Here is a 66417-nt window from a genome sequence, read left to right as displayed (position 1 = left end):
ATAGTGAGTAAATAAACCGCCCTGAACGCCACAGCGTCCCCCGAGGGTCGATGTCAGGTGATTGATGAACTCCTCCTGTGTCCGTATCCGAGGTGGGGGACAGACAAAGAGACAGATAAGGGTGAGACACGCTGTCAAAAGGAAACACGGCCATATTTGGGCAGAAACCTGCTGTGTTACGGCTCGTTATTTACAGAGTTGAACTTTGCTGTGGCGATTCTCATTGCGATGCTGACTTCATGTGTTCATAAACGGAGATAGGAAAGGTGATCTTCACCGTGTGAAGATCCATATATTTTGATGCGAAGGACATCAGCACGAAAAAAATGACAGCATGTCGTTATCGTTGTCGTTGTCATTGCAACGGCATATTGCCCCCCCCCCCCCCCCCCCCCCCAGAGGGGCTGTATTTCAGCCAGGGGTGTCGCAGTGATTCTGGTCAGTCCACTAAGTCCAGACATTGTTGATGTTTGTCCATGCGTCAGAACTCATACACTAACCATATATTGTATTTGGTCTCATCTTGTTTTGTACTTATCTCTTGTCTCGTTGCAAATGATCATATCTTATAATAATAATATTTTTAATAATACAGCACATTTTTAAAGTGTTGTATTTGTTGTATTTTCTTAAAGAATCATTAGGTGGAGAACGATGAAATGATAGACTCCTTAATACCCCCCCCCCCCCCCCCCGCTCCCCCTTCCTCCTCCCCGCAGCTCTACTGTTTGTTTGCACTCACTTGATCCGGAGCGGAAATTCCTCTCCGTTTTGTGAATGACAAACTCATTAACATTCATCAGCACGGGGCCGCTCCATCCGGGCCCTCGTTGCCAAGGCGACCGCCACTGCGGCCTCCTCTGATTGGCCGGGGCGGACACAATGTAACCCGATGGACACGCCTTCCCTGGTTTGTAGCCATACAGCCAGCGCCGCAGAGCCAGAGACAGAGAGGGAGACAGAGCAGCCAGAGAGGCAGAGTCAGAGCCCGCAGAGCGTCGATTCACATCGCGGACCGAGAGAAACACGCGGCACCCCGCACGCACGAATAAGACGCGCTTAACCCGCACGGTGCACAGTCTCCGGCGCAACCTGCGGATTTCTTTCCAAAACAGGAAGAAGAGCATTCGCGCGCAGAGCCGTGGAGTCATATAAGAGCCCCGGCGCCACTCATTGAGAAATCACACGCACAGACGCATGAATGATCGCGAGCGGAGCCATCGATCTGTGAAGGAAACCCGCGTCCGTCCCCAAGCGCACGGAGCGCACTGTAGGATTTAGCTTTTATTCCGCAATTCCGATATTTTTCTGCGGAAAAAAAACATTTAAAAAAAAAAATCGTTGCTGCCTTCTCGCTGCAGCCAGAAACCTCTCCAAGAACCTCGCTTCTCCCAGATCCTGTCCCCCACAACTCCTGCTTATAAATGCTCGACAAGCTCAGACCCGTCATCCAGCTCGACTCCGTAATGGGCGATAAGCAAGACCGTGTGCTGGCTGCGGAGCAGCTGGAGACGCGCAGGGACGGGCTGCTGGTGATGGACTGCCGGGCGCAGGAGCTCTACGAGTCGTCGCACGTCGACACGGCCATCAACGTGGCCATCCCGAGCATCATGCTGCGCCGCCTCAAGAAGGGCAACCTGCCCGTGCGCTCGCTGCTCTCCGACGGCGAGGACCGGGAGAAGTTCGTGCGCCGCTGCAAGACGGACACCATCGTGCTTTACGACGAGTACAGCCGGGAGTGGAACGAGAACGTGGACGGCGGCTCGGTGCTGGGTCTGCTGCTGAGGAGGATGAAGGACGAGGGCTACAAGGCCTATTATCTGGAGGGTGAGTACGGTTCATTCACGTTTTCTGTTCATTCGCACCCCGGGGATCTTTGCGCAGAGACGGGCGCGCGCGCGCTACTTAGAAAATTGGACTCAAGAATATCGCGCATGTGTATGTAAACAGAACATATTGAAATATAACAGGCGCAGAACAGGAGCTCCCGCAGAGATGAATTGATATCTTATCCCGTCTGCTTCCCTTTTCCCTCCAGGTGGCTTCAGTAAATTCCAGGCCGAGTATCCGGGTCTGTGCGAAACCAACCTGGACGGCACCTCCAACACCAGCTCCCCCACCGCGCAGGTGCTGGCCTCGGCGGACTGCGGATCAGCTCCGGACTCCTCTGACATCGAGTCGGACATCGACCGGGAGCCGAGCAGCGCCACGGACTCGGACGGCAGCCCGCTGTCCAACCCGCAGCCCTGCTACCCGGTGGAGATCCTGCCGCACCTGTACCTGGGCTGCGCCAAAGACTCCACCAACCTGACGTGCTGGAGGAGTACGGCATCAAGTACAATCCTCAACGTGACCCCAACCTGCCCAACCTCTTCGAGAACGCGGGGGAGTTTAAGTACAAGCAGATCCCCATCTCGGACCACTGGAGCCAGAACCTCTCGCAGTTCTTTCCGGAGGCCATCGGGCTTCATCGGTGAGTAAATCCCGCAGGGCTGAATCCTCCACCACCCCAAGTTCACGGGCTGGGCTGCCAGTAATAATGACCTCCATTAGGGATAAAGAAGAAAAATCATGTCTTTAAATTGTAAGAGAAAGGAATGTATTGAAAAAAAGTTGCTTGCTTGTTTTGTTTGGCCAGCAGTTCAAGAGCCAAACACATGATCATAATGACACACACACACACACACACACACACACACAGAAAGCACATTCATCACATTTGAGTAGCAGGAAGCGACTTTATTATTGGACTAATCATTTCATGACGGTGTGATTGTTCTGAACAGAGGCGGGAAGCAGATAGCCATAATCTGCCATAACCATAGTCTTTGATGGCGTTGTCCAGCACAGATTAGACGAGGTGTCCCCGGCTGTCTTATCAGTGAGCAGAGGAGGACAGAGAAGTCTGCCGCCGATGGCGGCAGGCTGAAGTGCACCGTTGTACCAATGGTTTGACTTCAGTAGAGGGAGAGGGGGGGGGGGGTGGTGTCCTGGCCGGTCTCTTGTCCCCCGGCGCTTGAGTAATTTGCAGGCACAAAGGGCAGTGTTGAAACAGGAGAACACTGGAGGGGGAGGGGGGGGGGGGGATGAGTGGAGGGTGGTAATTTGAGCGTGACAGGAAGGAAGTGGCAATGAAAGTAATCTAGGACATGGCATTGCCCTCCACACACTACCCCCCCCCCCCACCCCCCACCACACATTACAAAAGGAGCCATTTACAGGCCCTGTTGACATCCTGTTGGCCCTGACAGGGAGCCCTCGTGACTCCTACGTTTACACGGCCAAATGGCACCATTGTCGGCAAGCAAAAGAATGGTTTAATAGACCGTAATAGTCCCCCCCACAAAAAAAAAAAATCCAAAGAATGTCGGCTGTGTTTTGTGGACCCCCCCCCCCCCCCCCCCTCCACTTGTTTGTTGACTGTCACGCATGGGAGATAGCCGGGATAATAACTTCCGCTGCTCTCGCTCCCTGGAGCCGCTCCGGCTTCCAGCACAGTTTGACTTGAATGTCACAGATGTTTATTGCGAGCTTTTTTCGCTCTGTGTGGAAAAGGAGAAGCACCTTTCGTCGCAGGAGGACTAGTGCGTGGAAAAAAACGTTCCCACTAAAGAGTTCAGAAGTTAAAGGGCCAGTGTGGACTTGTCCTCCATGTTTCTACAGAGGCTCCAGGTGTGCTTTCTGTTACCTGTAGGCCACCGTAGTTCTACAACACGCTTATAAAGGGACGGTTGTTTTCATTCATTTGTCATCCAAACGTCCATTGTCGTAATGAATTGCTGCTCCGTGTTGTTCTGGAAGATGTCTATAATTTTTCCATTTTATTTTTTCTCAGACGAAGCTCGAGGCCAGAAGTGCGGCGTCCTGGTCCACTGCCTGGCGGGCATCAGCCGCTCCGTCACCGTGACGGTGGCCTACCTGATGCAGAAGCTCAACCTGTCCATGAACGACGCCTACGACATCGTCAAGATGAAGAAGTCCAACATCTCGCCCAACTTCAACTTCATGGGCCAGCTGCTGGACTTTGAGCGCACGCTGGGCCTCAAGAGCCCGTGCGACAACCGCATCGCAGCGCCCAGCCAGCAGCTCTACTTCACCACCCCGACCAACCACAACGCCTTCCAGCTGGACCCCCTGGAGTCCACGTGAGGCGGGCCGCCGCTCCCCGCCGGAGGGATTCGTGGGCCTCCCTTTTTCGGAAAAGCTGCAAAAAGTTTTCTCTTGTTTCCGCCGTCTGCCGTGGGACCGTGCGCCTGACCTTATTGATGCGGGCGACCCCCACTGAGCGGGACGACCGGAGGGCCGAAGCCGTCCGGCCGAGACGCAGCTGCTTGCTGACCAGATGAGGAGAGACAGCGAAAGAGACAAAGGAAACGAGATACCTTCTTCAAACTTTACATCGCTGTCGGACTCATGTAGCCTTTTTTTCCCCCTCTCTTTTTGTCTTAGTATCTTGACGAAACTTAAAGTGATTTGTTGGACAGCTGATGCTCCAGAGCTCCTGGGCTGGTGTGCCAAAGAGACACGATTGTTCAAACTGGACAGATCTAAAAATGAAACTCGTTTTTTAACATGTTAGGCACCAGGGTGCGTTGTCTCCTTCGTCTTCTGTGAAGACTTGCCTGTGGGGGGTGGACCCCGGCTTCAGACGGCACGCTATAAACGTGACTCGATTTTGCATTTGTGGAGACTTCTCACACATTTATACGTTGTGAATATATCTTATATAATATAAAAGCCTTGCTCTACTATGTACCCTTTGCAACAAGTGGGTACTCTTTGTTTCATATTCTACTTTCATGTAAGCAAACAAACTGCATATTGATCAGTATGTCTAAGTTGATTATGCCAAAAAAATCAAGTAGGATTTTCCAAGAATTGTGCAAAAATGTGTACATGTGTAATATATTTGATGATCGCTTTACGTGTGAATTGAGCCGACGGGCCTTGTTTTTGCTCCCGCCCCCTTACGAATCAAAGTCACCTTGGTGGTTTGCCTTACTTTTGCGCTCAAAATGTGTTATTAATTTTGCATTGACCTTCAGAGAGATTCCCCCAGTTTTCTTGAGCATCCCAGAGATTTTAAAAAAAATATATATATTTTCACCCAAAAATAAATGATTATTTTTTGGCACCACACAGAAGATAGGGAACGTTGGAGACCGAATGGTCCGCATCTCTGAAGGTCAATGTGAGACATCTTGAGCTGTGCACAGTCACGAGGCTTTGCTCACCCTCGCCTCTTCAGGGAAATGCAGTTTTTATTTGTAAGAGAAAAAAGAATGCCCCTCTACAAAGAAGGCCATTTTCCAGAGGAAGCCATCTGTGGCGACCTCTGCCAATCCCCCCCCCCCCCCCCCCCCCCCACGCTTTCCTCTCTTACGAATGTAAAGAAAAGATAACTTATTATAAATAAATTACTATTTTGTCTACACTTCATCCACTCATGCCTGTTTTTGCATTGTTTGTTGTCCGTTTTCCACGTGGGCGCGTTTTCATAAGCGTCTCCTCGACAGTCGCGTGTGCGAAGCAACCGGCCGGCGTCACGACTACAAAACAAATCTGGCTCACCGCTCATTAACTGCAGCGCTCGAGTCACCGCGTCCCCCGTCGCAACAATCATTCACCGAATCGCAGAAAACAGCCCGGCCGTTTTTTCCAGGTGCAGCAATTTCTGGACGACCTGTTTTGCATAAAGTAGTCTGAGATTTCTTTATTTAGTTTGAAGGGAAAACAAAGCTAGTGAATCATTGGCTACGTAACAAAGGCCCAAATCTGCACACTCATGTCCTGACGTAAATGATTTATACAAAGACTCCTAGCGCTCGCCCACTTTCCAGTTCAAATGAAATTTACGAAATCCTGGGTAATCATTTCATATTAAAATGACTCGTAGAATCAAGGAAGCACCGTACTTTGTTTTAACTCATTCAAAGTTTTCTACAAATCGGAGAGTTCTTATTTTGACATTTTACTCACGAGAGTTTGCCTAAACAAAAATACAGCAAACAGTTTTCATTTAACATATTTATATATGTGGTTTGTACTGTAGAAACTTTACAGGTGCAACTCCTTTTCTACATATATATAAAAGCAAGGCAACCTTTAGCACACTAATCAACTTCAAAAAGAAAAACTAAACCATAACCAAAGAAATGGTTTCTTTGGAAAGGCACCAGAGTGAAAACGTTTCTACCCTCATTTATTGAATTATTTTTCTTCTACTCTCTTCTTCAATACAGCATGATGTTCATTTCTTAAATTATGATCAATTTAGAGTCAAACAGACCATCACATAGAGAAACACATTGATATTCTCTAATCAACATCCCAACCGCTTCACGGTTAGATGCTAAACTGCATTCTGTTGTCTCAGTACCTGTACTCTGTGCAATGACAATAACGTTGAACCAAATCTAATCCAAGCTACCCTGTGATTGACAGGTCTCCACCAAAGACGCCACCTCTCCAAATAATTATCCCTTCCATTCACTATTGCAAAAGGTTGACGGCCGTAAACCAAGATGGCCGCCGTTACAACTACTCGAGAACCTACTGTTCAAAGACGAAAGAGTGACGTCCCGACAACTGCGCCCCAACCAATGTAAAGTTTGATAAAATGTGTCCTACAGGCACAAAGATGAATTAATTGAGTTAAGACTGAACACTCTGTGTGCACATGATCAAACTCTGTCAGCCCGAGAAATATCTCGCTCAAGGACACGGTGGCGGTTTGGACCCGGCGGTTGCCGATGTCGATGGGTATCGTCCATCAAAACCTCAACCCCAACTATAGCCAAGCTCTTATTCTTAGCAAACGGCCGGCATGATGTCACGGCCGGACTGTCGACTGAGCGATGGGGCCAGGGGTATGTGCGGCATGCCGAGCTCCCCCGGGGCCGCTCTTCCTGTCTGTGGCCTGGCCTTTGCTGGTTTTTAAAGCTCAGGATTAAAGGTCACAGGAAACTACCTGTGCTAATTTTAGGCAGGCATGTAGATGCCCCCCCCCCCCCCCCCCCCCCTCTCCCCTCTCAGCCCCTTCATCGCAGCGGCTTTCGACAGGCCAGGCCATACAGGGACCTGGAAACACGTATGTTCTGTCAGTGGGGGGGGGGGGGGGGGGGGTCGACACGTAGACATGTGTTCAGATGGCAGAATGTACAGGAGTCAGGCTTATCAGAGGCCATAGCTGGGTTACAGTCAGGTTGCACCAACAATGATTAATTTAATCCAAGATAAACTCTAAGCAGCGTTTTTAAAAACCATCTTTAAAACAAGGTCAACTGATCTCGGTTTAGTAAACTCAAGTTCAAACCCAAATTAAATATGTTTAAATCAATATGGAGCTGAACTTTTTCCTTCTTCTCCAAGTAAATAGCCGTTAAATTGCATCTTCCGGGTGACAGGAGTTATGCTGATAACAATAATGAAGTTTGAACTTTGACCTCTATCGTCACCTTTAGGAGTTGTGGTAACGGGCGTCTGGGATTATTGCAGAAAATACGTTCTGAGGCAAACAAATCTGAAAGATGAACCCCACGTTTATTTTTTAAGCTTGAATGTAATGTTGTTGAACAAAGACCATGGGCAACAAAAAAGCATATAAAAGAATGCTAAATCAGAGAGGAGAAAAGGTAACGCAGCCAAATATAAGCGAGATCCATACTTGAACATGAACAACCTGCATATTGGATTAATAAAAGCTCATTTTCTGTTTTGGCTGCAGAGTTATTTAGTCGCAAAAATGCATCACGACTCCAGCTGCTTGGCGACAACGCCGTCCTCCAGTTGGGTGAAGCTAAGTTGCCCGTCCACAGGGAGGTTTTTCTGTTCCAGAACACGAACATTGGGCCCAAATTGAAAAAAAAGTAAACGTTCAAAAGCCTGTGAAAGCGGCACCTGGACGAGTAATTGTTGAGTTTCTGGCAACTTGCTCTCCTTTGTGTTACGGAGGAAAAAGAGGAAGAAACGGCCTCATTCCTCCCGACACGTCGCGCAAACTAACGCCTTGCGGTGTTGAAAATGCCACATCCGCTTTGTGATTGAGTACTGACACGACATCCAGCTGTGGGCTCGGGGTGGAGGCCCCTCCCCCCCCCCCATTCCGTTGCCATAAAAATAAAGGCAAGAGAGGGACCTAAACTTGGCGCCCCTGCTAATCCTCAACTAACGGTTCCTGCGCCTCTTACCCTCCGGTGACGGCGTGTTGACAGCAGACTCCACCCCCAGACTTCATCTCTGCCTCCTCCACCCGTCCCTCTATCAGCCCCCCCCACACACACACAGCGCCCACCTGTCTCATGGCACATTGCTTCCCCCTCATCCACTCCAGCAATTTCCTGTTGCCCTCTGAGATTGTGTTACAAGTTCCAAAATTGCAAATGCAGACACACACACACACACACACACACACACACACACACACACAAACACTCGGCCTTCAGACGCACTCTGAAAACACACAGACATAAAAGGGAGCAAACACTCTAACACACACGCACACACACACACACACACACACACACACACACACACACACTTGCATGCCAGCCGTGCTATCATTTTCACTGCCAACCCTCACGATCGCTACAACATCACACTTTCCAGCTCTCTCTCTCCAACACAGACACACACACATACAGACGCACACACACAAACACACAACCTGCCTCTAAACGGATTATTAATCCCGCTCAGAGAACAGACTGCGACCAAAATCTCTTGGGCAGCAACAGATGGAGCAGCTCGCAGATAAAGAAAACTACTTCCTAACTACTTCCTGTGTGAGGATTTGCACACAGACACATTCCTGTTTAGGCATAACTCACGTTGGAGACATTACTTTTATTTCTTGGAGACGCGCCCTGAGCGTAGCTATCAATACCCGCTTGCCTAACCTGAACCAGCGATCCAAAAAATAGTGGCTTTTGTTCCCATTTGGACGAGTCTTCAATGATCTGGTCTTCAAGTCGCCATCTTGTTCTTGTTTTTTAGCAGCTACAAGAGACATAAGTGAATGCTGAATGGCCTTAATACTATTTTGAGGCAAACAAAATGTTAAAATTAGTTTGAATGTCTTGAAAACACATTTTGAAAGGGATGAAGTAGCAACCGGTCAATCACAGCAAGCCCCGCCCTAAAGCACCCCCTGCTTTATGGTCTATTTAACTCTTAACGAACCTTCATTTACTCTTTTTCTAACAATGCTTGAAAGATTCAGACTATAATCTTATATTCACAATAATAAATCAAGAGAGAAGTACATCATTATAGACTTATTACAGTATTAGGTCTGCACAATAGATAGAGCACAAGCATGCGTGCAGGTTTCATTTATTTCCGACTGTTAAACTCCTCACTTGTGTCCTTGTGACCTGTGACACCGCCCACCAGCCCTCTGGAATGCTGGGAAGGAATGTCTGGAGTTGGGGGGGGATTGAGAGGGGTGGGGGAGGGGGGGGGGGGTTCAGAATGAAGATCTTTGTTTAGGACCTCGTGTTTTTCTCTCCCTGTGTGTGTTCAGTTTGCACAATGTAATACACTGTTCTCTATCACAGCCCACGCAACTTCCACAGCAAGGCCGTTTCTTATTCTTCAGCGCGACAACAGCACTACTTCAGCTTTGCTTTAGAAGAGTGAACTCTTAAAGCTTAAAATGTAACCTTTTGAATCAGACACCAATTAATTTTTTCTCTTAGTTAATGAATTAAACATTTTCACTCATGGTAAAGCTGCAAAAGTTTAAGCTCCACACCCTCAGGCTCAGGGAGAAATGAAGCTCAGCCGTAAATTCAGTCAGGAAGACTGGAGAAGCTAATGCGGGGGGCCCGCTGTCTATGTGGGTACGCCATAAGCTGATTGGGGGCGGAGGCACCGTTTCTGTAAACCAATCACGTCGGTGCTGGTTAACGTTAAAAGCTGTTCTCATCTCTGTTGCTGTCAGTTGTCATTTCAGCAGGCACCAGACGCAACCCGCCACCACCCCTGACACCTCCAATCAGCAGGGGAATCTGGCACATCGAAAGAGGGGAGCAACTTATTCTCTACCACCACCGCCACCAGTGTCTCGACTCCCAGAGGGGGGGGGGTATGCCTCATCTGATCTCGGCATCCCAGCCCCCCGGTCTATCCTACGGCTGGATGGAGTCCAAGCCCCAACAAACTTTGCACTTTTAATACTTGTGTTAATAAATCATTGTTAAAAGTTCAGAAGTCTCTCCTGACTATACTTATTATTTAAAGATTCAAAACTCCAGTTACTTCAGTTTCTTTCAACATTTATATATTTTTTGTGGTGAATTAAAGTCTTTTGTGTCGTTCCTATGGTTACATATTAAATCATTCCAGGAGAGGCTGATAATCACTAAGGCTAAACTAAAGCAACGTGTTTCATTTTATGGTTGGTGTTTGAATCTCACTGAATGCTAAAACATGTCCAATCAAAGCCAGGCGCAAAAACACGCCATCTGCAGCCAAAATCGACAAAAGCCGGATTCCAACCCCACGCCCGACCAACTGCCGTGTGCTCAAGTTGCAGATGTGCCCTCCATTTCTTTCTCATCAAACGACGAGCTTCGCCGCCTGTGACCGCAGGCGCTCAGATGTTCACGTGTCTCGGATTTCCTCTTTAAAGGTCGGTGGATACGCTTGCCACGTGACACCCACCAACCCGTCCCTGCTGCCTCCTCCGTCACCCCTGTGACCCTTACTGTGGATGTGATGGATTCACGCCCGACAGCTGTCTCAGACACAGGCCAAGCAGCGGGCGAGATGTTTGATCTTCATGGTTTATACCAAAGCAGCAACCTTTATGGTTGGGGAGTCGGTGATAGAGAGTCTGTTTGCTTCAGGAAATGCAAACTCTTCTTCAGCTGTACAAACAACGTGCCGTATGGAGACATCCATCCAAGAAGACCAACCACTTCTTCTATAATGATGTCAGAAAAGTTCAGATTGGCCGTCACTTTGCCGGAAGTCGTCATTCTTCACCTCCTTCTTATTGATTTATGCTTACGGTTGTTATGTTGTTTTAGTTATAGGTTTAAATTTGAAATAAGTCAACAATGATTTATGTTTTTGGGACACAAAGGGGGCACTTCGTTGTTGTTGATCCACCTGTCCACCCCGACACCGTCTCTATGCAGACGACTGCCACCTATGATTAGAATTACATTTTAAATTGAACATTCACGTAATTCGGACGTAGATATTTTTTCCTCTCTTTAGCATGAACAACTGTTGTCATTAGGAGTCGGTCTGTGTGGTGTCATGTATTATTAGAATAACATGATAGTTCAGTCGTACCATGTGAAGATGATAATGGTCTCCATGGGCTGACGGTATCCTTCTGAGATCTTCTCATCCGCCTTTTACATTAGAAGTATTAGTATTACGAAAAGTCTTTCTTCATCGTTTTGTGGTTCATTCGTGACCTACATCTTCCTCATTACACTCACTGTGGATCGAATCCGAGACTTATGAAAGCTGTCCTTGAAAAGCTAAATTTGGCTCCTCCGCCCCCACACAGCCTCCACCTGAAGTGACGGCCATCTTTCTATGACTGCTGTGCCGGAGAAAAGAGATGCAGAGAGTTAGATAAAACCAGTGGAAAGGGAGAGCCACAGGAAGGAGAAGCTGTGGTTGACAAAAGGCTGTGAATCATCGGCGCTGTCTCCTTCCAGCCCACGCAGCAAACTCGAGAGGAGTATAAATAGTCATTATCATTTAAAAACATCACATTCCGCCCACACACACAGACCAGCTGTCGTGCCATCCTCACTCATGCAGATTTATTATTATTTTGTCATCATTGTTGTCTCTTGGCCTTCATTTCACATTTTCAGTCGCAGCAAAGGGTCAGTAGTGTCCAGCAGCAGTCTGCATTCCGTCCGACGGCAAAGCGGCCAAAATGTTTTTTATCAAACACGCTAAACCACTTAGACTTCTTTACCATCGCCGGTACACATCTACGCCTTTAGGCCTTCATTCTGTTCTTGGACATAACGAACGCACCAGAAAATATGGTGTGTAAGCAGTGAAAGTGATTATTTGTGATTTTAAGTGTACACATATAACCGGATCCCCTCTCGTGTCCTTGTCTTGTTGTCCCTGATTTCATTTAAGAAGTGCTAAAGAGAATCTTTCATGTGAATCTGTGAAGCTGCATCGCTCTGAATGGGTGTCAGCCTCGGTCGCCCGCGCTTCTCCACCCGGTCGACCCCCCCCCCATCAGTGAAACTATAATAACATCCCAGTCGCCCAGAGCGCCTCCTTCCGCCTCTCTCGCTGGTGCGGCTGTGCCGTTTCCCGTCATCAGCGTCCGCCCACGGCGAGCTGTTGGCAGGTCGAGGAACAGGAAGTGGAAGTGGGTGATTAAGGCGGATCCAGGCCTGGCAGCCCGGTGTGCACCCGGCCCAGGTATGAGTAATGCTGCTGACACAACTGAGAGGGGAGAGAGAGCTAATAAGGGAGACAGTGGGAGGAAATGGCACTTCATCATCCCCAGCACACTTCACCGACTGTTGGATGACAAACAGAAAACTTCACAGGATGGTTGACATCCACCAAAATAGACCCAAAATGCACCTCGCATGTGATGCTAACTGCACTGGCCATTTCTGGCTGTCACAACTTGAGTTGTTGTTGTTGACGGCCAGGTATGAAGACTTTGACATTTGCATGAGGTAAATACTGTAATTCATCATGAAACATTGATGCAGCTTTAGTTTGTCTTCTTTAGGAAGTAGCTGATGGGGGCTACAGGTGACAGGTGTGCGTTGGAGACTTAAGAGCTGCACTCTACACGTATAAATTACATTTTGACCCCGTTCGTCTGATGTGTCTCCCTCCACTTCACTGGTATCCAAAACAGATAAAGGAAGAAATTAGATCAAACAGAATGCAAGGCTGCATATTAAGTCTTTTCATTGCCTTAGTAACCATGTCCTCCAAATATGTTATCAGAGATTCTTTGAAGATGACCATGGCATTCAATAAAATAAAGGAAGTTTGTTATTTCATATGAAGCTCTGATGGAAAGTGTCAGTCCCAATAACTGGAGTTCTGTGAAAATTCAAACCTGTTCTGGAACCGCTGCAACATCTTCTCCCTCCTCATTTATCTCGCTGTGCTATCAAGAGCAATTATATCCTTATTCTCAGAAAAAGTATGTAAATATAGAACATACTGTGCGTCCTCGTTGAATCACACCTTAGGCTTAGTTGTCAGGCCAACGGCGGCTGGATAAGTAAATACACATCATATTCAACCGGCAGGATGGGGGCGAGCTGGGCGTCCTTGGTCTGAAAGAAGCCTCGCTGGCTGTGAGTGGGAGGGAGGAGGTGAATGGATGGCGAGGAGCTCGTTTTTTTTCAGCATCAGCTTGTGGAGCTGCACATGAGGTCAACCGGGCTTCAACGATGTCCTCTACAAGACCTTTTTTTAATAAATGAGAAACAGACTCTGATCCTTGAAAATACACAATGTTTATTCCTCATGCCCTTTCTGGTTCCAAAAAGAAAAACAAAACGATTAATTCATGGACCTTTTAAAGACCTTTGAGTCTTTAAAAAAACATTCCACGAGCCAACAGGTGACATCCACCTCTTCTAGTCTCTGGTTGGAGGCAATAACTCAACATCTAACTAAACAAAAGTACATATTCACATCTGTCTTGTATGTGACGATGCATACACATACAGTCTATTATGTGGGCTCATAGAATAATAAAACAAATCTTCACACATAAAGAAAAAGCAAAGAGTTTTAATTCTGAGCACTTTGAGTTTCTTTCCTTTGGGTCGTGTCTACAAAGTGGTAAAGTCATTAATCTGTTTCCTGTACATGGAATTCACTGTACAAAAAACTGCCCATCTGCTCGCGGAGCCCGTCTCTGCAGCTTCCACATTTCGACCACATTTGTCAGAACCTACACACAGGCTTTTTGTTTCCACAGCGCACCTTTTTAAAGGAATTCCTGAGCTGAGTCGACGTCATCCTAAGACGCCAAAACCTCCGACCCAGCGCTTCTCTTTGCAAAGAAACAGTCGCAATCTGTCGGAGTGACATTCAGGTGAAAGGTAAGAAGGGGAAGCGTGGTGAAATCAATATCCTCTTTGTGCCGACGGCTCGCCTCTTCCCCCCCGGAATCCATGACGTGTGAAACCACCAAGGAAAGAGGGACTCGAGCGGATTTAGCAAAGTGATGCTATATTGTGCTGACGGAAAGAGACGAGTTCTCAAAGAAACGTGTCAATGACCCAATGCACTGAGCCAAAGGACGGCTCAGACTGCACTGAGAGTTTAGGCTTAGAGCAGAGGTCTCAAACTCACTTCGCGCTTCGACCGAACGCGGGCCAGACCATTACGGTTGGTGCGGGCCGCACCGGACGCCGGACTCCCGCAGTTTGAGACCCCTGGCTTAGAGGATTAATGGAGAGTCATGTGACCCCCCAGTTTCAATGTTAATACCTGCAAATCTTGCGTACCGCGTGACGGTAGTTCAGTTTGTGGAATGTCGACGCGTTGGTTACGGGATGCTAACAGCATTCACCTGGGTGAAAGTCCTGTGTTTGACACAATGAAAAGGGGGCATTTGTCAGGGCTGGATCCAGAAAAGACAAGTGTGCACTAAGTGCAGGTGTTAATTCTCTCGAGGCGAACGGGGAAGAGGGGGCCATGGGTTGCTCCGCCCATCTCCCCTCCACACCCTCCAGCCGCCTGTTCCCTCGAGGCAGACTCATACGCGGTTATTTTAAAGCTGCTCTATCTACTATTTTTAAAACAAAAGTATTGAACAAACATATGATGTTCACGTGAGATAAAATCCTGAACATTGTGTGTCTGCAACATTACCCACATGGACCCAGTGGACTTCTTGGGGAGAGGGACCTCCTCACCTGCAGTTCTCTCAATGAAACGCATCATCTAGTGACACCGTGGGAGGAAAAATACACATTATACACACGCAAATGTTGGACTCACACAGGAAGGTGCACACTAGAAGTACGTTAATGAAAACGGTTTTATGGAGCATATTTTTGGTTTAGAAACTTTGACCTTCAACGTTTGCTGGTTGCAGAAACGTGCACATACACAATCACGCACACACACACACCAAAGTGTCTCCTGTCAACCCTCCCAGCTCAGAAAATACAAGCACACACAGGAATGCAGACGGCCCTGACTGAATTGACCGCCACCTGGCCGGCCCTGAGACTTCCTCCCCTGGTTTAAAATGCAGGACGAGTGTTAAATTGCCTCGACCCCTATTTCAACTCGGCCAAATTGATCCCGAGGAGTGAGACGGAGAGGCCGGCATTCGAGCCGGATGCGTGGCGGCCCGGCAGAGTTCAGCTGGTCGAGGTTATGAAACGATTGGCGAGGGAATATCGTCCGCGTTATTCGTCTTTTTGTTTTCATAACGACTGTCGGGTGAATCTCTGTTTGGTGTCATGCGTTGTGCTTTTTCTCTTTAAAGTGGTACTCCACCATCAAATGATCAAGCACCATTTTTCTTTTCTTCACAGGATGTGAACGTTAAAGTACCGGAGAGGGTCGTCTCTTAGTCACTAAATGAATCAACTGCATAGTACAGGTCTCCTGTTCAAATCACTAAGAGTTCTGGGAATGGAGAACGTTGGCTGGGGGTTAGGCATCATGGAGGAGGAAGATCCACAGAAGATCAGAGTAACTTTACAAACGTAACACCTGTTTGAGCGATCTACACCCACAGCTTCCCAGAAATGCTAAAATATCATCCCGAACACTCAATTCTCATCCCAATTCCTCTCCTTCTTTGCCCCCGGGGCTGGATAATGGAGATCTGATGGCGGCAGCTGCATTTTAACTGCCCCAGAGAGTGGAACGTGGGGGGGAAGAGGGCAGTGAAAAGGAAAAAAGGAACCGAGAACAAATGGTTTCAAAATGAGAAGCAGGGGAAAGGGTGCGAGTCAAAAGGTCACCAAGCTCGCACCTCACCTGAGGAGAGGAGCAAAGCAACAATGTTGAAGTTAAGTCATTTAACGTTGATGTGAGCCAACAAAAATGGCGACAGTTGGGCTCATTTATGCACCAAGGAAGAAGATATCAAGCCATGAATACACATGCACTGTGTTTGTTAAATCAGTTTATTTTTACTGCATTTATTTAAATGACAAAAAAGAAAAGAACAACAACCCTTACCTTTTTAGTTTAAAACTTCTACTAAAGTAACATTTTGAATCTTTTCAACCTTTTACTTCAATAGATCTGTCTCTCATCTCCGACTTGGATTATGTGTGTTTTAAATCTGGAGTGACTCGAGGGCTATTGGCTGGTTAGTCAAACAGGAAGCCACACAGAAGATGAAAAGTCCTGGATGAGAGATTTAAATACCCCCCTCTTCATAAAAGCCCCTAAACTCCTGCATCAGTGAGTATGCTGCACTCTGTATAACCCCTTCTTCCAGGCTAGCCACGGGCCATCGATCTGCACAAAAGCCCTATGGGGCCCCCGAAGGGAGGCGGAGCCATGGAGAATGGATGAAAGCGAGGAGGGAAGAGAGGCGGGGGGGGGGCCCACCACCGATGTGGGGAGGATTTCATGCTGTCTGAGAAGCACAAGCGGACAGAGCGAGGAAACGCTGTGGATCTGTGTGTGCGTGTGAATGTTTGTGTGACTTTGAGTAACCCTGAGTGTGTGGGAGTGACTGGAAGTGTCGAGCTGAGCTTCTGAAAGGTGTCAAATGTTTTTTTTCCTTCTGTGTGTGTGTGTGTGTGTGTGTGTGTGTGATGAGGAGGAGGGATTAGCGGCGGGACAATGCGGGGCAGTAATCCCCGGGGTTTTTTCTTTCCATTCCTTCCACCTCCTCCCGAGGCTCCTTCAGCTTTCTGCGATTTGGTTTTGCATTTTCAATGTGAGAGAAAGTTGAATTGTAATGAGGGAGAAGCTGACCTAGATTGAAGGAAAAGGTGGGGGCGTGTTTGGGGGTATCAGCGAGTACAGGGGGTACTAGTGAATGAAAAGACATGGAGATGTTTGGCCATTACGCGGAACGGTCATTTCCACTCTCACTTGGCACTCTCACTTGTTATTAGAAGTTGATGGTCAAGACGTCGATAAATCAGCAGCCGACGATCAAAGTAAACACTGATTATTTATTCAACCAAATCCAGAATCCAAACCAAATCCAGACTACAGATCGACAACACCAGACCAAATCAAAGCAAAAACTTGCAGATGTAAATGGAATAATCAACCAATCATTTTGAATATTCTACAAGACATTTTTTTCAAAAGTCCAAAGCTCAGGTTTAAGCTACTTTCATTTCTTTGAAGATTACTATTATTATTACTATTATTCTACTATCAGTACTATTAAGATTTCAAATAATATTTATGTTTGTAATGGCACCATTCAGACCGAGCATATCTTGGGTGAATGGGTGAATTCTTAACGGCCAACACAGCAGCTGTGTCAGGTATCAGCAAGGGTCTAATGATGTTGAAACACGTTTATTGGCAAAAAAGAAAAGAAATTCAAAGACATCTTGACCTGGCTTGTTTCAAGTGTTAGAGCAATTGAGCATTTATTTGACAACGCCTGACCCCGGGGTCAAGTGTTGCATCATTTTACTGTAAACTCTGTGTATTATGTGGCCAACCTAACCAAAGCTCACTTATGCATGTAGTCATTGTAAAGAATTTCCATTTCAGTTAATTTGTGGCAAGAACATTCACATTGGATGGTTTTATTGATATAAGAATAAATCAGGTTGCACCCTGATGGAACTGTTGAGGCCACAGGTCTTGTGCTGGCCCAAAGATAACACAGGAGTGTGCATGAGAGCACCGGGACAAATGGCGTGGAAAAAACATCACCTCAGAGTGTGAAAAAAAAAAAAAAAAACAGAGAGGAGGGGTGTTTGGGGTTAAAGGTCAGGGGCTCCCTGCAGGCTGTGAGGCGGCGGTTCTTTCTTCCTGTGGTCCTTTGAGCATGCCTGGTGAGGGGTGGCAGGGGTCACTTCGGGGTCAAGAGGTCGGCTTTTGAGTTGACAGAAAGAATTGAGTCACCTCAGGATGAAAAGATAAAGGTGGTGGCTGCTCTATTGAGTCTGAGAGGAGCTGAATGGAGTCTGGTCCATTTTAGTTCATGTGACGGGTTATATATTCTCCCGATTATCAGGATTTATAATGCAAAGATGTACCGAAATCTCATTCATCTCACATCTCAAAGCCTTAAAGTATATGTTCAATGAGACAATCACAATCTCGCTCTCATCGTCAAAGACCAGTAATCAAACACAGATTTAGACCGGAACCAGCCCTTACTATAAACCTTAGCCAGTTCTTACTATGAACCTGAACCAGCCCTTACTATGAACCTGAACCAACCCTTACTATGAACCTGAACCAACCCTTATTATGAACCTGAACCAGCGCTTACTATGAACCTGAACCAGCCCTTACTATGAACCTGAACCAGTCGTTACTATAAACCTGAACCAGTCCTTTCTATGAACCTGAACCAGTCCTTACTATGAACCTGAACCAGTCGTTACTATAAACCTGAACCAGCCCTTACTATGAACCTAAACCAGCCCTTACTATGAACCTGAACCAGTCCTTACTATGAACCTGAACCAGTCCTTCACTATGAACCTGAACCAGCCCTTACTATAAACCTGAACCAGCCTTAAACTATAACGTCAACAAGTCAAACAATAAGCATAGTCAAAGAGGTAAGTCTTAAGCTTACTTTATATGTGTTTCAACCTCCCTGACGGGACCGTTGTTAAATAACACCATCTACTCTAAGAGGTATTTGGCCGAGCTCTCTTCTTGTAAAACCATAATTTTTTTCTATAACAAAAAGGGTTTCTTTAACCGTCCATCATCACAATTTGTCGATTCACCACTCATGCCTGGTCAACCCTTAACGACGGTTGACTCGTTTTGACTATGTGCTTAAAGGCTGCCATGACTAAGTAAACTAAGAACAACCTCTGTTCTTAGAGTATATCATGACAGCAAGTAAATTCTCCTCAGCCGATAATACATCTGTCTGCATTCTTTCCCAGATTAGCTGCAGGCCATAGCATCCCCGTTGTGTAACGAATGCAGGACAAAGATTAGTGTTGTGAAAGAGTGTCAAAACAGACAACTGGCCTGCAGTAAAGAAAGGGCAAGGTCGTACTTCACGTTCTTTTTTGCAGTGCACCGCTATAAAGCAAGAACAATTTGTCCTTTGAAGAAGTTATTTTCTGTATTGACATATATGGATATTTTTCTATTCGCTTATTGTGTTCAGGTTTCTTTGCCATGGAATTAGTCAGACACTATTTCATCGGCTTTCATTCACGAATGAGTACATGTCGTCCAGGTGATCTGATTTACGGTGACAGCGAGTACAGCATGTGCTACCTGTCAGAATAACAAAAATACAGTGACATGAACAGGTCGGCAGCCTCACATCTCACTTTATCGCCGGAGGTGCCGGGTTGAGCGGGACAAGGAGGTTCCGGGTGGAGGAATGTGTGGAGCACAGGTGGGGTCGGTGACGCGCTGTTGAGAGGCCCGCCAGCTGGCACTTCACAAAGACCCGCACACGCCTGCTCCCTCACATCCACGCTAAGCCCACTAAATCTGTAACTGTAGTCCAGTTAAGCCCTTCCATTTACACCGAAACTAACCGGACCCGCCAGATCCAAGCAATCCGAGAGGCCGTCTGGAAAACAAAAGATATCTGGCAGGCGATTGGATGAGCAATCAATCTCAATCTCAGACGGTGCCGTTCTTTGTTCTTCTTTCCGCGAAGAGATACTCTGATACAATGGATGCTGTTGCAGCATCTGCGCTAGCTTCTTCAGGAGCGGTCCGGCCACAAAGGCGCTATTTGAAGTGTTGAAAACTGCAGTTCCCCAAATGGCCACTTGAGGCTGTATCCGAAAGTATGACAGTGCCCATGTTAAAATGCCCAAATTCACAGCAAAAAGAGGTATCTTTACAGTCTGGTACAAAAAATAAAGGTTTTAATATCCATGGAGTGATTTACTTTATAACGAACAGCTTTGAGCTTCGCAAGTGCTCTTCTGAAACCTTCAGGAGGCGTCACCCAGGTGATTTCCACATTTTACAGAGTCTATGTTATGGGATGGAAGCGATATGAGAGCACAGCTGCTGTGAAGTGATACTAAAACAGCATTTTGTAACATCCAAAGAGTGGATCAATCTCACTTTTGCCCTCACTTCCTGTGTCTTTGTCTTTTCCTCTTGTATCCACACATACTTAATCGCCTGATATTAGCTAAAACAGCAAATACATGTGTTTTATTTTTGCAGGAATATGAACTTTTGTTCACATTCCCTTTTGACAACAAAAAACTCCCACACCTAAAAAAGTTTAAAGTCAAGTACTTGTACAGCAGCTCCTTCCGCTCCAAAAAACCCACACCGTGAAACAAAGTGAACACACACAAACACATACAGAAACACACACACACACACACACACTGTGAAACGGGATACTGAAGGTCTCTGGATCCATGCCACAGTGAGAGGGTCCGAACGGTTGCTGGCGCGCACTCCCACGCCGTCACTTGTAAGGCTTCTCGTCACATCTCCTCTGGTCTTTTCACGCTTCGGCCTGAAGCCCAAACCAACAATTCCACTCAGGTGTCAACCGTGTCTTCCTTTCTTTGAGATGAGTACACTTTGATAGTTTGATACGCAGACAAGAAAAGATCTGATTATGTGTGGTCTTCCCTGGATAAAGGAACAAAAACAGTTAATGAACTGAGAGGAGTCTGGACCCTGAATTCAGAACGAGATGTTGACGATGTCACGATGTTGATTTGTGCGACATATGTACTTGTGAGTCAATAACATGCAGTCAGAGTCCTGCCTCACACTTACAGACTAATAGTGCACTTAAGTGTAAAAATACAGCACGTAATACCTGCGTTTTGTGTTTAAATGTGGACACCTGAGCTGCGCCGACCTCGCTGCGACCCCGACAGGGAGAGGAATCGCTGCGCGTCGGCGCCATAAACACGCCGAGGTGGGACCTGGCACACTCGGGTGCCAGGTGAGGGGGTCCGCACAGGCACCAACACACAGCGACCTGGCTGACCTCAACTTGATCCCGCTGTCTGGAGCAACAACCAACTGCACCAATAATGAGGAACGAAGCCTGTTTTTACTGCCTCACTGAGAGGAAGTCACGGAATGAGGGGGGGCTATCTGTCTGTTTACAACCCCTCGTATGAAAATGAGTACAGAGAGGAGCGGTATGTTGGGCTCTTAATGCTCTTTGATTCAGAGGCGGACGCCTCTGCGAACATACAAAAAAACAATGTCTTTGATCCCGTTTCTATGACAACAAACATAGTTAAGCAGCACAGGTACATGTGTGTGTTTGTGCTGATTGTGTAACTAGACACTCCTGGTTCCAGTTTTTTCTAATGTGTTGTTTTTGGTTTGATGCTGTAGGTCTGCGATTAACTAAAGCTTTAGAGACTAACTCCAGGAGGACGCATCTCTGCAAAGGCATTTCTTTGTTACATATATGTTATTGCCAACTTTTTTGGCATCTTTTTAAAAAAAGTATATATGATGAAAGACAAATAAGAAAGCTCAGGTTCAAAGGGAACAGCATATTCGACACTTTAATCAAAGTATTTTTTGTGATTCTTCCTTCGACCACCTTTACGTTGGAGGTTTGTCCTCCATCCTCTTTATTTATATGTGCTTTTATTGTTCCTCTTAATGGCCAAGCACAGTGTGCGGAGCAATATGCTTTAGCTGTCAATAAAAGCCAACAGACGACTGTTAATTAAAGCTGGAATGGGGGATGGGGGGGCACTGGGTGAGGGGGTCGGATCAGGAAGCTCCACGGCGGCTGTTTTTTCCCCCATTATGGCAGCAGCGGCGGGCTGGTAATGAAGGTGCTGTGGCTCGGCGGATGGGAGGCCGGCTAATGGATGAGATCCGGGGTCGACTTCAAAAGAAGCTGCCGGGGGAGCGGAGGGGAGAGGGCACTTCTTTATGGCCAAACCAGAATGCCTGTGTTGTCCGTCTGGCTCGCTCCGGTCAGATAATGAGGAGCTTTTTACAACGGCTCTGTTGGGAGGAGAGGTATTTTAAAAAAGGGAAATAAAACAGGACAAGGACAGTTCCAAGTTCCTGTCTCTACAATAAAACCGTAACGTTAAACCCTAATCCAACCTCAGACTTTATGTGATCTACATCACCAAGAATGAGCAAACAACCTCACCCTCTAATGCATCCACTTAACATAAAACACTAGGCTTCCTCCTCTTCTTACTCCTTCTTCCTATCAGACACACACACGCAAGGCGGTTACTGGAGTAATGGTCCTCGGGGAGCGGCAGCCGTCCTCCCCCGAGCTCCTGCTGCATTATTGAAAGGCCAGCTCATTCATGTCAACAGGAACTTCCTGCCTGCCTGAGCAAGTGTAAGAGATACACACAAGGACCCGCCGCCGGCACACTCAGTAACCCGAGAATGCCAAGGTCTGGCTAAGAGGAGCTGCCATATCCGCCGCGCCGGGTGACCCGAGTCGGGGCCGTGCGAGGGCTTTCGTAAGCCACCTGGGACCCGGCATAGCGGTGGAGAGTTTGAAATGTTCCTCCTCTGCCGTGATTAGTGATCAGGAAGCTGAGAAAAGGAGGGGGGCTTTTCAGGGAGTTTGTGAATGGATAGCTGGTGGTTCACCACTCAATGGGTAGAACTGTGAGGAGGGATCACTCCTCACTGGGAGCTAGAGCTTTCAGTTATCAAGCTCCTCTTTTGTGGAACCAGCTTCCACTTTCAGATTCGTTCAGCTCATTTAAGATAAAGCTTAAAACGTTCCTCTTTGATATCGCTTATAGTTAGGGCTGGCTTATTTTAATCACTTCTTTGAATTGAATGTATCATACATCTTTTACGTTGTTCATTCTGTACACATGGCATCCATTGCAGTCTGTCCACCCCGGGAGTGGGATCCTCCTCTGACTCTCCCTAAGGTTTCTTCCCTTTCGCTCCCATGGAAGGGTTTTCATTCTTTGGGGAGTGTTTCCTGTGCCGATGTATGGGTTTCGGGACAGAGGATGTCGCATGTGTACAGACTGCAAAAAAAAATTGTAATTTGCGATTTTGGTCCATTAAAATAAAATGAATTGAATTGAATCATATGCTTTCAGTAACGCTGTACCCTAAAACAAGCTCATCAGCCCGGCTTCCCATCAAGACTTGGAAGGTCATTATGAATCATTATGAAACAAGCAAGTAAGAGAGGCGGAGTGAGGCGGCACAAGACAGAGAAAATAAGAAGTGCAGCTGCTTGTTTAATTTCACCTGGTATACTAACTGGAAACAGCTCAAGCATTTAACTGTGCAGGCTGAAAACAGAATAATGCAAAAAAATAATACTGAAAATGACTATCAATATTATTACTTTCCCCGTTGTCACTAAACAGCAGAGGAATCATGACTTTGAAGTTGGGAACCAAAGAGAGATAAATAAAAAAAAGGGCTTTAAAGCCGACATTTTTCTTCTTCGGGTTTATTTACTTGACCTCTGAGCCCTGGGGGTCACATGCTTGGCCTTTTTTCTAAGGCAGAGCTACTCTTATTTGAAGAGGGCCACTTGAGGAATTCCCAGCAGACCCTTCATGTCGTAAAAATTCCAGTGTATCCTGGTAAACAGACGAGTGACGTGACCTCGTCCTCATAGGAAGTTACAAAGGTCACCGGGGATTGGGGCGGTGCTCTTCTCACACACACCTGATAAGCAGCCGATTACGTGCTGACCCGCCTGGAGCATCCCTTGTGACCTTTGAACTCTTTAGACTGATCAGCGACCACACAGAAACAAACCAGTGTGTGATCACGATGGTGAAGATAATAACTCACGTGGACAAATTAGTAATCTGGCCCCTCGTATTAATAATGTAAGTCATTCAGTTAATCATGTTAAGTAATTTGAGGGTATAAATTATTCATTTTTGTATAAAAATGATCGAGACACCATGAAGACAGTGACCAACAGGATCACAAACACAAAACCAGTGAATTGTCACTTAGTAGAAAACTGTCCTTTAAAGCCGTTAAACCTTTAAACAGGGCCGCTGAATCACAGGAGGGACTGTGAGGGACCCTCGATCCACGAGCATGGCGTCACCGCTGAGCGGAAGCCGGGGCTTGTGTGGGACTGAAATATTGATGCAGTGGAAGGAGGCGTGAGCCGGCAGGTTCCCCTGTGCGAGGGGGATGCTTTCAGTTAAAGGGCTTCAAATCTAACACTTTGTTTGTACCTTTCCCAGGACGAAAGGAGTCCATGATTTACCACCGGATCGACTTCATTTTAAAAACCTGATTCATTCAAGTGTGGTGAAGCCAGCGTTCGATGCCTGACCCCCGAGACGAATGTTGGCTATCGGACATCTGTTATTTTTTTATATTAAAATTGTAAAGAAATAGATACATTCACGCAGGACTCAGTTCTTTTTAAGCCCAGAAGATCCTTCGCTTACGAGAAGTTGCGTAATCCACCGGATGAGTCAGACTGGCTTCGGATACAAAAGGTTTGATGAAAACAGTGTGTGTGCAGTTAGATAAATGTGTTGGAGCGGGTTGTGCAACTGTAGCTGTGTGAACCAGAGAGAATTAGCCCAGCGGGTCTTTTGTCCTCTGGCTTCTACGCAGGTAAAAACAATCAAGTTCAATTAGAACTTAAAAATAACTACAAACTGGAGCTCTGCTGATCGCTGCTGCTGTCTGAACTGATGTTGCAACACAATCAAACAGCAAAAATCACTAGTAGAGTGTGAAAGACGCACACACGTTATGTACAGCAGACTCCTGCACTCGCCTAATTATAGTGCATGTGTGAATGTGGATTTCACTTTGATCTCAGCGGCCTGTGGGAATCAAATCGGATTTCTGAAGAAGCTTAATCGAAGAAAAAAAAACTACGACGGAAGAAACTGAATCACTGCACACACAGCTGTAAACAGGTGAGTCATTTCCTTTATAATCACCATCATTATAAAGTTACGTTGTGCAAACACCTTGTGTGACCTGCAGGTTGTAACATTGCTCGATGTGGGTGACTCATGGAGACGCTTCATCCGCCAACACCACTAAAACTCACACTGCTGTGAGTCACCACTATTTCTTGTGTCAAATGACTTGCGCTCTAATTGCAGGTACGGAAACACACTGCTTTGTTGTTGCAAAGTGGCTTTATACAACTGACATTGTGAGAAGATGAGGATGTGCCTTGCATTTCGGAACCCTTTTATTACGAGATAAAGTCCTGCCTTTGAAATTTAGCTCTAACAGGGAACTTTAATTTAGTGTTCGTTTTGGTCCCAGAGTCCCTTTAGAAAACCACTAATTCTACAGCACCAGGGCTCTGACAGTCTGATCGGGTCATTCCTGGTTCTGGTTCTCCCATGCCTCAACTCCCTCTAAAGGTGCGAGGAGAAGCTCAAAATAAATTTTGAAAAAAAAAATCCAAAATATGTTAAGTAGAAAAAATGTGGATTAATATAATTGAAAAAATGTCTGAATTTATTATGTCAAAAATTGTTCTTAACATAAAAAAAAAATATTTCCATTTGAAAAATGTCATGGAAAAAAAAGAGGTCAATTCATTTCAGCTTTACTAATTTCTGTATTTTCAGCAGTTTTTTTAAAATTAATTTCAGCTTTCAGCATTCCAATGCATTTTCTGCCCACCAGTACATTTACCTTGCAGCTTTGCACCTCTCAAAGTGTCTCTAACGTTATGGCATATGGCTGACCAGAGTGATACACACACACACTTTAATAGCCCTCTCAATTTCATTACATATCATTAGAGAACACATATTCATGACCTTTAATTAGATAGATGACGTTGAAAGCACGGTGGTGCATTTGTAATCAGACTCTAGACGTCAGTATTAATAACATTCATAACAAGAGCTCTGCTATGTGTTTATAACAACTTCCCGTATGTATCACATGTACTTATTAATGCTGCACAATAAGAAAAAAAATCCCCCAGATCAACTGTACATGGTCAACGACTTCCCTTTTTCAAAGACTTCATAAAAGGAAAAGAAGGGAAAAAAAATAAGTGTCACGTGACTTTCTAATAAAAGGTCGTGAATATGTGAAATCTAATGAAATCCATCTAATGAAAGGTCATGAATATGTGACTGGTAGACATATATTCTGGTAGTTCAATATATTGAACTGTCTGAGTATTTTATCATTTTTTCAAGAACTTTACCGCAAAAATGAGAATGTTATGATGTTGAACTAGATGTTCTGGGTGTGTCTGATTTATCGACTCCCCGAGGCCCTTATTTATTTTCGGTTTGGATAGAGCAGCAAAATGCACGAGGGAAGTTTGCATTGCAGTGCAGGATTAGTCAAAGGGATGTCTATATGTGGGAGGGCGATGGAGGGAGGGTCCCAAACACAAGTAGGCCATTGCGTTTAAACAGGGGATTTCCTGCGGCTCACACAGGCTGCCTCACCTCGTATCCCCTCATGCCACCGTAGGCCCTTTACATCAACACCACATTTACGGAGTCTTTGATGGACACCGATGTTATAATCCAGTGATTCTTTTTGAGGTCTGACACGTCACATCTTGGTCTCCACCAGTGACGTGGGGTGATGTTAGTAAGAGGGTAAGCAATGAGTTATGGCGGCCAGATTACCTGATTTGTTGTCTAGGCTAACACGTCAGAACAGTAAACATTACGCACAACGTTAGGACTCGGTGGCGATCGCCGAAAAAAAACACCACAAACGACGTCCGTTTGGGGCAGTGCTAGCTTTCGCAACCGATTGTAAGATTATCGACGACAAAGTCCAGCCTCGCGGACATTATTGCTTAATTACTGCACAGCGGCCATTTATGTTTGTCAGTCAGCAACAATACAAACACGCATAGCTCAAGTGAATATGAAGAAACGTAGCTGGTTTAGCAAATGTAGCTGGTGTAGCAACGTAGCTGGTGTAGCAACGTAGCTGATGCAGTGACGTAGCTGATGCAGTGACGTAAGCTGCGCAAATGTCGAGTAATATCTCGATTTTAATTGGTCCATGTTTGATACGTAACGTTACCTTACTTACCTATTTACATCCAAAGGAACAGCAGAGTTGAAGAATAAATAATCGAAGTGCGCAACGTGGGTTTTTCGCTTGTCGTCTGCAACGAATGGACGGTAAAAGCACTGCTTATTCTACCACTTATTTGTATTTGATTATGCGTAACGTCTACACTCGTCATCGTAACGTCTAAACAATTGGAATAACACACATATTGTATATATAATTATAAGAATAATCAGTAAAAATACATATACAAGTTTATTAAATAAAATGATTTATTAAACATGTTTATGTTTTAATTGCCTGCATGCCACTGGTCTCCACACTCACGTACTTTCTGCTCATGTCAAGCATGGACTGAACACGCCGAGCTCAGGGACACACAAACACCTCTGTCGTGTTTGCACCTAGTTGATTTCCTTTCCTTCAGAACCTCATCAAATTCAAATTGTTCCCCTGTGAAAGGAATTACCATAGCCTACTTTCAAAGGGCAGAGGAGAAGAGACTGAATGATTTCTGCATGTAACGTATTTGGTAAAAGAAAAATTCTAGCTTGAGCAACTTCAGATCTTTAAATCATTAACAGAGAATAAAAGGGTATTCATAAAGTCTGATGGAAGTGCTGGAAGGAGGAGGATTGGACTATTATGGCAGGAAAGTAAACTTGCTTTTCAATCCGGCTGGCGGGTTTTGTGGTTCGTAGGGTGAAAGTGGTCCCACCCCAAACATTCCAGTACCCCGCCTCATTCAACTATATCCATCCCTGCGAGCCGGTCCGGCTGCACAGCTCCTAATGTTCACCAAGGAGGTAAGAAGGTGCGTTGGTGGGTCTGCTGGCTCTGGGTTCTGATGCGGCCACAGCGGGCTGCTTACAGAACCGGGTTTTGGTGGGCTGCTCGTTATGCAAGAGGTTAGTCATCATTGTATGATTCACCCACTGTTTCACTCTTTTATTCTCTGTACCCTTTCACCGCTCTTAAACTCTTCAGGGAAACACAAGGGGACAGAATTAGACGCCGGCAGCTTTTCCATTTCACTGTACTGTCAGTGGTAAAAACAGGTAAAAACAGGAAGCCAGATAAGTTAATGAGAGTCCATTTTTTAGGGAGGCCATTAGCCTCAGAAGATGGAAGCCAAAGTCACAAGGTGGCAACTGTCACAATATACGTTATCCAGGCCAACAGATCAGATCAGACTCAGTTAAAAAACGTTTTTTAAATTACGTTTTTTTTTTGTTAATTGAAGTATTGGACAGTTCAGACAACGTACACGAAAATAAAATGTTCGTGTAAATAAAATCAACGTGCAATTCATGATTTGTATGTCAAACAGCTTGGGATGTGCACTCTTTGGGCTGCTGGTCATGTCTTATCAGGATGTCTCCTCATGTCTTCGTCTCCTGAGGACTCCTAATCTCTCCTCAGGACTCCCCAATGACTTCTCATCTCTCCTCATGTCTCCTAATGTCTCATGTCTCCTCATGTCTCCTGAGGACTCCTCATGTCTCCTTGTGTCTTCTAATGTCTCCCAATGTCTCTTCATGATTGCTCATGTTTCCTAATGTCTCATGTCTCCCCATGTCTCCTCATGACTGCTCATGTTTCCTAATGTCTCATGTCTCCTCATGTCTTCTCATGATTTTGTTTCAGCCAGGCTTTTCGCCCCCCCCAGGCATCCTCCCCTGGTTCTGTTGGGGGAAGCAGAGTTTACATACCACAAATTCACAACAACACAATAACACAAGGTATAATATATTTGTAAAAAAAAGGCAAAAATATGATAAAGTCCGACTGAACGTTTTATTTTTACCAGGTATTAATTGCATATCGTTATTGGGAAAGTATTTAGTTATATATAGTTGTATCGATTTATACATATCTATGTATAGATTTATACAAATCTATACAACTGCAGGACACCCTGCGCTTTGTTTCAGCCTAAAATGATGCTTCTCCTTTTTTTTATGAGGCGCAGTGCACCACCGTTAGAATGACAGCATCAGCATCTCGATTTCATTTCCTCCATCTCCTCCCTACCTCACCTGACCTCCCGGTGCCCCTCTCCCTCTCCCTCTTACGCAACAGGCCGATTGCAGCCGGTGTGAATAAATAAGAAATTGTGAATGACTTAGCGGCCATTCTTAATCCTCGCTCAGTTTCCTTGATGCCTTCGCATCCTCCATCTTTATGTCTCCCCCTGTGATCTCTCTCTGTATCATTTTTAGCTTCCCTTCTCTTCTTGCATTTCTCTCTTTTTTCTCTCACCCATCCGCTCAGCGTTGCAGCAGCAGAGGAGCTGTTGCCGTGCAGATTAAGTGCTGTAATCCTGAAGCGAAGGGATGCGATGACTGTCTGCAGAGGACCGGATGTTCCTGGTTGCCCCACATACACGGCAACAGCAGCGGTTTGTGGTTCCATCCCACACACCCCCTTCCTTCATCATCAGCACCGCCACCCCTGTCATCATTGCTCCATCTCTCAAGTTTCCGGGGGACAGGGGAGGGGGGGGGGGGGTGCACAGCTGAGCCAACGGTGAGGTCACGGGAGGGATTTCTGTGCTCATTCAGGAAAACAGCAGCTGGATGAAAGAGGGGGAAGGGAGGGAGGAGACGAGGGAGCGGGAGGGGAAAGCATGCCGTCATCGGAGGAGTTAAACCCATTCAGAAAAACTGGCTCTGACAGAGAGGAGAGAGAGAGAGAGAGAGAGAGACGGGTTCACAGTACCGAGCTGTAATAACATAGTGGACTCTCCGTGGGGCATTTTCAGCCAAGAATAATATGAGAACAGGCGACAAAAGGGGACGTCAATGTACACGAGGAGGCAAAGGAAACCTTAGTGCTGTGTTGAAGGAATGATGAGAAGACCAGACTGCATATTGTGTGGAAGCCAACGAGGACTCCGTTGGGCTCCAGAGAACTGAAGAGGGGGACAGAGAGTAAAAAGAACTCTGCATGTGCTCCGAGGACAGAAACAGGCCGTCCTGTTTTTGTTCAGAAACACACTGTACTACTTTGTCACTGAGAAAAATGAGGCTTAGAAAAATAACAGGAAAGGGTTTTGAAGATTATATGGGGGGGCAACAGTGTCGCGTTGCATCAGCGTCAGCCACAGAGTAACTCAGAAAAGATTATGAAAAGTCTAAATGAAAAAGATGAAATGAAATGAAACAAACAAACAATGAACTACTTTTCAACATGGGCTTATTGGAAAAGGGGTGCGTTCTTTGTTCATCTTTTTAATGTTGCCTAAATGGCTCCATTGACCCAAAGCTCGCTGATGTTCAGTAAGTGCCTGAAACATCAGCGCTAACGGGGTCAGGGCAGGCCCGGGGCCCTTTATGTGGACCAGTGCTTTGTCACAAGCACACAGACACACACTGTACTGCTGTTCAGGTCGGGCGGGGAGTCAGGATGTGTGTGTGAGGGTGACGGGGTTAAATGGATTGTTCCCATCGGCCCATGTGTTTGAGTTTGTGTTCAGGCTTTTAAAAACCAATTGACAGGCGCTAACACGAATATAGCAGTTTACTCGTATGTTACAGTAGCTTGTTCTATACAACAGTTACAACAGACGGACCAAAGTCTCTCGAGTTACTATAAAAGTTAATCCACTATCCCGCTCTTCGGCTCGTTGGCGGTTTGAGCCATTTACCACTTCTGTGAATGACCTCATGCAGGATCTACGTGGTCCAGATCCATGGGTCTAGGTGCGGGATTACCTCGGATAATCTCATGTTGCAGTAGTGACCTCATGGGGTTATGAATAGAGATTAGGATTAAACTCATTAATCCTGTGAATGTACCTTCGTAAACCCCAACGGATGCATGTGTGAACTTGGTGAAGGAGATTAGAAGGGACCCACACAAAGAGTGAATTTACACTGCGATCCTCATACTTCTTAAGTAGTGCGGGAGAAGACACCTGGAGGGAGAGGCGACGTGGTTTAGTGAAGGGTGAGCTGCTGGAGGTGTTTTCCGTTTTATTTACGTAACTCTGCAGTGCTGCAGGCGTTGCTCCCTTAAAGATCCCATGACGTTTTTATGAAAATAGACATGAAATATGAGACTTCTACATCATTCAGCATGCTTAAAACAGTTCACGCAGGTGGTATTAGTCCATTGGGGGAAACACCTGTGGGTGCACCACCACTGTGGTTCTCGATGTTTCCGTTCCCTTAGACAGGTCCCGACTTGTTCGGATGCAATGCTTAACTGCTTCCTTTGTCTAGTCAGTATAGTGCTTCTTCGTAATGTGTTTTGTGATTGTTCTCCAGCAGTTCAGGCGGTCTCATCCTGGCTTTGGGTATGCTTCCATCTTGTGGACAAAATAGCCTCGCAGCCTTTTAATCCCTAATAAAAGTTGAAACGGGTATGGTTTGTAGTTGGTTCAAGAAGGTTATTCTTCTGCAAGCCAGTCCGTGATAGTAAAAGTGATCCCATGGCAACGGTGTCGCTAAGCAACTGTCACACACATCAGTCTCTTTTGTCCTCACACAGTGACTCTGAACTGGACTCACACTGATACACCATCTGATTACAAGCAGTTTTTAGTACAAGATAGTTTCATATATGTGAGGCAGATAATATAAATGTATGTAATAATATTAAGTGCTACTAAACCATAAATACAAATGTTATGCTAATTTCCCTTCCACTACATTTTAAAAGAAAATACTGGACAAGCGCATGCTTCTGTGTCTGCGTCTGCGTCGTTGTGTCGACGCACTCGTTTCAATTCATGGTTCTAAAAGTCTTGTGTGTGTTGCAGAGCAATTCACCTCCAGAACAACAGGGGGAGTAACGTGTTTCTGTTGAAGACAACCTAGAGAGTCATGTCTATTTATTTATTTGTTCCCCTCGACCGGCAAACTAACGTTTGAGGAGATCTCCCACCCGCTTCTACAACCCGCCAATGACGGCTTGTATAAGCGGTCATATTTACGCATTTCTTCCGACAAAAGCTCTTCAATCTGATCCGTTCTCTCGTAAACATTCTTTGTTTTAATAATGGCGATATTGTGCTATGAAAACGAAAATGTGAGACACCGTAGAGGATGTAGTTAGCAGACCAACCGCAGCCTTGTGCACTGCGGGAGGCTTGCGACGCAAGCGACGCTAGGAGGTGTGAAAAGGCACGCAAGCGACACGCAAAGGGCTCTTGCGTTTGCGTTTCCTTGCGTCTCTCTGAAAACGCAGAAGCATAAACTAGGCTTTAGTACATTAAGTTATGAGTCAATTAAATATAATGCATTGTTATACGGGAAAAATGTAAGAAAAGTAAGAAAATAAATAGAATTACCTCCAGCCAGCTAAAGCGTTGAAATCTTTCCTGTTACTTTCCCCGATAATCCCCAAAAATAGTTTGGGGATTATCGGATTATTATTTAATAATCATATTAAATAATCATATTAAAGAGGCCAATGAGCTGCATAGTGAGTCATTTTACTTTACTGCCACTGAGGCAGACGGCCTTCCTGCGTATGGCTTTTTTAGTATTTTCATTATATGCTCGGCCGTTATCACCAACCCCGTGAGTCGGAAGTCAGAAAAGCAGTAGCGCCGCCATCACCCGCAAGGCCGCATGTGTAAAACCTAGCCGGTGAGCAATGCGACCCATTAATGTCTCATCAATTTGTCATCTTTAATAAGCCTTTTATTATCGCCCTTGAGCCCAGTCATGAGAAAACTCAATGGATTAGCAACTCCCTGATAGATTGACATGATTAATATCAGTCTACGATGATCGAAATACATGAACATAATTAGTTGGCAACATTAGATCAACATTGGAACATTAGATGGGCGAGATTGGACTGACCGATTCCTACATGTAGAGAGTTGCAGTAGTCAAGGTTAGAGGAAATAGAAGGTGGGGAATGACTCATGCTGAAAAATGAATCAATTTGTTTATTGAATTTTAAACTGCAATCAACGATAAAACCAAAACGATAAAAACAACCCCTCAAAAAGGTCTTAATACCTGAGATGTGAACTGAGATTGATTTTCAGATTTTAAGAAAATTAAAACACCCTTTACCTGCACTTGAGCCTTTTGACTTCCACCCAGACCAAAGCTTAAAAAGTGCACGCACAAAGGTGACGAGGCGCTCGGCTCCGGTTTATTGGCTTTACTTACCATTTGAGAGAATCTTTTTCTGGGACTCGACTCAGAACCTTCAACCCAACGACTTGGTTCCACCTGCGCTTTGTACACACATCGATCCCCCCGACCTTCTGTGTGGACGCAGGTTGAGTCTCCCCGCTGAGGACAGTCACACTCATGCCGATCAGTTGCTTGCACACGGGTCAACAGCTGCTCCTCCTGCACCGTCACACCGTCACAAGGGGCCACGCTTCATCAGCGCCTGGATGTGAAGCTCTGATCGATTCTATTCGACGGACATCTACTCACATGTCTCGTTAGTCACCGTCTACCGTATCTGTCCGATTGTTCGAGGTGGTTGGCAGTGTAGTATGCAGCTACTCTCCAATGTACGAATCGTTCTGGCCCCTGTAAATGCGTTTTGTCTCAAATGTATGGAGGTATTGGAAATGTATTTTTGTTTTGAATGTACTGTTTGTGCGGCTTGTTTGTGCGTCAGGCACAGTGCTTCCGTTCAAAGCAACAGAACAAAACCGAGGTTTACTCGTTCAGGATTGGTATTCTTCCCACCTCTGTTTATAACGTGGAGAACTCACCACAGCAAGGTTGTGACCTGTGAGAGGCTGAAGGTACAAAGAATCATTTCAGCGCAAGTAGTTCCAAGTCAAATCCATTCAGACACTCACTGTAAAGACCCTCAGCTGCAACTTATTGGGAATAAAAGTTTCCAAGCTGGACTTAGGAGGTAAGGGGGAACCAATCATGAAGGGGGATACAACCTCCTGAGTGCAGGGTTGTGTAAAACCCATTAAGAAAATACAAAAGCAGTTTGGTGTCTGTGACTGCTGAAATTTACAACGTCCTTTAAAAAACGGACACGAATGAGCATCTCACATGTCCGCAGGAGGACATGCCGTGAAATGCTATTTACAGCTGCCAGGGGACCGCTTTGTGCTGATGGTGTAGGCAGTTAAATGAAAAAAGGTATGAAGAGGACCGTCGGAGGGGGACTGGATCTCCCCAGGTCGGCTCAGAGTTTCAGGCTCGCATTCAGGCAGCATTTGTAAAGCCGAACCTCATTAATAGTTCTAGCGCGGATGGTGCAGAGAGACACACTCTGTCCACAGGCCTCGGTGGAGCACCACAGCAGTCTCTTCATTCAGGCTCTCTTCAATCCAAGGAAAAGCCCTTGTTTCTTCTTCCAGTTCAGACTTTTCCTGGTTCTGCATTAAAAAGAAGGATTTTGTCCATTTGTTTTGTTGTCTGATATTTATCACCTGCGATGCAGTAATATGTTCCCTTTGTAAATGTATATTTGGACCTTTGTATACTTGTTATAGAATACAAACTACCAAAGGGTAATAATACATTTCAAAATACAACCATTTTGCCCTCATAAGAGCATTAAGACGATGTATGATGCTGTAAAGCAGAGAATTTGTTCATTTTTAAAGCATTGGTCGTTTGCAAAGCATGTTGGAACATTAACCACCAAAAGTCTGGAATTTGACCGAACAAACTGACTTGACAAAGTGTAGCTGACGTCACTCCAGGATGAACTATTCGGGAGTTGGTAGGCTCCATTAGACATTCATTGGCCAAATATATATATAAATTAAGTAAATTCAATTCAATTCATTTTATTTTGTACAGTACAAAATCCCAAATCAGATATTGTCCTCAGAGGGTTTAATATTCTATCATGCTGTACACATGCAACGTCCTGGCCCGAACAACCAATACTATGACAAAGAATCAAAGTTTTGAGTTCATTGGGTTTTAAAGTGCTGCAAACAAACAGCGTGTTTATTACCGTGTTTATTAACTGGTGACTCTCGATTGGTCGTCATGTAAATGGAAGTCATGAGTACTTGAGTCTGCCCTTGGGATATATTTAATTTATCACCTTGAAGCTTTCCAACCGGGTGGTTGTGTTTAGCTCTCTAGTTGTAAAACGGTCAGTGAGATCAATGAAAACTAAATGCTTATTAAAAAACACCCGTGACTATCGTTACCATACTATACGTATTTTAACTATAGTGTTAGACATGTTCATTTGGCAAAATCCACAGCTGCAAACAGTGCGTGGAGTCTCCTTTAAACAAATGGACCTAATTCTCAAAAGACGTACCTATAAGTCATGCAGAGTGAATTTGCATGTAAATTCATCATTACATCACATCATCATTACATTCATCATACATCACTACCATTTTACTGACATTACACACCACCTTATATTATCTTGTAAACCAGCAACTTTGAAGAAATATATATAAGTGATGTATAAATGATAGCAAATATATATACATTACAAGATGCAGAAAAGAATTAACTGCATTCTGTTGTGTTAGACTCAATGCTAAAACTATCAGACCACTACAAAAAGTCAGACTCATGCCGCTCAAAGGCGTACTGCGGATTTAAAGGTTGCTGTAAATAAACGGCTTTGGAAGCTTGTGGTTAGAGCTTCTGTGCTAATTGGTCTGTGTAAAGTTTGTCAGAGGTCATCACATCGAGAAAAATATGCGCTCATGATTGCTTACATCAAATGTACATTCTCCAACCAGCAACCCTCAGCTGAACCTTCTCTCATCGACTCATGACACGTCTAAATGTGCCGTGGAGAAGTGGTGGATTGATTTATCCATCCTTTAGCAAAACAAACAGTTACCCATTTAGCATGCGGGACAGCAATGTTAACGCATGCATACAGTGCATATTGTACAGCTCGTCCAATTCCTCTGAAAGTGTGGAAATAATAACGAGCGAGCTGAAGGGTATTTCGGGTCGACGAGGTCTAAAAAGTGGACTAATTTCAGTGCGGGAATTAGTTTGAGAAGGAACTATAAAGTGGGCTGAAGTATATAAAGACAGCACCATGCAGCCATTGACTGAATGGACCTGTACTTGTACTTACAACGACTTACAAGTCTTACAATCACTAAAAGTACATTATCCAATCTCCTTCCCCCATTCACATCTATTCGTACACCGATGGCAGGGGCTCCCATGCAGCGCGCCACGTCAACTGGATCGGTAAAGCACTGGATTCAAACTGCCAACACATGTAAAGATATGTAAAAATACATAAAGGTATGTAAAGATGAGGTGGAGTAATGTCCGCCTGGCGTGACCCCGCGCTCCAGACCGTGACCTCAAAGCATTGGAATCTATGAGTATATCTTAAAGGGAGAAGACTTTCTTTTTAATACAAGTTGTTTTTTGTTTTTGGTCTAACTTGAAACAGTGTGACGACTTAGACTCAGAGCCAAAATTAATAAATACCATATTAACATGAAGAGGTGAATGATCACCAGTATTTACTCATCAGAAAAAGATTCAGCATCAGGTGAACCAGCTGCAGCTTAATCGAAAAATTACTAATATATTACTAATAATATTACTACAATGTCTACTAATATGTTTTATTATACTGTTTCATTTGGCCACCAGTAGAGAAAGTTTATACCCAACGAGGACGCAACCCGTTTAATTTATAGTTCAAAGATGATAACAATAATAATAATCATCATAATTGTAAGTATTACTAATAATATAATAATATTATTTCAGTACTGTACTATTCAATGAAACTTTCAAACCAGGCACCCATTATAATACGTTTTAAAACTGTAATTAAACTTAATCAACGATTCCAAAGTATAATAAGCATTTCTGAAGCACAGTAATAACATCACAGAGGGTGAAACACCCTACACGTTGACCCCAAATGTCTTCAGCCATAACTTTTGATGAGCAAACACCTTCCTGATGAGTAGGCCTGCCGCAATATGCGATAAATTGACTTATCGCACACTATCTGAAATCGAGTGCCATCGTTTTTGGCAGTGAACCCTCCATGTTATAAAAGGTTATTTTTCCTAAAACACCTACAGCCGAACCCGGTAAGATGAACAAGACTTGATTTTGATTCCTCCGGACTGCCCGTTCGTCTCATTGCCGCCCCGTCTCTCCCTGCCAAGGAGCGTGTCGCCCTGCTTGCGGTTGAAGCCCCCGCGTTAAACCTCCTCGCTTTTCCGTTGGACATGTTGTCCCTTGCACTTATTATTTTTTATTACTTATTATTATTATTTTTTGTTTTATTCACTTAGGATATATCTTTTCATATTCCGGTTCTAATGGCTATTCTGACAAATAAAACGTTCTTTGAAAGAGCGTACTTGTATTACTATGTTATTACATTGTCATTATGTTATCATTGGCATAAGATGGTCTGAAAATTGCAATAATATCGCTTATTGCAATAAATGTTAAAAATAATAATCACACAACAAAAATGTGATATTGTGACAGCCCGACTGATGAGCAAGACAAATGAAAAGACGCATGTGACAAACGTGCTTGTCTGCTCTCAAACTATTCCTCGTCACACAGCAGCAGGCACATGACCGCCTTCAGAGGAGCTAAAGGCCACATTCGCTCAGCGCAGGACCAGAGAGGCTGCCGACCTGCAGAGGAGAGATTACAACACATCTCAGGCCACTCACTTTGTGACTGTGATACAAGGTTTCCGTGGCGACGGACGCCGTTTAACGTTGGGCTTCAGCCACTCAGGGCTCTGCTCCCACCGCTGACCGAACGCCACCCGGCCCGGGCCGTGTCACAATGCGCCTCACGACGGAGGAGAAAGTAGAGTTGGGACTGAAGGAGCAGGGGACAGTCAACCCGGCGTTCGGGGTAAGTGTGCCGTCCTCTCTGATCTGACTCAAACACTTGTGGAGGCTTAGAGATGGATCAGTCTGCTGTAAACATTTTTATTAGTATTAAATGAAGGGAAAGCAGTTTTTATTTTGCTCTAGTTTCGGCATTCACTTTCCTACAGTACAGTGAGAGCTAAATGTAAGCCACTGTGGAATGTGAAATGACCGAAGCGTGGAGGGGCTGCAACAGAAACAGGATATTGCAGTGGAATCAATTGCATAGCTTCATAGCATGAGTTGGTCTTGAGTTAAGTCGGGAAAAAAAGAGCTCCGACCCAGAACAAGAAATGTAATTTGATGAACATAAAGATAAAGCCTTTTGAAGTGGGGATGTGTGCTTTGTGTGTGAGCCGATGGGAGAAGGTCAGGCTGCATGGGGCGTGCAAGTGTACACAGCTGAGCACAGGGTCCATGAAATCCCAAATGAATGAACAATTTGGAAAAAAAATGGGAACACCAAACAAAAGCAGCTTCGTCTGCAGATGGGCGACTGCGTCAAACTGCCAAAATAATACAAGCAAAGCTACAGGGCCCCATTTATTATTATTATGCTGTGTATTATGTATTGTGTGCGACCTGGCAGTCCCACACAAAGGAGAGACTTCCAAGATCAATACAACAGACGTCAAAGATGTTGAAATAGGATTTATACATTTAACAAATGTTCAATATTGCAGACTTTGACGTTTGAGGTTTTCGTCATTCATTTTATTGGCTTTGAGCCTTTGGGTACATTTCCCAATAATGCCTTCAAAACTTAAGGCCATTTTACGTCCCACTTGTTGTTCATAAGATTTACCTGTGACAAAAGTACCAAAAGTACAAAAACGTACAGTGAGATGTTTCCTCATAAAGGTGATACAGTAACTTCACTCTGTAGAAGACATATAATGTTCCATTGCCGGTATATACTACATGCATCATGCCGCTGGGAGACATTTATTTGAACAAACTATTTGAACAACAAGAGATTTATGCACATTTGTTATTACCATATCTAGTTCCCTTCTGGGTTCTTCTACAGTGGCCATTGCACATAGCATGTGAGGGATCCCTCCTTATGGCTCGTGATCCAGATAGCCATAACAAAATGGAAGCGGATGAGGACACACCTGGTACAGAATGTCTTCTCTCAAGACTCACCGGGACAAACTGGCATCTCTGTCTCTGGCATTTGTCTGTCCGTTTGCATAAGAGAGCTTTTTGTTTGTCGGCGCAGCTCCAGTCCAGTGGAAGCCAATTTACAGTTTCAGGTATCAACAACGGATGGGGGGGGATCCAACCCCCGGATACAAAGCCCCCGATTGTCTGGGCGGCTCACCTGTCTCTGTGCTGGACGTCGGTATTCTCTCGATACTGGGACACTGTCATGGTCCAGTAACTCTGACCCTGTACCACCCCCTCCCCCTGCAGGTTGTTTCTAATGTCGGTGATAATAGTACTTTTAATCATTGCAAGTGAATAATTGACACTGTTTCTGTGAAAGGCCACGCACTTATGGTCTGGCCCCCCTGAGAGGCTGGAGGAATGTGTCTGTTGGCAGGAAGCAGTCGGTGTGACTGAATGTGCACAGAACTGCACATCTATTCGCTGCATGCGTACTTGGATGGAAGTGTGGAAATCCGGTCACCGGCTCACAGAGAGCAGCAGACGGAGCCGCTTGGCCAATCTGGTGTCCTCGGGCAGGTCTTGAGACTTTAGTTTGTCTTAAGTATTAAATAGAGAGTTTGCTAGAGGAGCATTTCTTGACTGGTGGACAGTTGTTTAGGGGCGTGAGACAGCTCGCATATTTCATAATGTTGAGTCAGCTTGACCTCAACGTCAGGTCACCAGATGATGAGTGAGAGCGTTCGGGTGAGAACTTCTTGTTCCTGTCCCGGACAAAGTGTGTCTCCTGACTTAAGCAAACACAGATTGGGGCTACTGGGAACCAGTCACAGAGCAGCAGAGCTCTGATTATTAAGAATAACTACATGTAAATAGTCAATCTTTCCACTAAGGCTCTTGTTAAGCTAAAGCATCCCCTGCTCTGTGGTCTGTTTGATTCTAAATCATAAATCCTAATTTACTAAATGAACATCGTGTTGTATTGAAGAAGACTTGAAACGAGAGATTGAGACCATAAACTTGTTTACAATGTTTACTGAGGGAATAAGTCATTTTCTCAGTGGAGAAGTCACCCCCTGCTGTTTAGTTTCAGGACATTCTTGCATCAGGTCCTGCTTCCATCTGCATCACAGCATCCTTGAATCACTTCTTAAGTATCTCTCTGCGTGCTTCAGCGTCACTGACTCGGAGGGGCTCTCCAAGATGCAGCCAGCGAACTGATCGGTCCTCCCATGCATATTGTCACTGCTGTGACATGCAGACATGTGAGCACATCACGCTGTGCCCTTAATAATCGCACGGCTGCCACTCTTTAACTCCATTTGTAAAAGTGTATAATATTTGTGTAATATATAGTACAGTACATATATGCAATTAGACACGAACACGCTACAGTCTATGGGCACACTCATTATTGTTTAGTGGAGCTGACGAATCTGAAAGTGCGTGTAATAATATTCTAGCAAATGATTCAGCTGACAGAGCAGAAAACAGCGAGCTGACACCAATAAGCTTTGTGGGGTTTTATTCAAAGATGGGTTGGGTTTCACACGTCAGTGTTTCTCACTCCTTCGCTGGTGGTTTGGGTACTTCCACCTGAACACGCTGATAACCACTAGATGGAAGCACCTCCCCACCTAATGGCCGGAGCAAACGGCCACTTACACCACCTGCCGGGGCCTCGGTGGAGGAGAAGTGCTGTGCAGATGGGTGTCTCTGTACTGGGGAAGAGACGCAGTGGACGTGATGTGCAGAGGAAGCATTTTCCTCTTGTTTGAAGTGCTTCTTGAACAGATTTAAGCCCTGAGACGGCGTCAGCGGGTGTCTTGTTATATTATGATATTATAATTATGTCATAGTGACAGGAGGCCCGATGGAGTTGAGATGTGCAACATCTTTGACCTGTAAAGTCCATTAAGTAGTTTAAACGGGTTATTTAGGCTTAAGCCTCCACATATTGGAAATGGTAAAACTTTATTTCCTCTCCATAGTGACGTACAACCGGGAGGAAGCGCTTGAAGTTTATGAATTACAAATGAAATTTGGTGGAACTTAAAATTGTGCTTCTTTGCTCATTAAACAAAGTTTTTCCTCTCTCCAAACTTGAGAAATGAAAGGAACAAACAGTCTATGCAGGAGTTGTTAAAGAAAATCCATGGATAACAAATCCCCACCTAATCCTAATCTGGACAAAGATTTGTTTTATTTCCACTTCTTCTTCTCGACGTCCCTCCTGTTTCCTCTTTCAAAGTTCTCTCAGACAGACGCATCCTCAGAAGGGTTCGCGTTCACATCCGCCATCGCCTGGATCGTCTTGTTCCTCAAAGAAAATTCCACCCAAAAAATGGCCTTTGAGCCAAAATAATCTAAGAATTTATAACCTAAAAATAACGGCTGACTGCTCCCTCCTCTGAACCTGCCGGCAGGGGCGACACCAAAATGATTTTAAGGGCGAAGCTTCGAAAAGTCGATACTTTGGCATAAAATGCTTGATTTCCATTTACACACCACACGCGTTTGTGCCTCACATGGAAGCAGAAGCTGCGGCGCTGTTTGCGTCGTAAACATCACACAGAGGTTGTGTGGCCGGTGAAGTTTCCCTGGGTCCAAACGCCCTTCCTTATGACAAAGTCTGACATTTCATACTCCTGGTAGCTGCTGCGGAAAGTTCAGCAAATTGATTGCTGGCTTTTTATTAATCTGTGAAATTACAAATTGGTTTTGCACTGCATGGATTAGCCCGGCGGATAGTGGGCTTCTTCTTCCTATAGATCTTCTACTCTTACTTAAGAGGTTGGGCTCCAGCACGTTTAAATTTGCTCATATCTTGTAAACGGGTTGTTCTCTGTTCATAATGTCCAGTTTAGAATGCAGCGCTTTCCATGGCCACTGCCTTCACTGCTTCAGTTTCTGATTCCTTCTGTGTATTAATATAAAACCGACACCTTGCCCCCATGAATATATAATATAAGCTTGTCTTGTTGATTAATGATTTAAAAAGATAGACAGTAGTCTACTTGTATCTGTATTTTTCTCAGTGCAAGTTCTAAACTAAATATTCAGCTTTTATCCATCGTTATCCATGTTATATATTTCAATAAGCAGGACCACTCACCTCGTTTAAACACCAGGGCGAGGATGTGCTCTCCCTGAAGTCGACGTGTTTTATGTTCCACTCTCTTCAAAGCAGGAATTGGCTGTAATTCAGCTTTCAGCACCTTATTCATTGCACTTGGTGTGCTTCAGGAGAACGCGTGAAGTTCCTCTCATACGCATGGACGCCATGTAATCGGTAAAGTATGCCCACACCCCCGGAGATCGGTTGATCCAAAGGTATCTGGTGTGAGGGAAACGTGGACCTGGCCGTTGTATTGTTTTCCACGTATGTCCCGTGGACGGACGCTGCCGAACCGTTGACCTTCGGCCTTGCTTCCCCTCCAAGGACAAAGACAACGATGAAGCGCCGCAGCTCGCCCCGGACATCGCCGAGCCGCAGACGGAGGCCCTGGACGAGGCCCTGGACAAAGGGCCCGATCTGGTCTATGCCCTCAACGACCGGCCGCCCTGGTACCTGTGCATCCTGCTCGGCTTCCAGGTAAACCCCTGAGGTTTCAATTTGTGAGTTCAGCTTATTGCTTCTCATCATCAACGGGCCGCGTCGATGGCACTGCAATGCAAGTGTAGGCTGGTGAATGTGAGGGCCGCTCGCTCTCAGTCCATAATACTTACATACTTACTCATACCATGCTGGATGACTCATTTACGGTGCTCGTATAACCCTTTTCACAAGAAACATGATTTCGGGTGATGGCAGGCCTCGTGAATCGCGTACTTACGTCACGTATATATGCGATTTATTGAGCTGAAAGCAACTATTTTGAATACTTTTCACAAAATAAATGATTCCCCTGGCTTACAGTAAATGGTCCCATGTGTTAAACACCGATATATTATTGTCGACTTTGTGCGATACCTCCGTAATTGCTGCGAGCAACGCCTGTGGCATTTATTCAAACTCCAAATCCTATTTCAGCAACGGCGCTCTCTCCGGGTGTGTGGAGCAGCTCGTCCTTTTTTGGGCAGACAAGACGTTGGGGCGTTAAGGGGGAGGGATTCTTCAGCATCTGCTTTTATTTAACGAAATGATAAAATATATGGTTTAGCCTGTTCTGTACAAACAGCAGCCTCCTTTTTGCTTCGTGCCAATCCATCAGACTCACTTCAGAGGAACTCAAGGCCTCTTCTCTCAACAACGTGCCGTTTATTCCTCATTTGTATTCAAGTGTTTTAGACCGGTTAGAAAGTACTTAAAAGTTTTACTTCCTCTTTGTAAGCAGCTGTCATTATTAGGTCAGTAATTCCATTTGGACGTCACACACTTGACATCCTCTGAAGTATTTTCATGGTGAAGTCCACTTCAGATCCTAGTCTGAGGGAAAGTTTCTTTCTTTTCTCAGGTCCCAGAAACCATATTTCTACGACTTAATAAACACTTGTTTGAGTCTACTTAAGTAAATCAGGAGACCAGAGGGTCATCAGTTTGAGCAACCATGACATTTGAATCATGCAGCTCAAGTTGTTTCAAGGAAGCCCTGCACAGAATCACCTCTAAAGAGTTTGTTGTGATCAAGGTTTTATGTAAATGAAAACACTTTCAATTAGCTACAGAAAGGCTCTCGATGAAATGACGTCCTTTTGCTTTCAGCAGGGAGAATAAAACCAGACACACGATGAAAGGCCGCCGGCGTATTTGGCTGCTTAGCTTCTTGTTTGAATTAATGAACATTTATTTGAAGAAAACAAAGACTAACATTTTAGAATTCATTTGAGATTAAAAAAATAAAAAATAGCTCTATACCCCTGAGGAAGAACGTTTTTGCATGTTTTAGGAAGGTGGGGGCAATTTGTGAGAGCATAAGAGCAATTACGGCTAATTATCGTCTGATAATGATCTTTTTGGATTGAAGCCATTGACTGCCAAGTTAGCAAGCCACAAGCGTCTTTGAAATAGTTTAGTGCCTTGCCAAATAGTACTTGTTTTATTGTTATAGTTTTGCCACTAAGGTAATTGTATTGTTATTGGACTTAAGTAAAACAATGGTTTTCATTTGTTAACCCCGGAGGAGGCATCTTCCTTTGGGTGGCTTAAGGACTGTCTCTTCTAAACATATTTTGCCAACACTTTGAGGTTTTTAAGACCACTTTATCATCAAAAATAACGTAGCTTGTAGTTTTTAGCAAACGTTACTCAAAAAGTGTATTTGCCTGCGATTATTTTCATTCTCTGAGTGATATAAATTTAGTATTTTTTAATTGAGTGCAATTGTAGTTGAAACCATGTAAAGTGGACGCTGTCAATATGGGATTGAAACGCATTTACCGGAGATGTATTGCGGCCTTTTTAGCGGCCTTCTTCATGAAGGAATCTTTCCCCCAGTTCCCAGTCCTGGAACTGGAATCTCCATCTGATTTATGGGATATGTCTGCTTCAAAATACCTCCATAACTCTGCTGAGACCCATCAACATCTGCCTTGAGTTGTTTTTTCTTCCCTTCATCCAAATTCTTCTGTACCGACGGATATCTTTCTTGAACTGAAGCAAACCCTCAATCACGAGGTGCTACAAAAAGATCCACGCGTATCAGGTTTGCAATCTTAGATGTTTTTTATGTAAGGCACTGTGCGGATCCGAGTGCTGGATCGGACTTCACTAATGGGTGTCGTTTTAGATGATGAAAAACTTGTTTGGCCTTCAGGGTTGGAGAACACCTCCACACGTGGGATCTGATTCGATGTGGCAGCCTCTGTGAACCATTGCTGCTAAATGCTTAATGTGATGCAGTTGCAATATCCCAAGTTCGGTATTCCGGCTTGTTTCGTCTTTATTTCAAGAAAATATCAATGGAGTAACATTTTGATTGAGGAGAAAGTTTTCAGACACCCGGTCATTTATCTGCTGGTCACATTTAAACGGCAAACAAGAGCTGTGCAACAATTTATTTGTATCATTATATATTTCCTGAAATACACTACCTGTGTCACGTCTGGACCCTGGAAGGAGACTCGGACTCAGGATCAGAGCTTCCAATCTTTCTTTATTTTTAAAGGACAGATAGTAACTATGTTCCGGGACAAATCTAAGTGGGAATTCCGAAGACAGGCAGTAGGTCGGCAACGCGGAAGGCAACAGATGGTTCTGGTCCAGGGGAATAGGCAGGTTCGTGGTCAGAGGCAGGCGGAAGGTCGAGTCACAGGTTCTAAGGGGTTTAGGGGTAGATAATCAAAAGGCGGTTCAGCAGAGAAGTGTACATTCAATACCTCACAACCTGCCCGCTGCGTCGGGCTGCTTTTATAGGTATTTCTCTCTCGCAGGTGTTTAGAATTCCGGTGATTGACTCCGGAGGACGCGTTCTTTGGCTCCCCCTAGTGGCCTCCTGCCGTCACGCTGGGGTTGAGACCTCACAGAGCCCCCTCCTCCACGGCCGGCTCCTGACGGTCGAGCCACTGTAGACGGCGGGCGACCCCGCGGGCGAGGTGCAGGGCGATCCGGGCGCATCCGATGAAACTCCTCTATTAGTTCTTGGGAGAGGACATCCCGGGCCGGGATCCATGATCGTTTTTCAGGGCCGTATCCTTCCCAGTCCACCAGGTAATGGAGGCCGTCCCGCAGACGTTTGGAATCCAGCACCGCCGTGATAGCGTATGCCGGACCCCCATCTATCTCCAGTGGGGCAGGTGGCGTTGGTGTCGGTAGAGATGGATGGAGAGGGCTAGCATGGACAGGCTTCAGAAGAGACACGTGAAATGCTGACGAGATTCGATAATGTTTAGGTAGAAGCAGTCGGTAGGTTACCGGGTTTATGCGATGGGTGATTTTGAATGGTCCGATGTATCGTGGCCACAGCTTCCGGCAGGGCAGACGCAGCTTCAAGTTTCTCGTGGATAGCCACACCCTCTGACCCGTTTGGTAGCTGGGAGCGGGCCGGCGTCGTCGGTCTGCGAACTTCTTTTGCGTGCTGGCGGCTTGGCGGAGGTGACGATGGGCGGTCTCCCAGACTTCGCCACTGCGTTGGAACCAGTCCTCTACGGCCGGTACGGGACCGGGCCTAGTGTCCCAGGGAAACAATGGGGGCTGGTATCCCAGCACACACTGAAACGGGGTTAATCGTAATGACGAGTGGAATGTAGAGTTCTGTGCGTATTCTGCCCAGGCCACGTACCGGGACCAATCATGTGGATGTTGTAAGCAATAACCACGAAGGTACTTCCCCAGTTCCTGGTTGAGTCTTTCGGTTTGGCCGTTGGTCTCTGGATGGTATCCGGACGTCAGCTTCACCTTTATTCCCAGCCGGTTGCAGAACGCCCTCCAGACCTGAGACGTGAACTGAGGACCTCTGTCTGAGATGATTTCTTCTGGAAGGCCGAACGGGCGAAACACCTGGAGGAACAGACACTCTGCCATCTCTATGGCTGAAGGAAGGTTACACAGGGGTATAAAGCGACACATTTTAGAGAACCTGTCGACTAATACTAAAATAGTAGTAAACCCCTCTGACGCCGGTAGGTCGGTGAGGAAGTCCACTGCCACATGGGACCACGGTCTCTGGGGAGTGGGCAGCGGTACTAACTCCCCGGCGGGGAGTTGACGGGGGGTTTTAGTTTGTGCACAGACCGGACAGGATAGCACGTAGTCCCGCACGTCGGGGGCCAACGAATTCCACCAGTATTTCTGGGACAAGAGCTGAGTGGTTCGGGTAATGCCTGGATGTCCTGATCCCAACGAGGTGTGACTCCACTGGACGAGTTGAGGTCGCACTGATGCGGGGACATAGACCCGGTTGGCAGGGGTGTCAGGTGGTGCTGGGTCTGTGCGGAGCGCGTCCTGGATGACGGACTCGAGCTCCCAGTGGATGGGGCCGACGAAATATGAGTCCGGTAGGATGGGTTCGGGATCGCCCATAGACGCCGGAGACCCGTATAGTCGTGAGAGTGCGTCCGCCTTTGCGTTCTTCTCTCCGGGCTGGTACGACACGGTAAACTGGAAGCGCGTGAAGAACAAGGCCCACCGGGCCTGACGCGGGTTTAGCCGTCTTGCCCCTTTCAGATACTCCAGGTTGCGGTGATCAGTCAGGACCATGAAGGGGTGCCGAGCTCCCTCTAGCCAATGCCTCCATTCTTCCAGGGCGAGTTTGATGGCTAGCAGTTCCCGGTTGCCCACGTCGTAGTTTCTTTCCGCCGGGGACAGTTTCTTTGAAAAGAACGCACATGGGTGCACCTTGGGGGGACTCCCCGTGCGTTGGGATAGAACACCCCCGACCCCTTCTTCGGAGGCGTCCACCTCGACAATAAACTGGCGGTCGGGGTCCGGTTGGTTCAGCACGGGAGCTGAGGTGAACGCCAGCTTAAGGGTGTCGAACGCCTTCTGGGCTGCGTCAGACCATGGGAGTTTGCCTTTCTTCTGGCTCGTAAGGGCGGTAAGTGGAGCAGCCATTGCCCCGAAGTTCCGGATGAATCTCCGATAGTAATTGGAGAACCCCAGGAACCGCTGGAGCTCCTTTACGGTGTTTGGTGTAGGCCAGTTGTGCACCGCGTCTACCTTGCCTTGGTCCATGGCGACCCCTCCTGGCGAAAGCACGTATCCAAGGAAGGTGAGCGTTGAGACGTGGAACAGGCTTTTCTCCGCATTCACGTAGAGTTGGTTGGCCTGCAGACGCTGTAGCACTAAACGCACCTGCTGGACGTGCTCCTCCATACTGTGGGAGTAAATGAGCAGATCGTCAATGTACACAATAAGAAACCGATTTATCATGTCATGGAAGAGTTCGTTCATAAAGGCTTGGAATACTGCGGGGGCGTTTGTGAGCCCGTAAGGCATCACCAGGTACTCGTAATGCCCTCTTGCCGTCAGGAAAGCCGTTTTCCATTCATCGCCCTCCCGGATGCGCACCAAGTTGTAAGCGCTACGGAGATCAAGCTTAGTGTATATGCTTGCCCCTCCTACCTGTTCCAAGGCCGCGGGGATGAGGGGCAGAGGGAACCGGTTCTTCACTGTGATCGCATTCAATGCCCGGTAATCGATACACGGACGGAGCCCTCCATCTTTCTTTCCCACGAAGAAGAAACTTGAAGCGGCCGGGGACGTGGAGGGGCGGATGATGCCCTGCTGCAGGGATTCCTCGACGTACCGGTTCATGGCCTCCTCCTCTGGTAGGGACAGCGCGTATATCCGACCCCTCGGCAGCGGTCCCTCTGGCAGCAGCTCGATAGCACAATCGCATGGTCGATGGGGAGCCAGCTCTGCGGCTTTTTGTTTGCTGAATACCTCCTGGAGTGTCTCGTAGCAGGGGGGTACTGCCTGGGTCTTTGTAGCCGTGGCTGCCTCCACCGAGGTGGCTCGGCAGGTGACGTTCAGACATCTGGACATACATTCAGGAGACCAGGTCAGTAACTCACCTTGTCTCCACGAAATCACAGGGTCATGGAGCACAAGCCACGGGTGTCCTAGGATCAGAGGCTCCCGGGGAGAGGACACTATGAAGAACCTTATGTACTCCTCGTGCAGCGCTCCGACCCGCAGAGTGATGTTAGCCGTCTGGTGCATAATCATTCCGGTGCCCAGGGGCTGCCCATCCAAGGCGTTGATTCGGAGTGGAGGACGCACCGGGATGAGGGGCACAGATAAACGGTGAGCCAAGTGTTGGTCCATAAAATTCCCTGCCGCCCCCGAGTCCACCAACCCACGTACCTCCTGCTTCATTTTCCCCAACGATAAAACAGTAGGTAGGGTTAGTTGTTGACGTGACATGTTTAACACTGGAGACAGTCCTACCTTGGCGGAGGTGTAGGTCCAGCCATCCTTCTGACGGGGGGGTCGGAGTCGGCAGTTCCGAAGGAGATGTCCCGCCTCGCCACAATACAAGCACAACTGCTTCCTGATCCTCCTTATTCTCTCCGCTGGAGACAGGGGCAGGCGACCTAACTGCATCGGCTCCGGTCCCTCGTCGGCCAGAGGAGGTGTTACCGGAAAGGTGGGCTCTGATGGAAAACCGGCTCGCGGGGGTCGTCGGGACTCGAGGAGGTGTCCCACGCTAATGGATACTCGGATGTAATCGCCAAGCTGGGTGACATCCCCTCGGCACGCCAGTTCGGCCTGGAGTTCAGGACGGAGACCGCGACGGTAGATGGTCAGGAGTGCGGTCTCGCTCCACCCGCTGCCAGCGGCGAGGGTCCGGAACCTCAGGGCGTAATCTGACACCGTTTGCGAGCCCTGCCGGATTTCGCACAGCAAATCTCCCGTTGTTTTCCCGGTAATGGGGTGGTCAAACACCTCTTTAAACTGTGCTTGAAAATGTTGCTCAGACAGAAGTTCTGGGGCTCCCGCTGACCAGAGGGCCGTTGCCCAATCGAGGGCTCTTCCTGTTAACAGGGAGATGACGAAGTCGACTCTGTCCTTCTCCGTTTGGTAGTTTGCAGAGTGGTGGGCGATATACATCCCGCACTGCATGAGGAATCCCAGGCATTTGCCAGGAGAGCCATCATACTTTCCCGGCATAGCCATCGGGGCGGGTCCGGTGGATGCCGCAGGAATGGCGGGTTGAACCGCCGGTGTGGCGGACTGGCGTAGGAGCTGGCATAGCTCCTCAACTCGTTCCTCCTGCTGGGCGAGCCGAAGTTGGAGCTCCGATGGTTCCATTTGAATACTGGTGAGGTATTCTGTCACGTCTGGACCCTGGAAGGAGACTCGGACTCAGGATCAGAGCTTCCAATCTTTCTTTATTTTTAAAGGACAGATAGTAACTATGTTCCGGGACAAATCTAAGTGGGAATTCCGAAGACAGGCAGTAGGTCGGCAACGCGGAAGGCAACAGATGGTTCTGGTCCAGGGGAATAGGCAGGTTCGTGGTCAGAGGCAGGCGGAAGGTCGAGTCACAGGTTCTAAGGGGTTTAGGGGTAGATAATCAAAAGGCGGTTCAGCAGAGAAGTGTACATTCAATACCTCACAACCTGCCCGCTGCGTCGGGCTGCTTTTATAGGTATTTCTCTCTCGCAGGTGTTTAGAATTCCGGTGATTGACTCCGGAGGACGCGTTCTTTGGCTCCCCCTAGTGGCCTCCTGCCGTCACGCTGGGGTTGAGACCTCACAACCTGTTTGCGGCTTAAGTTAACTCTAGATGAATAGCAGCTATTATGCTGATGAGCTTCTTATATTTCCACATATTTCTTGCAAAAGAGGATTAGGAACACCTGCTTTGCAAAAGAAAGAGCAATGTCAAAGCAATGACAAATGTCTTGATTTTGAGAAACAAATGCAACAAATATTTTTCCTTTTAAACCCTTCAAAGTGTCTCCAAATAGAAAGCGTTTGGTTGCCTCCACAGCACTACATCCTGGCGTTTGGGGGCATCATTGCAGTCCCGCTGATCCTGGCCGAGCCCCTCTGCATCAAGGACAACAACGTCGCCAAAAGCCAGCTCATCTCCACCATATTCTTCGTGTCAGGATTATGTACGATACTGCAGACGGCTCTGGGTACCAGGTAAATCCAGCCATCACTTGCACTAACAAGTTCCACACATGCGAGAACAACTTCAGCAACTTCCTGTTCCAACCCCGTCTGGTTTTAAGATTTACAGCTGGTGCAAATTGAGGGAATGCCCCGGTTGAGAGTTGAAAGGGAACTGCAGTTTATTTCCCTTTTCACAAGCATTTGCCCCGAATGCTTTACCGGTCTGATGATAAGGATGAGCCAGTATTTAAATGAGAGGATTACAATCAGGGCCTCCTTGCAATGGTCCCGTGACGGTTTTTTATGTGAAGCCGGAGCAGCCCGGAGCGCCAACCTCGGCCAACGCAGAGACTCACGACATGTCCTGAAAACCTTTTCCTTTTTGATCCTCAGAGTTTACACGGCATATTCCATGGCTTCCCTTTCATGTTATGGAAATCCTGTTTGGCACTTTTAGAGGAAAGTCCTTCTAAATGCGATGCATCAAACTCTATGTACAGAGCAGCTGTCGCTCACGCATACAGTGGAGTAGGGTGCAGGGCGCACACACACTTCCCTGCAGATACTAGTGAGCCAGAGAGAACTGAAGACGCTGTTGTTTACAGTTTTCCACCTACATAGTTTGGAAAAGGATAAAGGGCCAAAAGCGGAATCCCAGCAGACACTATGATATTTAATAATGTTAAGTCCTTTCAGAAACAAAGGGAATGAAGGCATGAAAAGATAAAGTCACATAGACACAACTTCGAAATAGTCTCTCTCAAACCAACACACAGTGAGCTCTGACCTTTGACCCCCGTCACCTCACTCACTCGCAGGCTACCGATCCTGCAGGGCGGGACGTTCAGTTTCATCACGCCGACCCTGGCCATCCTCGCCCTCCCCAAGTGGCAATGTCCGGCGCCAAAAGACTCCGTGACGGCCCCCACACCGCTGCAGAACAGCACGGGCCTGCCGGAGAATGACAACTCTGATGAGGTCTGGATGTCACGGATGCGTGAGGTATTCCAACTATTCACTTGAGCCAGAAGAGGATTTCTTTACTACTTCTACTACTTCTGAGCCCCTACAGGGGGTCCGGGGGGGATTTAAAGGGAACAAAGGAGGCTGTGTCTCATGGTCACAATTCAAGAAAATTGAGTGCCATTCGTAACCAATACTGAGGTTAAATCTAGTGGGTTTGTAAATATTAAGGCTGTCAACGTAAACGCGTTAATATATGCGATTAATGTGGCTGAGATTAATGCAACAAAATATTCTAACGTAGTTAATGTACGTTTGTTTACGTACGTTTGTCTGGTCCCGGTTTCGGACTACTTTTTTTGTTTCTTTTCATTCACAGTGTTAAAAAGCCTTAAAGTTACTTTGAAGTTAATATGAATTTACTTCCTCCGGGAACTACCTCGGTATGCTTTATGTTGTCCAGGTACCAAAAATGTATTCAGCTCAGTCGCGTCCTTCCTGTCCACAGATCCAGGGAGCCATCCTGGTGTCCTCTCTGCTCCAGATCGTCCTGGGCTTTTCGGGGCTGGTGGGTCTGGTTCTGAAATACATCGGCCCGCTGGCCATTGCCCCGACCATCAACCTCATCGGCCTGTCCCTGTTCATTGAAGCCGGGAAGAAGTCCGGAGGTCACTGGGGGATCGCTGCTCTGTGGGTCCCTGGCGTGTCACACGCTGCATTACGCAAACGTTATGAACACAATCTTTAAGTGGAGGATATATATTTATGAAGCACAGCCTTTTCTTCTGTTTACCGGTGTATTGTAGCAGAATTGTCAATATTGTAAAATGGTTTAGGTCATGTCCACACCATTGTTGTGTTCATGGTGTCATATCAAGTCCACAACCTGGACTGCTCATTACTCGACGCCCTGTGCTAATGTCAGCAGCTGTGTTTGTTCCATCTCTCGACTCCTTACTTCCGATTTTCACTTCAGGTCCTCTCACAAACACTTCTCAGCAAGATAAGACATAGGAATGCATGGGAAACCAGAAACAGACGTCTAGTCTAATGTCTGTGCTTCTGTGCAGCGAAACCTCTTCACTGCTGCTGCAGCCCAGTGTTCCACATGAATGCACTTTTGATAGACTCACCCTCATGAGATCCGTCTTCATTTACCACCGCCATCTCCAGATAATTCAGACTAAAGTCATTACACTGTGGGTTTTAAAAGCTTCAGCAGATCCACCTCCTGGTGCTCTGCACGGGTGGTAATAAGTCATCCACCTTCCTCAGCCTCCCTGCCCAAGCATACACCTACCACCCGCACACAAACAACCGACGCGACCCGCTTTATCCCAACCCAAAGCTGGGAATCAGAACCCTGAGGGCGAAGCCCCAACAGAATGGAGACGGCTTGAAGAGGCGGCCCAGCGGGCCCCGCTCACAAGCGCTCGTATCCCACTCGGTGTGCACTCTGCCAGTTCATTAAGTGATTTAACTAGTGTGTGAGATATGAGAGGTATCCCACGGTAACTAGATCTGGCCTATGGGAGCCCGCGAAGGGGCGTTTGCACAGTGTGATCTCTGCCCGGTAGTCACTCCTCATAACGTGCAGCCAATTCGCAGAGTCACGATACTGATGATAATAACAGTATAATCCAAGAACATGACTATGAACATCAGACTCAGGCTAAATATTTATTTCCCTAATTGTGGCCTGAATTGCTTGTTGAAAGATGTACCATAATAATGCAACCGTAAAAGTGTGTATGGTTAATATCCTGGTATGAATAAGGTCAGTTCAGAGGGGTTTTCTGCAGGTTTTCTGCAGAGGAAGCTCTTCTCCATTATCACATCATCGCTCACTCCCTCCCCCCTCGGGCCTCCTGACGTTTTCCTGATCTTTCATACAAGATCCATTACAATTATTTTTACTTCTTTTTTTTAGCTCTTTCTCATTCTATATATTCGCTGCCGTTGATCCCTTTTAACACTTAGCACATAACACATAACAATTTGATTCGTTTCATGTTTGTGGGGCTGAGACGGACAGAAAGTAACTCACTCTTTTTCTCCTGTAAACCTTTTATGGCCTGTGGACATTTCCACAGGCTGGAGACTTTACCCGTGGAGATAACATGCACCATGACACTGGCGTGCTGCGTTTCAGGCACAGCGTGAAGCGCTTCACAGGCAACACGAGACGCCCTTCAAAGGCAACACTCAAGTATTTAACAATGCTCCGATGGCGGACACTTTGGCCACGCTGAATACACATGGCCGTTTTCACTCACTCCGCCCCCCCCCCCCCCCCCCCCCCCCCCCCCGCTGTGATGTATGGAAGCATAGCACGATAAGGCAGACTAACACCGTTTTGAGGGACGGCCGATGCCTCTGGGGAAAACTAGCGGCATGACTCAATTTTGACCCGTCTCCTGTCTTTCCACAGCACGGTGTGTCTGATCCTGCTCTTCTCGCAATATCTCAGCAAAGTCAATGTTCCCATGATTGCTTACAAGGACAAGAAGTGGAAGGTTTTCCAGTATCCTCTCTTCAAGCTCTTCTCTGTGAGTGGCTACCCCTCTCCGGTTCTCACGTCCGTCATGGAAAATTACGTAACATTTTCCCCTCAGCACCCTCATAAAGAACAGTTAATAACATCCGTGCCTTGATTTAAAACAATGATTTTAATCAGCATATTTCAAAGATTCATCCAGTGTCAGGCCAAAGGATGCCAACGACATTTGTTCGTATCTATTTCAAGATGTCCAAAGAATGAACGTATTTATTGAATTATACACATCCAATAAATCATATACAATATCAGACTGTTATACATTATACAGAGATATTGCTATATTTAAAACGAGTAACTTGATTTTCACCTCAAATGTAAAAGTAAAGTTTTTACATTGTCATTAATTCTATTGCCATTCCTGAAGCCTTTCTGCAGACACAGTTGCTTTTATCTTACATGCTGGTAAAAAAAAAAAAATCCACTCAACGTACAAACATGGACCATGGACTTATTTTCAAAAGTAAAGGTTTGTTAGAAGAAATTGGTTAATTCGTCAGGCCGACTGTGGAGCTGAACATGCCAGGGAGAAATACATATCATTATTATTATTATTTCATTTATAATAAATATAATTTTATTATAGTTATAATATTTTATTTCTCCCAACCTTAAAAAAAAAAAAGTCAATGTGACCAGGATAATTACACTCAATGTCATCCTACATCGGGATGCAATGAAATGCAGAACACAATGAAAACAGCATTCCTGTAGTTCATTATTATTATTATTATTATATTACTACCATAAAAATAGGATAATATGGCTGACATCTTCATATTAGAGGTTCTACATTAGGAACTGATGTCTGAGCATGTGAACATCATCTAATCCAGAGTCCTGCTCTCTGTCCCACCGCCCCGCTGTCAACTCCAGCCTAATCCCGGATGCCTCTGGAGGTCTTCCTTCAAAGCCTTCTCTTTCTTTGTTGGGTGAAACTTCTTTCCTGGGGTTAGGTAAACACAAGTTAGGTCACAGTCATTCGTGACTTCTGAGCCCTTCAAATATAATTATCTTTAGATCTCCTGCCGCTGTCCGGCAGAGATCTCTTGTGACGATAAACTCAGCGAATGTGTTTTAACCTAAATTCTCTCAGGGTGAGTTTTAGTCTCGCCCACATTACTTTTCTTACATCTGCCCGGCTTGACTTTTTATTACAGTGGCATTCCTGCAATACTGACCCGTCGCTGTCCATGAGACTCTGCTGATACATGCGCTGCTTTGGGTGCAAAAGCCACTTACACTGTGAAGTGAATAATATATTATATGTATGTACACAGAAGATTGATAGAGATGTACGCTGTGCCATCATAAAACAGGACTTCAACAACAGCCAAAACAAACAAAAGTATTCTGTGGCCTGACTCACAAAACCGCTTTAAACCTTTCAACCCAACTAGACAGCAGCCTGAAGGCTTGTCGGTCATGTTTGAAGTACCTGTGTGTGAATATGTATGAATGATTAGAGGTAAAGTATACACTCTTCTGATATCTCCCCGGTCCCAAGGCAAGTTGAACAAAGGCATAAAGTGTAACATGAGAAAATGCAATGATTAGACTATAGTCATAATCCAAGAGGTGCTGGATGGCGGCCTCACCGTGTGTCGTGGGTGTTTGAACGCTGAAATAGTGGAGTTTGTTGGCGAGAGGCATTTGCTTGGTTCTTCTTGGGCCGGTTCGTTGTTTTTGAGAAAGACTCAACCTGACACCAGGCATGTGGTTGAGTTTAATTTTCTAATGTTGGGTTTGAAGTGTCCTTTCAATCCCCTGAGACGCTGTGTGTCTGATGCCAAAATCCCAGGCTTTGTTCGGGATGTGCGGCGCCTGGCTTGTCTGCTTCTTGCTGACCATCTTTGACGTCTTCCCCGCAAAGTCCGATGAGTACGGCTTCTCGGCCAGGACCGACATCAGCCTGGACGCCGTCACCAACTCCCCATGGTTCCACGTGCCTTACCCGGGTGAGTGCATGTATTATCACTCTCTTCTGAGGGTGGAATATTAGATTTTGGCTTTTCAAGGAAAAACATACCTGTACAAAAGAAATGTACAAAGCCAACGAGACGACGAAGGAATAACTAAGAATAAACAACAATAAAATAAATATCAATAAAAATATAGATAACTAAACATACATTGCGAGACAAGAGGTAGACTCTCATACGAACGTTCCAGTCACAACACCAGAGATTACTCACACAATATTATTGTAGTATTGCAATATCGGTTTTAATGGTTCTTACCCCTATGGACGTACCTACACTTGTATAAAGGATTTCACAATAACTATGGGGGTATCTGTGGTGTCCCAAGCCGCTCCAGCGGTTGTGCCAATAACAAACAATCTGCCAAATATTGTGGTCAGCAACGTGTTTTCACAGCAGTTGTTTTTACACTTGGGTGCTTTGGTTCATGCTGTTATAGTGGTTCACACCGTAATCAACTTTCCTGCCTGCCTCTCCTTAACATTGTCTTTGACAAATTGCCAAAACTCAAGCAGAGGACGTTCTGCTCCTTGGCTGAGGGTTGCAAAACTGCTCTTTAATGATCCGCCAAAATGTTGTGCCTGAATCACAGCACGCCAGTGTCATAGTGCAGAAACATTTGATCGTTAAGTGTCTAAAAGAGACAATGCAAGATAGATTTATAAAGTGCCAGATTTGTAAAGTGCCAGATTTGTATCACAACAGCTTGAACTGTCAACAACTTGTGTTGTATTTGAAAGTGGAGAATGTGTGTCTTAGTTGGAACAAAAACGGGCTGCCTGCACATGTTTGTCTAAAACAATACATGGATCCTACCAGCGTCAGTTTCCTTATTTACAAATTTTAACGGTGATGCCAGTTTTATGGCCTTTTGCACATGGCACCTACTGTTTGGTGCCATGTGTGTTCACTTAGACACTTTAGACCATCTTTACAAACCGCTGATTACTCCTCGTGGCCATAACTATCGCCAAGGAAACTATCCTCATGAACTGAAAATCAAGGAAATATATACATATCGCACAGTGGAAAAACTTGATTTTGGATCACATCTCAATAGGAAATCTACCTTGACCCGTCACTTACAATACAACAGAACACCACTCCATCCGGTCATCTTTTACTAGGTTTTTGCAAAAATGATACTATCATCACATGACACCATCATACTGATATTGACAATTAATTCACTAATGTGTCGTTCTCTTGTTGTTTTGTCTATGTATCGTCACTTAAAATAAAATTAAAACAAAAATGTTTTAAAAAGTATTTAAAATGTTGAAAGGTTGTGGTAATAATTCGGTGTTTAAGCGTAAAGTTGTGTCGTAATGTGCGTGGGATCTAAAACATGTCTACCTTGCACCCCGCAGGTCAATGGGGTATGCCCACAGTGAGCGTGTCTTCGGTGCTGGGCATGACGGCGGGGGTCTTGGCATCCACCATGGAATCAATCGGCGACTACTACGCTTGCGCTCGCCTGTGCGGCGCCCCCCCTCCGCCGACTCACGCCATAAACCGAGGCATCGCGGTGGAGGGCATCGGCTGCATCCTGGCCGCGCTGTGGGGAACTGGAAACGGCACCACCTCCTACAGCCAGAACATCGCCGCACTCGGTATCACCAAGGTACCGCTGGTCTCCCCACGTGGGATACCGCTCCCATTTCAGCAAACAATTGGTAACTTAGATACATGTGTGTTCATCCAGTCATGTTGCTGCCTAAATAAATGTTGCATTCACATGTTTTGATTTCCAACAACAAGAACATTTAGCAAGTGTTTCCAAAAGGTTGCTGCAATTGGCTGTGGTGAAAAACAAACAAGCTTTTTACAATGTGTTTTTCCAACAACTTTTCCTTAATCTTGCTGAGAAACGAGATGCCTTTCTACGATAACTTGGGTACTAGGGAATATTAAGTCTGAAATTCATAAATGAAGAAATAAAGTCACCTGCCATGCTTTTTTTTCTACCATGGTATTAAATTGGGTTTAGTACATCAAGGAATTTCTCTGATATTGTCAATGGATTACTAAACTAGTTGTTTTCAAGAAAGATACTTTTTCCTCGGAGGAACCACCGGTGCTGCCTTCAGCTCCGATGAATCACAGTGAGAACTGAAGTTGACTTTATTCAAACTTTATTCAAACTTTCCGAAAGCCTTATTACGTTCTTTTTCTCATGAAGATCAAGCTTTATGTGGTAGTAAATGATTTAAAATTGTGTTCCAGTTTGGATTTAAGATAAATTATGAGAAGAGTCAAACCCTAATTTTCTGAATAGCAGTGAATAAATCATCATAACTGAATCCCGATTGGTTTCGGCTTGTTTGAGTACGTTGGTCCGGACTCGCACTACAAGTGATGTGATTTACTTCTGCACATTATGCACGCAGTTACACATTACTGAGTTCATGTCAATGGTGTGAAGTCCATATATAATCCATCTCTCGTGGGCATCAATAGAGTGTGCCGGTATTCAGTTTTGCTCACATAATATTGTCAGCTGAAAGCCATCAGTGCATTTACACAAGGACATGACTGCAATTTTGAAAAACATCCATTTTAAACAACTTTCAAACAAGTTAGATCATGTTTTGCTTTAATGGATTGAGCGATGAGAAAAATACATATAAAATAGCATTCAATTCTTTTGTTTTTTTGTTGTTTTCTCTGCTGAGAGGGTTGGATATGAATAAAATATATATTGTATATACACTGTACATATATACAGTATCATCTATGGGGGGACTTAGTTAGCCCGGTCAGGAGAGAGCTTTGTCCTCAAAGCTGAGGACCAGTAGGGTCAGTAGGTGCCTCTGTAACTCAACCCAGCTTGTGAAATACGTAAAAATAAACAGCTTCCTGTATCATGGCGGAGAATGCTTATTGCTTTCTTCATACACAGAGTGGGGAGATTTGCTTTAAGAAAAAAATGTTTTTAAGAAAAAAATGTTTTTGAGGACCGAATTAAGAGAAGTCTTCTTGTTTATTGTTATCTTGTGATTTATATTTTGAAAATGTCAGTCGTATACAGGCATCCTGTCTCTAAAGACACACAAACCATGAAATTAAATAATTACTAGTTCAAAGATGGTTGCAACGTTTTTAGACTTTTTGGGAAAATTGTCTAACTTTTCCCATTGGGCGAAATACATAAAAAACCTTTCAATAATGAGAGCAATCTTGTTCTCCGGGTCTAGAAACATTCTGTGAGAAAATTCAGTTTTGGAGGAATCAACCATCAGAATCACACAAAGAATAAATATTCCTGTTTTAAGTTGTATTTGTATGCAGTTCCTCACTAAAACTGGGCCTCAGTTTGATGTACCCAGTCTTGTCTTAGATAAATAGGTTGTACGGCTTGTTCAGCAGACTTGACCTGAGTATTTCCCGTCTATCTCGGCTTTCTTGTCTCCGCCCAACCAATCCCAGATGAGATGGGTCCCCATTAAGACTTTTTCTTGTCCTCAATTTTCCCCACCAAATAGTGTCCTGGTAAAAAAAATAAGTAAAACCGAGGCAGCACAAAGACTATGCTGGAAAAGAACCTTCTTGTATTAAAAGGATAACCGAGGTGTGTTCACTTTATGCCAGGTTGGCAGCAGACTGGTCCTCCAGACGGCCGGGATTCTGATGATCATCCTGGGGATCTTTGGGAAATTCGGAGCAGTTTTTATCACCATCCCAGACCCGGTCATCGGAGGCATGTTCCTCGTAATGTTTGGAATGATCGCAGCAGTGGGAATATCCAACCTCCAGGTATAATCATTGCAATACTACTACAAAATCACCTCCCGCTTGGAGTGGTGAGATAGCCCCACGCCCCTTCCTCTCAAGATCAAGACCCTGAGACACAAAACATCTTGATCTAGGTAGTAGAGTCCAACTGGTTCGAGGGGTGACACTGACCCTTTGACCTTGAAATTCAAGCACAAAGTAGAGTTTCTATGGGCATCGAGAGATTATTTATTGGGTGGCTTACTTTGCAAAGATAAGAATATAATAATTGGACACAGTAGAAAGATAAACACGTAAACTAAGTTGTAAAAAGTAATAAAACAAATTACCTAACTGAAGATTTAAAATTGTAGATCAAAGGGGAAATACACATTAAACTATCCCTGAATAAAAAATATGTGTTTACTTTACCAACAGAAGATATTCTTTTGCCTTGAACATTAGTTTAGGAAATGCGTTTTTGGTGTAATCATCAAGTACATCATCATGGTGAGGTCAGTGAACTTTCCTCCTGATACAGTAACAGAGTTCCTTATTTTGATCATAAGAAGAATTAATTAGGGATTTGTTAGAGCTTCAACAGCAACCAGTGAGAATATCGACAAATGTCTGAATAAAATAAATCTTCACAGCTTCGGACCTCCCTTTCTTCTCCAACACAAACACACTGGGACGTTATCGTTACAGATATATTTAATCAAAATATAAAATTGCTAACTTTCAGCTCTGTTAAGTATTTTTTTTGGCCCCAGAATGTAGCAGTTGGCAGATCTGTCTCAGTGGAGTACTCCTTAAAGAGCACTAGCAAGTATTTTGATGAGGCGTTCTTTGGATTCCACGCAGCAAGGAGTTTGAGGGAGAATTTGCCAAAAAAGAAAAACCTGTTTTTGCTTTGTAACATTGTATTCCCTGAATTATTAGTATAGAGCGCCAATATCCCACCCAAACAGTTTTATTTTGTGTGCATATATCATATATATATAAAATCCTCGCCAGAAGGAAATAAATATTGTTAATAAAAGGTCGGAAGGTAAGGAGTCGATCGGGTACACAGTATTTATTTCCATATATTTTTAAAAGCAGTTTGCATTGATAAGGTGATCAGAAGGCCGGCCCCCACAGCTTTTGATGACATCAAAGCTCAAAGCCAGTTGAACAGAAGCTAACAGTGCTAGTGGGACAGAAGCTAACGGTACAAGTGGAATAGAAGCTAACAGTGCTAGTGGGACAGAAGCTAACGGTACAAGTGGAACAGAAGCTAACAGTGCTAGTGGGACAGAAGATAACGGTGCTGTATCACATTCTTCAATGGCGCAATGAAGGCTTTTCCTTTGCTCCCACGACCAAACTCACAAGAATCCTGGAACAAAATAGAACATTTTTTTGTGAAGTTCCATAACAGAGATGGCAGATCGACAAATGAAATCTCTCTCCCTGTCTCCCTCCCTCTCTCCAGTATGTTGACCTGAACTCGTCCCGTAACCTGCTCATCCTCGGCTTCTCTACCTTCAGCGGTCTCGTTTTACCGACCTGGTTTCACTCCAACCCCGGCATCATTGACACAGGTGACTTTCAGACATTCCTCACTCACAACCCTTGAGACGATTTAAAAAAAGGTATTGACGACCGTTAATACCAGAAGATCCAGATTGCAGAGGACTATTGATAGTCCTCTCAACATTTGCAATCTGTGCCCCCCGCCAACAATATTTTGGTCGTATTTATTTTACTTTGGGCAAAACATTTGGCTGACGCTAAGAATTGCATCTTTGGCCTCCAAGTCTGGCTTTTTCATGAAAAAAATTGAATTGAAATTGACACATCCAAGCTATAAATCCTCCCTCGGGAGCGACATGGTGCTGTGACAGCAATTGGGAAGTCCTCCCAATGCTCCACTTACAGCCTAAGCTTCTAAAGCCAAGGTGTTGCCAAATCCATCAGGCCCAGATGGCCCCCACTTGGTTCAATGGCCTCACCTTAAATTGAACTCTGGATTTAGTAATTTGTTGGCTGGTTTAAATGTCAGTTGGGTTGGCAACATGGCAATTAAACACCTAAATTTACGGGTCCGGTGTGTTGGGCAGTTTAAGAGATTAACACTCAGCTGGAACCAATCAGCAGTTGTTGCCCACCATTTACACTTTGAACTCCTGTACTTCAGTCATTTTACACAACTTGGTCCTTGTCTTTTGCTTTGGGCTTAGGCTGGAGAGCGTTGTAGTCATGTGGAGTTAAAAATGTCTGTGATGCCCATCCCTTTGAGAGACCTTTGACTGCAAAGATGGGATCAATCAGGCTAAATGAGTCCATGCTGTTTGTCGGGAATAAACTTCTGTTTGTTGTAGTTACGGCCCATCTGTACTCCCATGTCATTCAAGTGTCTTTGTCATTTCATGTTTTAATTGCAAAAGGAAACCAGCACGAACACATCAAAAATACAAAGTAATATCACTTGTAATATTTTTCATCATATGCATAACATATTTTTTTACTAAATCCGACAGGCAAAACCATATTATGCCAATCCAACAGGCACCACGTGGAGCTTCTACAAACGCAGGTCTGATCAATCAGAGGACCAATTAGGGATCAAATGATTCCCAACTTTTGATGACCTATGGATCGGGCGCATCTCTCCGTGGCCCCCTCCTTAGGAGTGCCGTCAAAAGAGCAATCCTCCAGATTAAACAGATCTTTTTCGCAGACATAAGGTCTTGATCCCATGAGTCATGTGACGCGAGTGTCTCCTTGGAAAGTGCTAATCCAGAGTTCAACACTGGGCATGAGGGTTCGTCTGGGTCTCTCGGGTCTAGGCTGCTTACCTTTCAATCCGCTTGGCTAACCGAACACTTCACTGTCTGTAATCTGCGATAAAGCGCTCTTTCACCTGACTTATTTCCCCGGTTGATAGCGCCACACAAGAGGAAGCTCTTCGTCAACACACTGCTGCTGCTCTTACAGACGTCTTCAGAGGCCCAAGTGAGATTTAAAACCAACTCAGTGGGGGCCATGAACTTTTTAATGCTTCCTCTCTGGGAGAGAAGGGGTCAGGAGGGCTCTTTTGAACGGGGTTGTGTACGTCAACGCCTTTTGGTATTCTTTAAAATGTTGTTTCAATTTACACACAATTTTACGGATGGTAATGTTTATTTGGAGCCCGACAGTGTCCCCCACAGTATTCACACAAAGCGCGTGTCGCCACACACGGGCCAGCTCCGACTCAGCCACGCTACCTTGACATAACTCTGCCATGCAAGATTTTACTCCTCCACGTTTAAGATATTGGTCTCGATCCAAATACATATTTAGTTTGTGGTGATTATGAAATTGAAAAACAAAGAGTTTAATCAAAGCTGTTCAAAGTAAAATAAGATAAAAAAAAAAAACAGAAAGTCAAGTTTGTGTGCTCACATTAATCTTGGCTGTCAATTGTTATTCATCACGCCTGGTTTCTATTTATTACTGTCGCTGAATTTGAAGCACCAAAAAAGAGCCACTGTTTGGTGAAGTTAAGATTAAGATTGATCGGTAGAATGTTTCCTCACTTCACTACAACAAACAAGACGGCAGCCAGCTGGACTAAGATGGCCAGAGAAGTAGAAGTTTCCTACTTGCAGTCGTAATATATGCTACTAAAATAAATACTAGCGGGCAGAGATCAGCGTTTTTCTCTGAAAAAGTGATTTTACTGCCTTCAAACCTCACTTTTTCATTTTGTATTATCTGTTTACAAACAGTGAATCTAGAAAGTACACTTGATACCTGTTGATTCAAGGTGGCAGAGCAGCACTCAAAGTGTGATGTTTAGATTTTACTGTATGCCTCCAGTGTGGTTCACATCCTCACTAGGTTTATCAACCTTTCAGGAAAGAGTCAGCAACACTTCGGCTGACATTTTCAGGTCTTGCTTTCATAAGTTGCATGTAATATTTGAGATTTTTATAACTTTGTCTGACTTGTGTCGGAGAAGCTTTCGTACTTGTATTCTGTCTGATGTCTATTCCTATGAAGAGTGTGTTTGTGTGATTGTTGGCATTATCATTGTTGGTCCGACTGTAGTGGACAGGAGAAGTTCTGTATTGTTTATTTTACCCGTCGGGAAACTAGCCAGTTTACCAATTAAATCTGGTGCCAAACTTCTCTTCTCTTACGTGAGATGTATTTTTGTACATGGTCACTGACTAAAAAATAAACACCAGGCTGAGTTCTTTGCATTTGAAGCATATATACATCTAGTGCTCGGCCCCTCAGGATTCACTCTCAGCTCTGCGTTGATTTTGGTTTAAGGGAGCTTGTATTTCTTCTGGTTTTAGCGGGCTTATCCTGACCTCTGACCTCCAGGTTTGCAGGAGGTCAGAGCAGAGAGCAAAGAGAACATGCCATCATGATTTATAAATGTTTTCCCCCAAACCGCTGACTGGGTTAGTAACACATATCCTGTCTCTACTCTCCTCTCTTGAAGGGATGAAAGAGCTGGACCAAGTGATCGTGGTGCTCTTCACCACACACATGTTCATCGGAGGATTCTTTGGGTTCGTGCTGGACAACACCATTCCAGGTATGTCCAAGCAATCGTGTTGGTCATGAGATCACTGAAGCCATGCCATCTAATAACCCTGCCTCTTCCTCTTCAGGCACCGAAAAAGAGCGGGGCATCAAAAGCTGGCAAGACGAAGCGCAACAGGGAAGCAAAAACCTGTGTGACGAGTCGTGCTATGACATCCCGTACTTAAACAGTGTTTTTAAGCGATTTAAATGTTTCCAGTACTTGCCCTTCCTCCCTTCTTATAAGACCAGGCGATAGGGGACATCTAATGAACCATTAAATGACGTGGTTTGCATTGGTGCTGGCTTATTAGCCCCATGAAATCAACCAGTTAACAGTTGTAGAGGTTTTATTAAATTACATGCATGAATCTAAACCCTGTAACTTCTTTAGGACTCCCTAAGATGAACACATTAGTCCGTGTATAGGCTAGAACATTAACTCAAACACTATTGACTTTCTACTACAAAGTGGAGGTACCGTGTCTCCTTGCAGTTGGAATTAAAAACAAAAACCTTGATGTATAGGTTAATAAAACATCTGTAGTGCCTGAACAAACAAAGAGCAGCATGATACATTCACGAAGAGCTTGCAAAAAAAACATTAATTAGACCAGTGGTTCCAAAACCTTGCGCTCACCTTCGACGATATAGTAACATGGAAGGTTAAACTTCTAAAGTTAAACATATTTAGATCAAAATTCTGTATCAAAAGTACCAGTATTTTTCATTGTTGCTGTCTAAAGCAGAATCATCATAAAATAAATAAAGATGTGCACTGTTTGAAGTTAGTCAGTGTGTAAAGACTGTTACTTTCCAGTGAATCTTCATGTAGCTGCTGAGTAGCCACTGTTCAGGTGTTACAGATGTGTAGTGACGTTTTCAGCAGGCTCATTACTACCTCATCTAGAACAGCAACTTACAGGAACAGATTGATGGAAGACTTTTTCATAGTTTATAATATAGAATTAATAATTCTAACATAAACACACAGGGTTACTGCTTTATATATTGCATTGTGTCTTTTGTCACTGTGTAGCAGAACAGCTCTTTAAATTATTTTTACATGTAACACTTTTGCATTTTCAAATATATGTATGTGCAATTTTGCTAATTTTTGTACGATCATTTTCAAAAGGTCCTGAACTGTGATGGGTTGTTGTTAAATCAATTCTGATGTTGATACTGACTTTCCTGTGTACCAAGTTCAACTTGAGAGCAGTTTTCCACAGGTTTTGAGAATACAAACCACATCACAAATCCAAGTTTAAGAGCACAGGTTTTAATTTTAAAAGATAAAAAGTTTTGGATATATATAAATAAGGGAATTGTTCACTTGTCAAAATAAAGACAAGTTATACTTGGTGCACGTACGTCATGGGTAGTTCACCAACTTATTTTAAATATGTTCTAAAACTCAATGTGTCATTCACTGGCTGTAGTAGGTCACGGAATCATCAATGTCGGTAGAAATAATCCTCTGGGAATAAGTATTTGTGGATGATTCATTGTCATGATACAATAAAAGAAAAACCCAACAAAACAAAAACATTGTACATTATTTGAACCAAAACTGTCTTAATATTGAAAATTGATCAGCAGGGAAACATTGTCCATTTACTTTGACCACGTTTGAGCACCCAGCATTGTTGACGTAAACAAACATTCCGTCTTGGGTTTCTGCAAGAACATGTTGACTTGATTTATGTAACAAAAGGGACACAATAATGGTCTCATTGTCAGCCTTCACACACCTGCTTCGTTTTAGTCACAGGCCGTGTACAACAAGTGGACATGGTCATTGTGACGCTTTGATCCTCGAGGTGCCGAAGCGTCCCCTGCTTTATGGTCTATTTGACCCCTAACAGATCAACGTGTACTAAATAAACATACAGTATTGAAGAAGTCTTGTCTGAGTCTGAGATCAGAAACTCATGACTGAAAGGTTTATTGAGGGAATAAATCAATAGAGAAGTAGTCATTTTCCCATAAACTCATTTATTTTTTGCAACCAGAGTAGTCGCCCCTCCTGGTCAGTAGTGAGAATGCAGCTTATGAAACACTTTACGGTGCAGAACCGGAGGTTCTCGGCACATTCC

At 45.1% G+C, this 66417-nt stretch overlaps 2 protein-coding genes across 2 annotated transcripts; both read left to right on the top strand.

Moving 5' to 3' along the window:
- Positions 1–906: 906 nt before the first annotated feature.
- dusp6 (dual specificity phosphatase 6) lies at positions 907–5433 on the top strand. The gene is given in 4 exon segments (XM_078082399.1): positions 907–1827; positions 2039–2305; positions 2308–2464; positions 3828–5433. Coding segments are annotated over 4 exon segments (1149 nt in total). The 5' UTR covers positions 907–1424; the 3' UTR covers positions 4150–5433.
- A 32203-nt stretch (positions 5434–37636) lies between these two features.
- On the top strand, positions 37637–65107 carry LOC120809503 (solute carrier family 23 member 2). Its single transcript, XM_040163351.2, has 12 exons — positions 37637–37901; positions 42474–42626; positions 50409–50566; positions 51355–51538; positions 52008–52189; positions 53931–54048; positions 55858–56014; positions 57409–57662; positions 59630–59794; positions 61230–61338; positions 64236–64331; positions 64408–65107. The coding sequence occupies exons 1-12, from the start codon at positions 37830–37832 to the stop codon at positions 64575–64577; spliced, it is 1818 nt and encodes a 605-aa protein (XP_040019285.1). The 5' UTR covers positions 37637–37829; the 3' UTR covers positions 64578–65107.
- Positions 65108–66417: the final 1310 nt, after the last annotated feature.

Source organism: Gasterosteus aculeatus, chromosome X (assembly GCF_964276395.1).
Source record: "Gasterosteus aculeatus chromosome X, fGasAcu3.hap1.1, whole genome shotgun sequence".
Lineage (NCBI taxonomy): Eukaryota > Metazoa > Chordata > Actinopteri > Perciformes > Gasterosteidae > Gasterosteus > Gasterosteus aculeatus.
The sequence above is the reverse complement of the archived record's forward strand: the minus strand, read 5'-3'. Positions and strand labels throughout refer to the sequence as shown.

Bases quoted from the DNA above. Each gene is read 5' to 3' on its own strand.
- LOC120809503 (XM_040163351.2), top strand. From the start codon at position 37,830: ATGCGCCTCACGACGGAGGAGAAAGTAGAGTTGGGACTGAAGGAGCAG. The intron at 37,902-42,473 runs GTAAGTGTGCCG...TTCCCCTCCAAG, and splicing joins CAGTCAACCCGGCGTTCGGG to GACAAAGACAACGATGAAGC. The intron at 59,795-61,229 runs GTATAATCATTG...CCCTCTCTCCAG, and splicing joins TGGGAATATCCAACCTCCAG to TATGTTGACCTGAACTCGTC.